This window comes from Cibotium barometz, chromosome 20, assembly GCF_041138505.1.
Source record: "Cibotium barometz isolate CiBa-2024 chromosome 20, ASM4113850v1, whole genome shotgun sequence".
Taxonomy (NCBI): Eukaryota; Viridiplantae; Streptophyta; class Polypodiopsida; order Cyatheales; family Cibotiaceae; genus Cibotium; species Cibotium barometz.
The window spans coordinates 1050692-1122780 of record NC_141065.1 but is presented as its reverse complement, the minus strand read 5'-3'; the positions used below and the strand labels follow the sequence as shown (position 1 = coordinate 1122780).

Genomic DNA, 72089 nt, shown 5'->3' with positions numbered 1-72089 from the left:
GGGAGGTTCTTACACCTGCACACCTCAAAAGCTGGAGGGAGGAATCTTACAAGATATGTCGAGGCTATCGAATCCCATAATACATTTGCAAAATAATGTGAAGTCGAGCTTGGTCAGGTCTCCATACTAGTTGACATAGTGACACTCAAGGGAGAAGATTAACAATTTGTAGAATGGTCAAGCATAAGCGATATATAAAAATATGAATCGTCTATAATACTCGACATGGCCCATAAATCATCTATAATACCCGACATGGCCCATAAATTGTTATACTCCTTTAAAGTTTTATGGTGGTGGAAACTCAAGAATTAGTTTGATCTTCCTAGCATCTGTGGAGATGCCATTTTTGAGACAATGTGCCCTAGGATAATTCCATGCTTTACCCAAAACTGAGAGATATTCGATACAATTTACATCTCTCAAAAACTTTTTATAGACACGCCAAATTCTCTTTCCACATTGAATTAACACAGACATTGTCTATAAATATTTCAAGAAATTTTCTCAAGTAATCTTTATAAGAAGTGCACATGAGGCATTAAAATGTGGCTAGAGCATTTGTTAGGGCAAAAGGCATGACCTTGTAAGCAAATACTCCCTATTATGTGGCAAAGGCTGCCTTATATTACTCTTCTAGATCAATGAATACTTGATTGTATCCAGAGAATCCGTCTAAGAAGCTATAAGCCTCTTTTCATGCAACTCTTTCCGGCACATGCTCCATATATAGAAGTGGGTAGTGGTCTCAAACCATGGCTGCATTAACCTTTTGAGGTTAACACAAACTCTGAATTTGCCATTTTTCTTAAGCATGATTACAATTAGTGACACCCTGCTCTATCTCATAATTGAATCCTTCATCAATGAGGTTTTGTAGCTTATCCTTGACCATTTTTGTATATTTTAGATTCGTTAGATAGGGCCATTACTTGACTCATCTTACACCTTCCATGATTGGAATGGTGTGTTTGACCACTTCAAGAGGAATACCTTTCATGTCAGTATACTTTCATGCAAATATATCCTCATATTCTTTGATTAAATTAAGCAACTCGTTTTCTTCTTAGGGTGAGAGGTCTTTAGCCAATAAACATAAGTCTCGGTTCTTCATAAGTCTCGGTTCTTCATAAGGATCAGTAGGATTAACCTCTTTAACTTCTACTGCTGCAAGGCCATCATATGAAGCATTCTTACCTTCCCCTACTATATGTTGAACTTTTTTACAGTGGAACAATGCAATCTTCGATGTTATAAGACTTGAAATAGTACGTCACAGGGTATAGATCCTCCTCTGCTAGTGCATTTTTAAGCTCCTTAAACTTTGCCTTTATCTCTTTATTGGTTTCGGCTAAAGCTTTGTTTTTCATCTCTTGGTCGAACGTGAGAGATTAGTTTTTGTGGTATCAATAGTGTTGGTGTCAAGGAAAAAAATGGGGTTAATCTTCAATTAACTATTTTTTGGGGGTTTTTTTCCCAAAAAAAATTTGCCCTACATCTTAAAACATTCACTCAAATTTTTGCCCTTTTGAAGAGTTTTAGAAAATATTCGCCCAATTTTGGATATTTTAGGGCATTTTTTAAAAACATTTGTTCTATTTTCTATAATTTTAGATCTATATAGGAGGAATAATTGCCAACCCACCTACACTTATATATTCATGGAAGCATCTTATTTTTTACCCTGGTTGATGAGTGCCAATGGGCATATGAGAAACTCAAAAAGGCCCTAGTAAGTGCTCCAATCTTATGAACACCACAATGGAACATTGTATTTCATGTTCACATAGATGCATCATCATTTGTAATTAGATGTGTCTTAGCACAACCTAGGGAACACAACATGGATTTTTCAGTGAGTTTTGCTAGTCGACAACTTCATAATGTTGAGCAAAACTATACAACTATACATGGATTTTTTCAGTGAGTTTTTCTAGTCGGCAACTTCATAATGCTGAGTGAAACTACACAACCACAAAAAGAGAAGGATTAGCCATGGTAAATGCAATCAAGAAGATCGTCACTACTTATTGTGGCTAATTCCTTTGTATTTTTCTTGGATCATCAATCATTTCTCTACACCTTAACTTCAACTTCAACTTCAAAATTGTTTCTTTATTGTGGCTAATTCCTTTCTATTTTTTCTTGGATCATCAATCATTTCTCTACACCTTAACTTCAACTTCAAAATTGTTTCTTTATTGTGGCTAATTCCTTTCTATTTTTCTTGGATCATCAATCATTTCTCTACACCTTAACTTCAACTTCAAAATTGTTTCTTTACTCCACTTATCTGCATTCATGGAATTAACTCAAAGACCTTATGTGACTAGAATAAACTCCTTTCTAATCGCTTAAAGGAACTCTAAGGCCTTAGTAATATCCCTATCTGACCATGACTGACTTTATAATATGCTGATGGAGTATGCCAAGTGCTTCCGCTCAACCTTTAGTAAACTTTAGGTGAGTTGTAGGTTTAAAAATAAAAATTAAAAAATGACCAAGAAGATAACTATCGCCATATAGGATCCTAGTAGGACTCTTGCTTACTCGTGATGGTACCTTAAGGTCGATGCCTTGGCTCTCATGGGATAGGACCTTGTGTCACCAATAAGCTAATAAAATAAAGAGGCTAAGCCATCGTTGTTGTAATTAGGAGATTCACGGTGGTCCTTAAATACTCTTAGCGGAGGTCTTTAGGCCATTGCCTTGATCTCCATGGGTTGTGTAATCACCTTCACTCTTATAACTAAGTAGACAAAAGTTTGAGTATCTTGAGACTAAACCATAATTGTAGGCATGTGATTAAGACAAGTTCAAGTGTAGATAGGCTTATTACTAACCTCGAAGTTAAATTGGCCTTACCTTTCCTCTTTTCATAGCACAAGTTGGAATTCAACTAGTCATAACCAAAAAAATAAAAACATGCATGCATATTCATGTTATACTTTTTTTCTAGGAACATTTTATCGATTGAATCGTTTTTCACGTAGGTATCACAAGGCCTGACATTCAGCTATCATCACCTTCAAGTGTAGGTGGCATCGACTCATCTTCTCACCGACATATTCTGAGGATGGAATTTGCATCAGGAAGGGGGGTACATTAAACCATCCGGTTAACATTAACATGAAGTCTAAGGGCTTTGCTCAATTCAATTTTGACTCATTTTAACCCTAACTCCACTCATGAATATATTGGTTGCCTTCTTCGAATAATAGCCAAGCACTTGTTTGACGGTTACTTTGTTATTTTTCCTATCTTTTATTGTTTATAAGAAGAGCCAGATCTATAAGACTACCCACTATCTACGTGCTTCATAAGGAGGAGAGTTACTAGACCATAGAGCTCGAATAATGGAACATACCAAATTTGTATATAAGTCAATTTCCTCCCATAATATGACACTTTCACATTAGCACAATTGGGAGTGAGATAGAGAGTGTGTGAGGCAAGAAGAGACGAGCACTCGTAGGAGAATGCAACGGTGTGCCAACATACGTGGGAGAAGAGCAATGGAAGTGGCTTCCCACAACAAGAGGTGGAGCTCTTGGAGCATCGCTTCAGCTTGGTCAATGAATAATTCCCGTGACATAGCGAAAGAGGTGAGTGAGTGCACTAGCCGCTTTCCAGGGTTTCTCCGGCCCAAGCATAAAGTTATGTTGTTGACAACTTTTGTGCAGTAGCAATTGCTAAATGTTAAAAGCTTGATTCCGTAGGCTATGAAGGGACCGAAAAACTATTAAGCAATAAAATATCTTGTTCGCTATAAATAGCACAACAACATTAATAGACATAAATTGCCAGAATAGAAGGTGAGCTATAGCTGGAGGATATGAAAAAGCCGAACTTATCCAGTTGCAAGAAGTGGACAATATCGTGGTGGAAAGAAAATTTTCAATGGGTGAACTAGCACAATGATGAATTGCTAGAGGATAGGTTGGCTAAGTTGGCCCAGACCTAAAGGTTTTACAATAGTCCACATAGAAGAAGATACTCACAGGGACAAGGCAGGATTGCACCTACTTAGAGCTCGACTGTGACTTGTGATTTTTTGGAGAAGGAAAAATCTATGGGCATAATATTTTGAATTTAGTGCTCGGGAGATGGAGGCCTAGGAAAGCTTTGCCCCATGGACAAGATGAAAAGCAATTGGAAGACTGATGTGGATGAATTGAAGAGATTGCTAGATTTTACAATGGTACTATGTCGAGTTGATAAGGAGCACAAAGATGACGGTGGCTTTTTGGGTTGGAGTGTTTAGTCTTCCCTTGGCTCCTGCAAATGGTGTTTGTTTACAAGGCCTTCTTACGGTAGAGTTGGGCGCCCTAAACTACATGGGGTGGAAGGGTTCTAGTAGAGGTGAAGCCGTTTCATATTCGGCGATCTGCGGGCAGGGTAGGGTTCGCTGTTCTTCTCTCGTTGCCGACTCGTAGCAGGTCGTGATGATGAGTGCATCTCGTCTTCGGCTGGCTTCTGCGCGGATGTTGGGAGGGACTCTTGTCACGAGACCCGTCGCCCTTCTTGTTGGAAAGGACCATACTATGACCAGCAATGCACTCGAAGGAGGAGGAGGAGGGTGGTCAAAGGGCAGCGGCAGCGGGAGCGGCAGCAGCAGGGCGTTGCATGTAAGCGCCTTCCATGAGATCCAGAACCGCTTCAGCAACAACAACAGCAGCGCCTACTACGACGACGTCGAGGTGGACATGGACCCCGAGAAGATGCTGAAGCCCGGTGACCCCAATACATACCAGGCCACCATCCGGAAGGCGATGCCGGTGGGGTATTGGGTGACCATGCCCAGCGGGCGGGAGGCATTCCTTCCCGCCCAGGACTTGGGCTTCCTAGGCGGCTTGGAGAAGCTCAAGCAGCTCTTCCAGCCGGGCCAGGAGGTGACTGTGCGGGTGGTCACGCGCGGGGGTTCGGGCCGCGAGGTTCTATCGCTCAAGAAGCCTGACCCCAACAAGCCCGACCCCCCACCCAAACCTCTCCGCAAGGAGTTTGAGGGCGGCCGCAGGTACCGCCCGTCTTCAAGGTACTCGTGAGCCAGCCTTTTTGGAGAGGTACGTGCAAAGGGTTTCATTGGTGTTTGTATATGATTGCATATGCTAGAAACATAGGGTCAGAGCTCATGGAACCTACGCTACTGTGTGCACCGCTTTGCCTTGGATCTTGAAGGATGACTTACGAAAGGAATTAAAGTTACTTTATGCTCTGCTTATGTGGAAAATGTGTGCAGTTTCCGTTTTCTTACTTAGGGACTTAATTGCTAATGGTTGTGATGGACGGTGTGCTAGTGCAACTCAGATTGAGGGGCATGGTGGTTGCTGCTCGAGTATCTTAAGGGGATCTTTTTGTCTTTGAAGCTGACCATTCTTTCTTGCCCAACCTATGCGCTCCTTGCTGGTAGAGGTAATGTGACCAATCAGTGGAATGCCCACAATGATATGCTCGGAATCTCTAAAATGGCATGCATCTACTTGATTTTTCGTGGAGCTTAGGATCCATCTTCTGCACTACGGGATCTGTGTAGCAAATAGCTTGAAAAGCTCCTGATAACTTCCCGAATTCTGTACATTACCTGTTTGCAATCATACTTGGATCGGAATCAATGGTTACCTTGACTCTTTTTACTATGCCAAAGCATTTGATGCTCTATATCCCCCTTTAGTCAAACCTGCACTTTGTTCTTGGGGAGCATCCATCAGGTGCCAACTTTGGGGGAGGGTTACTTGGTAAGTTGCATTTGGGACTTTTTCTGCTGTGTTCGAAGCTGATCCCTTTCTTGGATGTGATGAATGTGGTGTGCTTGATGTTGTAGCATGTGTCATCTGGAATTCTAATTACATTCGGGACTTTTTCTGCTGTGTTTTGAAGCTGGTTCTGTTTTTTGGATGTGATGAATGTGTGTGCTTAACTTTGTAGCAAGTGTCATCTGGAATTCTAGAGATAACACAAGGGCAGATGTCTGGTGCTGCTGGTAGTGCTTCTGGTGGACCTTGGTTTTTCGTGCCTTTTCTTGGTTGTATCGTGCATTGTGCCAGAACTTTTCTGAGTCTGTTCTCCTGCCTTCCAAAAGAAGTTTGCTCTAGAAAAACTTACCATTGTGAAAAATTGGCTCTGAAAGCCTAATCTGTTACCAATGTCATATAGGGTGCATATGCTTTTCAGCTTGCCCAATTCATTCACTTCCTAAAACTTACTACTCTTATCTTGATTACAGCTGTCAAGGGCCTTTTCATTGGGCCCGACTCTAGTGCTGACCTTTCTAACACCTCAGAGAGCCCAGCCTATCTTTTCATTCTGTCACAGCGCCTTACACTTGTGTATGCGTATTCTCATGCTCATTGCCAGCATAAATGGTAGTTTTTATATGAATCAGCCACAACCTTGAGAGAGGCTAGAAAAGCACCAGGCCGTAAATCCTACATCCAAAGGGTAATCAAGGCATTCCATCCCTTTACACGGTGCTTCAACCAAACACCGTTGGCATGCCAGGGTAATTGAACATCTTTGGGTGTACTAGGTAGTCAGGCGTAAGCCCAAGTAATTTGGTTGTGCTTTGGTTGTGAAGTGTTAAAGCTGGTGGCGAAATACTTGGTGTGGAAGTCTCAAGGTATTCGGGTGCCTCAAGGTGGTTTTAAAATTTCGATGTGGTGTGTGCTAGAGTTACTGGATGCTCTCCTTGGTTGTGATGTCTGTTGAGTTTTTGGAGGGAACCACATAGAGTTCAACTGTCTTCAGAGGTGGGAAGTGGGGCAGGGTGGCCTCCTTTATGTGCCCCAGCCTTTAGTTTATGCACACGCTCAATGAAGGTTGTATTTGTTTTTTTTGCTTGGTTAAGTTTGTACATTAAACTTTCAGGCCTGTGTGATGATACAAGCCTTACAAAGTGAATCAACATGCAGAGATTGCTGCTATGTGCTCCGTGATGTAATTTTTTATTCTTTCTTTTAATCAAAGCTTGAAAAAGTTACTTATCTTATAGGTTGCTATGTAGGTGAAGACAAAAACGGTAACTTGGATCAACTAGTTTACTGAGGGCACTAGGTAAAGTGAAGACATAGGGGGATGTGTGATCACTCTGCCTAGCATGAATTGGGTGGTGATGGAGATGTCCTCTCCCATGGGAATAGAATATGGGCGACATAGAATGTCGACTAACAGACCAAAGGAATGATGTCCGGTTTTGTAACAAGAAATACCCAAATGTGAGCAACATTGAACCTCATTTTCTCTCTCCAACTCTTCGACTTTGGCATGTAATCTTAGGTTCTAAATTCACAGCTATTCAATCTCTCTTTGAAGCTCTTCCATGTCCTTACCCATATTCACACGTGTAGCTCCTTAGCCAAATATACCATGACATTGTGTAAGGCCATCCTCAAAGTGTAACTATTTGGCCCTCCTAGCTCTTTTCACATGATGGAACTTACGCTTGGACACATGGACAAATGAATGAAAGAATGGGAACATGGATCTTGAAGATGGCTCAAGAAAAAGCATCGGTTTTGGTCAAAAAGCAAGAAAAAGCAAAAAGTCAAGCGGAGTTGATTGTGAGCCAAGCGCACCATTGGAAAGAGGAAATTGAGCCTGATCAAAAAGCTAAAAGTTGCTTTTTCAAAAAGAAGCACTAAAGGCCCTCAAGCTAGAAAAGCATAAATCAAGAACTTTGGTTAAAATATTTAAAAAGAAGAAAAGACAAAAGCAAAGTAAAAAGCAATTCATGACAAAAAGCAAGGACTCCCTTCAAGTGTAAAAGAAGCATGGATCTCCTTGGACGATATAGAGATCAACTTTGTGGAGAGCAATCTTGTGGAGAGTAAAAAGATCAACTCCATCATCTTCATCAACCTCTTCATGATTGTCGTTGTGTCGGAGCGTTGCCCTTCTTCACTTTTGTTGCGTTGCCAACAGACGCCGCCCCCCGCCTTGCTCAGCTGGTTCTGCCTCTGACCCGACTTGTGTCGCCCTATAGCGCTGCCATCGCCTCCCTGCAGTGTCACTGCCGCCTCAGCTAAGCGTTGCGTTGCCCTGTCTATACTGTGCCGCACAATGCTTCTTTTGCACCGTCGTCGTGTGTTGCATGGAGTTGCCCTTGTTATGCTTGTTGCTTGCGTTGCCTCTCCGGCCAGTGCCACCAATGCTAGCAGCGCCGCGTGTGCTGTTCGCTACCAGCTGTCAGCAGTGCCTTGCTCCGCTTGTTTCAGTCCTCAGCGTAGCTTACATAGCCAAAGTTGCGTAGCCTCTACCACGATTGCGTGGCCACCACCACCACTTGTGCGCCATTGTCATCAACTGGAGTAACGCTTTTTTGGGCATCTAAAACTTTGCCATTTACACTATCTTGGATATATTGGACTTGAGTTTGGAACTAGACTTGGTTTTTTTGGGGATTTGACTCATACCTTAATATTAGCTCAATGCAGACATTCTTGTGCGTTATCCTTGTGGTGTGCTCGGCATCAAAGATCTTGTGCCTTGACACTGACTTCGACCGAGACTTCTTCATCGACATACTTGTTTGATATTGTATTCATTTGTTGTATTGATGCTGGCTTGGAAAAGCTCGTGGATTATTCTTGAATAAATTCTTGAAAGGGACGGGGTCTGTTCCCGCCTCAGTGTGGTGTATTGTGCAAGATCCCTATTTTCCTTCTCTCTCTCCCCTCTCTATATATACCTTTATTTCTTGGACACGTGGTTCACTACACACCCCACTGGGCTTACAATGGTATCAGAGCAAGGTTTTCTCTTGACAGAGCCATGTCAAGAGCAAAAGGAGATAAAGGGCCTAATGAAGGGAACAACTATGAGGCTAATACAAGACTTCAAGATGAGAACCTAGGTTGACAATGTGTTTCTCATGAAACCGCGGCCAGATGAAGAATTTATAGCTTGGAGAGCAAAAAGGGAACAATACCATAGAAGGGCTCGGATGTTCAAAGATTTCATCAAAGATCAAGCCACCGAAGCTGAAGCAGTGGAGGCCACAAAAGCCTACCTTTGAGCCAAAGGAGTCACTATTGCAAAAGAATCCAAAGCTACCCGATCCACTACCCATGGAGGAAATAGAGAGACTACCCCTAGGCCCGGTTTGTCAGATGCAACCTCTTCAGTTCAAGTAAGAGAAAAGAAGGGAAAAGAGCCTTCAATCGGCAAAGTGGACTTCAAGTTGGGAGAGAAGAGCATCAAGTTCGATGCCTTTTATGGAATGTGGGACACCCAAAAAGCCTTATCCTTCATCAAACAGTTTGATGCCACCTTTGGAGGCGAGGACTTGTCCGAAAAGTCCAAACTCCGCATGGTTCGTATGCATTTAAAATATGCCGCCTTGAATTTGTGGCTAAAGGTGGTGCAAGATGGGATTGAGCCAAAGTCATGGCCCGACTTCAGAACCATGTTCAACAAAAAGTTCCTTCTTGCAAACTTTGAAGCAAGTTCCTTCCTACAAACTTTGAAGAAGATGTGCAGAAAGAATGGGTCGGTGAGAATGTGGCAACTTACCTTAATAATTTTTCAATCGTCTCATTGAAATTTGGTTTTTATACTCCCATTCCATCACTAATGGAAATGCGTAAGTTTGTCAATGGATTGCAACCTAAGCTTATGCAAGCAATTTACATGGTGGGACCGAAAACTTTAGAAGAAGCACAAGACAAAGCCCTGCAAGCTGAAGCCCCACATGCCTTGGATGGTGGGCAAATCAAAGAATGAAAATCGAGATTCATCCCAAAAGAAGAGGTTGAAAGGATGATCTCAACCAAGGAACGAGCCACAAAAGAAAAAGAATAAGAGTGGGGATAAACCTTCACTTTACCAAAAGAAGTTATCCCACAAGCAACTTGAAGAATATGTTAAAGAAGGAAAGTGTTTCCAATGTGGGGAGAAGGGACATATGGTTGTAAAATGTCTTGATAGACCAAACCAAGAAGCCAAGCCACCCCAAACCAATGCATTGCCAAAGGAACTTCAACATTAGGATGATACACCACCAGAGAGGAGGCAACTTTTTAAGGCAAAGTGGCTAACCAACCTGTGCTTATTCATTTCGATAGTGGTGCTACCCACCACTATATTCATCCTCGAGTGGTTAAAGCTATGAACCTTCCTCTGAATAGGTTCCGAGATTCTATTTCTGCAGGTGCCGCCTTCGAGGGAATGTCAGTAGAGATGACTCCTATTTTGGGAAAGCTTTGCTTACAGATTGGAGACTATGTGGATCACAAGAACGTTGTTGTAGCCAAAGTTGGACATTTTGATGTAATTTTGCGTATGCCCTAGCATAAGAAGATAGATCCAGCCACCATTGTTTGGGATAGAAACAAGATTAGGTTTCCTTTTAAGAGCAAGAATGCAACTTTTGATGTAAGAGTTGAGGGGAATTCCTTTTCACTCATTAGCCACCATGTACAAGTTCCTAAAGCAATAAAGCAATCTATTTCCTCGTACTTGATATATGTTAGAGATCCAAAGGAACCTGAGAGTGATGAATCACTCCCAACTCTTGATCATGAAAGGAAAGATTTCCTAAAGAATTATAAAGATTGTTTTGTAGATACTCTTCCAGGAGAGCTACCTCCAAAGACACTGGAAGATTATCAAATTGACATCATGTCAGGAAGTTCACCTCCTAACAAACCTCCATATCGTGTGAGTCAAGAACAACAAGAGGAGATTATGAAGCAAGTGAACGAGCTATTGGAAAAGGGTGTGATTAGACCTAGCTCATCACCTTTTTGCTCCCCAGTCTTATTGGTTCAGAAAAAGGATGGTTCTTGGCGTATGTGTATTGATTACAAGGCTCTTAACACAAGATCACTATGAAGAACATGTTTCCTATTCCTAGGATTGATGACATCCTAGATAGATTGGATGGAGCCACCATCTTTAGTAGGATTGACTTGCAGAGTGGTTACCATCAAGTCAAGATTGTTCCAGGACATTCACAAGACAACATTCAGGACTACTTTTGGACTCTATGAATATTTGGTGACGCCTTTTGGTCTTACCAATGCCCCGGCTACTTTCAACTAAATGATGGAAAGAATATTTCGACCACATAGAAAGTTTGCAGCTACTTTCTTTGATGACATTATTGTGAATTCAAAGAAGGAGGATGAGTACTGAAAGCACTTGGATATGGTATTTCTAGAACTGTGAAAGCACAAGTTATATATGGTAAGAAGAGTGAGTTCTTTTTGTTAGAAATTCACTACTTGGGACACATAGTGTCCAAGGAAGGGATTAGGATGTATCCAGACAAGGTCAAGGCTATTATGGTATGGCCAGAGTTGACTTGTGTGCATGCAGTTTGAAGTTTCCTTGGCTTATGCTCTTATTATAGAAAGTTCATCAAGTGGTTTGCTGTGGTAGCTAGTCAACTGCATGATTTGACAAAGAAAGCTGTGGAATTTTGATGGGCCAAAGCTGAAAAAGAATCCTTTGAAGAATTAAAATTCCATGCTAGCAAAGGGCCAGTGTTGATTATTCCAGACTTATCAAAGTCTTTTATGGTAGAGTGTGATGCCTCGGGAGATTACATTGGAGCAGTCTTGAACCAAGAGGGTCATGCGGTGGCCTATGAGAGTCGAAGACTTCAAGGAGCCGAAAATACCGCACCCACATATGAGAAAGAGTTGATGGCTATCATCCATGCCTTTAAAATTTGGAAGCACTATCTTATGGGTGTCGAGTTTATTATCAAGATGGATCATCAAAGTCTTAGCCTTTAGGTATTTCATGTCTTAACCTAAGATATCCGAAAAGCATATTAGATGGGCTAGTTACTTGGCCCAATTTCATTTTCAGATTATGCATGCCCATGGTAAAGACAACAAAGTAGCATATGATTTTTCCTAGAGACCCATGACTCATGCAGTTTCTATGGGATATCATATGGACTTTACTACGATGAAAGATCTTTATGCTAAAGGTGAGGATTTCAAGGACACTTGGAACAAATTACAGAATGGAGACTTGGTGACCTCTTATGTCATCAAGGAAGGGTTCCTTATGATGCAAACCTAATTATGTAGGACTAAGGACTTGAGGCCAAAAGGAATGCAGGAATGCCATCGTTCACCTTACATGGGGCATAGAGGTATCTTGACAAAAACTCAGGCTTTGGAGAGTTATTTTTATTGGCCTAGCATAAGAAAGGACATTGAACAATATGTTCGAAAGTGTTTGGTTTGTCAGAAGGTTAAGTTTGATAAAAAAAAACCTGTAGGATTATTGCAACCCTTGCCAATTCCCAATGTTCCTTGGGAAAGTATTGCTATGGATTTTATCTTCGGATTGCCAAAGTCGGGATTTGGGAATGATGGAATATGGACTATTATTGATAGATTCAGTAAATAAGCCCACTTTATTCTCGTAAAGAAGACTATCCACACAGAGCATATAGCAATATTGTTCATTCAGCATATTTTCAAGCACCATGGATTACCCAAATCTATTGTGGGGGATAGAGATTCTCGGACCACAAACTTCTTTTGGAGAGCTCTTTTTGACAATGTGAAGACAAAGCTGAATTTTTCTTCAGCTTATCATCCTCAAACAGATGGACAAAGTGAGATAGAAAACCTCACTATTTTGGATATGTTAAAGTGCTACTCTCTCGAAGCAAAGGATCAATTGAGTTTGCTTACAACAACACCATTCACTCCTCGATAGGCAAAGCTCCTGTTGAGATTATTTACGGCAAACCATTGTTGTTGCCCATTCTAAAGACTAAGGAAGAGATCTTCCATGTGGATGAGTTTGTTCGAGATATGGATACAACTGGGTTCCATTCGATTCAGAGGAGAATATGGAACAAAAGGATTTGCAAGTATGGCTTACTTCTGGTGAATGCAAGGTCTTGTCGGCAGCAGTGACTTCAAAGTGGACATTAAAAGATGTTCATGCAACCATGGAATTCATTCTAAGCAATGAATCAATAGAATTTCTTTTTCGTATAAACGAACAGAAAATTAGCAAAAGATCAGAGAAGACATTTTATTGCACTTGATATTCCTATATTCGGCAGATGTATTCTTCTCTCAAACATTTTGTACTTCCCTTTTTTTGCAATGCAATGAACATTGTTTTTGACTTTACATGCAGCTATAGTTCATCCAAGCAATAGTTTAAAACATGTCTACAAATGTGAGTTATCAATGAAAGTTAATAATATCGACATAAAGATTTGTGTACATGAGTATCGTCAAGGTAAAATTGATATACATAGTGAGTTTATAAAATATGATTCAAGAGATATTCTCTTGATGCTATTCTTGTTCCTTGGCAGCTTCTTCCTCAGTTTTGCCTTGCTCAAGAGGTGCCTCCTTTTCTGATGCTTTGGGAGTTTGCTTCTTGGGAGTTTTGTCTTTTTTTAATGCTTTGGGAGTTTGCTTCTTAGGAGTTGCCTCCTTTTTTGATACCTTGGGAGTTTGCTTCTTAAGAGTTGCCTCCTTTTTTAATGCCTTGGGAGTTTTCTTCTTAGGATTTGCCTCCTTTTCTGATGCTTTGGGAGTTTGCTTCTTAGAAGTATGCTTCTTGGGAGTTGCCTCTTTCTCACTTACCTTTGGAGTTGCTATCTTAGAGTCCTTCTTCTGTTAACCCATTTCTAACAAGAGTTACTACCATTATCTTATATCAAGGAGTCAAGGTAGATACACCAAAAGGTCATACATTAGGAAAAACTTGGACTCAATTTTGGGCCTTTTAAGCCCTTGGGGATTTTAGGGAATATTCCATGAGAACCAATGAGGATGAGGCTTCCGTTTACGAAACTTTTGAGATTACTTTTTGGTGGGATGGCCATAACTTGAGCATATGAAGTCCAAATTTGTCAGAGACCAGTGCGTTAGAATCCTCTCATTGAGATCTTTCCAATGATAGACTACATGATATAGTTTTGAGGTACAAAGAGTAGAGTTATCCATAAGCTCCCTTTTTTCAATAGAATGATGACTTGGCACTTCTTAGAGGGCCCAAAAATGAGTCCAAATTTCTCCTAATGCATTCAAGATATGAAGCAATGGCGTCCAAATCTACAACTTGGTCAGGCACTCGTAATGGTTTGACGAAATACTTATGGCAATCCTCGCTTCAAAAGCATGTGATATCAAGTTAGGATGAAGTCCCAAGTGATGTACTTTATCGATATATTATGAGAGTAGTCATTGTAATAGAATTAGGCTTCTAATGAGCGTAAAGTGCCCTGCCAGCCACAGTTTAAGTGAGTGTGAACACTTATGGCCATGTATATAAGTGAATTTCTCTCATAATACAAGGATACTCTCCCATTTTGCAATAGAGTCTTGCTCTTGCTAATCTCTCCCTAATGCATGCTAGTGAGTGTGTGTGAGTGAAGTGAGGTGAGAGGAGGGATGAGTACCCGTACTACAATGCGACGGTGTGACAACGCTCGTGGGAGGCACGATGGAATTTCTTCTCATCAAGGAGTTGTAGAGCTTGGAGACCTCAAGGGTTATGAGCTCGGCCATTGGAAATATTCTCACGACAGTTGCGGTTCACTAGATAATCTCTTGTTGGATGTGTTTCAAGGGGGGTTAGGGTGAGCCATAATAGCTTCTTTGATGTATCTTTAGCTGTTTGCTCCTTTTTTTGTTTGCTTCTTGGCTTTCCCCCCTTTTTTGCTTGCTTCTTGGGAGCTGTCTCCTTCTCACTTGGCTTTGTAATTGCTTTCTTAGGTGACTCCCTTGAGGTCAACTTTTCTGGAGACTTCCCCTTCTGCACCTTTTGTCTTTTAGATGAGAAATGCAATTTTTGTTTTGGGGTAAGCACAGGGTGTCCTTTTTTACCCAAGGAATCTACCTTCTGACCTATAGATTTTCTTTTCCTTGGAATGACACACACTAGTGAGTCCTCTGTGATAGGATTAATTGGTATGACAACATGTAGTTCAAGCATCTTCCTGATGGCAATGGCCCTCACATACCAGACGTATGTATCTGTGTAGCACGTTGTAGAAGACTAAAAAAATCATGGATTATTAACAAAACAAGGTATAAAGAACATGTGAGCAATCATTGGTATCATGGCACGCAAATGGCCTAATGTGGAGAGGAGGATTTCCATTTGTGCGCTGTACAAAACCATTGATACTTACCCATGTGGCTATCACAGTGCGCAAATGAGTGCGCAAATGGCATATCACAGAGAGGAGGAGTTACATTTGCGCGCCATGCAAGAACACTATTTTATTTGCACACTGTGCATAAGAAGTGGTCGGGCAAGGACACTGGGCGCAAACCTATTGGGGAGTTCTATTTGTGCACTATGCACAAGAAGTGGTCAGGCAAGTACACCATGCAAGAAGCTTGTCGGGGAGAGAAGAGCATTAATATGCATGTCGTTTAAGAAATATGACTTTGTATATCTCTTTGCACAGCACATAAATGGAGTGCCTTCTTTACCCGAAATTAGATGTGTGCACCATGAAGACCTTCTAGAAATACTACAAGAAATATGAAAAGGGAAAACACATACTGCATCAAATAGGTGGATGCTTAAGAGCATGGCGAAAAATGTTTGACAGCATAAAAATAAATAAATGATATGATCCTTATATAGTTCTTAATTCCACGTGGCACTGGCCATTATGCCATGTGGTGATATCCGTTCATCCACGTGGCGTAATGGCTAGTGCCACATGTCACCGAGGCTATAAATATCCGTCGATCGCTCATTTTTCATTTTTTCCCCAAATTTTTATCCTCTCTTTTCGTGGAATTTTTGATGATTTTTTGTTCGATTGCCATAGGTCTGCCATGGTGCGTAATTTTGGATTATAGTTTTGCGCTACGCTCCGGAGAGGGTGTCTGCCATAGTACACAATTCTGTACTCTCTGCTTGGTTTGCCACCACGGTGCGCTTAGAAGCATTTTGAACTTTCTGGATAGTTCTTTTGCACTTTGTTTCAGACAGTTGCTGGCCCCATTTGTCCATGGCGTGCGTATGGTCATTCAGATCTTGCCAAAATATCGTTTTGCGCGGTGTTCCGAAAATAGTAACTTTCATTCCTTCCTTGGTTTTAGATATGGAGGATGTGGACGTTGGGGAAATAGAGTTAATGAATGTAAATAAGACACCAGCTAAGAATCTTTTTGATCTTTTGCACAGAGATGGTTACCATGGGTCTTGTGATGATGTGAGGTTTATGTTGAATGGTTATTTTGACTTAAGCAATGTTTATTTTGACTTAAGCAATGTTTTAGCCTCTTCTCTGCCCTTTGTGGAAGATGAATGGGTCACTTTTAGAAAGCTTGTAGGTGATGAATAGGTTCCTAAAGATAACCTATTATTTGTGCACTCCCACTCCTTGCTTTAACATCATTTGAGAGAAATAGATTATCTTCCAAGTAGAGTGGGGTGGATTTTCATACATAGCTTGATTGCAATTTTCTTATTAGTAAAATAATGTCTTTGGTCATTTGAAGGAACCGTTTGCAAAAATCTCTTACTTGATATCTTATTGAATGGAACTCTTTAAAATAATCATAGGGTGGTGATATGCTCTTTATCATTATAAAGCTTGAAAAAGTCAATTGTTAATCCAACCAATGCTCAGGATGGGTGAAAGGATTGTAGTACACACAATTTTGGTTTATGCACTTACAACCTAAAAATAGCAGGTTGTGGTGGCAGTAACTAGACTTGACACTGGTCTAAGGAATAGTAAGGATTCATCAATTCAATCACCAAATTTGATAGGATTTTCACCCACTGAAGGTCCTTCCTCCTCCCCTGCCTCTTCCTCATCCTCGTTCTTGTGAGAGTCCTCCTTGGGTGTAGAATGCTTTCTCCTCTCCAGTTGCTGGATCCAACCCTTTCTTCTCTTTGACCTTGTTCTCCTGCTCTAGAAGAGCTCCTTTTATCTCATGCAGCTTTAATTCTGGTACATTATTTAAGGTTGCCACAATGTTCTCATATTCTCCTTTGTCCACACTCTTCAAAAAAGCACTGCTAGTGCCTCATCATCCTCTACCTTCTTCCCAATGGCTGCCAATTGTTGCTTAATGCTTTTATATTTGTTCAAGTGTGTGGTTAGAGGTTCACTTTCCTTCATGTCAAGTTTGTAGAATTGCATTAGTAGATTTATCTTTGAATTTTTTGCTTGAGTGCCAAATAATTTATTAAGTTCATCCCATGCATCTTCAGCCCATTGTATCCCTGCAATGTGGTGAATGATTTCATCATTTAAGCTAAGTGCGATGTGTAAAATTCCTCCCCAGCCCCTCAAGATGTCCAGTTTCTTCCCCTGTAATCAATCCCCTTTTCAGAATAATAAAAGATCTTATTTCTACCTGTTTTGGCCTAGAGAGAGAAAATATTCTAGAGAGAGATAATTCAGTTTTAGATATCATTGGATAGAAAAATATTCCTTCTTATTAAAATAAATTCTCCCAAAACAAAAGTTTAAAAAGAAACTCCTAAGGTGCATTAGAAATAAATTATAATGTGCACAAAAGACCTTAGTCTAAGGGTCCCTGTTTTTCAGAAAATTCTGGATTAAGGTCCAAACAAAGGTTTGATAGGCCAATCGGATTATTCCAATCGTAGGGAGGAGATAAATTGAAGAATAAAAGAAAACCCTCCCAAAAATGAGTAAATGCTCACATAAGATGAAGAGTGGACTAAGGACCAAAGAAAAGAATTAAAAAAAACTGAATTTTGACACCTCAGTATGGGGATCTCCCCTCGTGAAGTAGGCGCCTTTTTCTCATCATTACTCCCAATTTTTAATCAATAAAATGAGATATTTTCATCTCTCCTCTCTCTCCTGTTTTAAATCTAGATCCAAAAAGTAAGCTGAATTGACCCAAAAATGGTAAAAAAATCTACCAAACTGATCTGAAAAATTCTAGAATCAGTTTGCTTCGTTAGAGGCTCACTTTTTTCTATAAATAGAAGCCTTCCCCTTTGTAAAAGCTTAATGGTGTTTATGCACTATTACTCTACTCCTGTCCTGAGCCATCTACATTGAATTTTTTAATAATTCGATTCTTTTTAGCCTACTTCTCTCCAAATTGAATTGGTGGCCACTATTGCTTCAAACAAGAGTAGAACCCTCAATCCCTCAAGTCAAAGGATAGCTTACAAGCTCCTTGTAAGCTAATTTTCTTACTTTGTTTACGAATTTTAATGAAAAATCCATGGTTTTCTTGATTTTTATGTTTTGCAAATGATTGAATTAAATTCAAATGCTATGCCTTTGATGAAAAGGCCACCCCCTTCTCTTCTTCACATTCCAACCTTTCTTAATCCTAGAAAGATTAACTAAGTGATTAATTAAACTCTTCTTATTGTTTACTCTCTTGAATTTAGAAAATTATGTGGATTAGAGTTCTATAATTCTAAATTGGGTTAATTAAGTTAAGTGAAGAAAGATAAAAACAAGAAATGGTCAGCCATACAAAGGAGGTTATGGTAAAATTTTCCAAAATTTTGTGAAAAAGAAAGTTTATTTTTATGTTATTCCAAAAGAGTAATTCCCACCATTTTTGCATCTAAAAGAAATATTCTAATTACTCCATGTACATATTCACCTATGAATATGCATGGATATCATTGATATTAATTATTAAATTTGATTTCTATGCATAGAAAGATGCATGAAGGAATTTTTTTTATTACAAAAGTGTTATTCTTATTAAATTTGATTTCTATGCATAGAAAGATGCATAAAGGAATTTTTTATGCATCTTTCTATGCATAGAAAGATGCATAAAAGAATTTTTTTATTACAAAAGTGTTATTCTTATTAAATTTGATTTTTATGCATAGAAAGATTTATAAAGAAAATTTTTTATTTTAACAGTGTTATTCTTATTAAATTTGATTTTTATGCATAGAAAGATGCATAAAGGAATTTTTTTATTATTAAAGTATTATTCTTATTAAATTTGATTTCTATGCATAGAAAGATGCATAAAGGAATTTTTTTATTATAAAAAGTGTTATTCTTATTAAATTTGATTTCTATGCATAGAAAGATGCATAAAGGAATTTTTTTATTATAAAAGTGTTATTCTTATTAAATTTGATTTCTATGCATAGAAAGATGCATAAAGGAAATTTTTTATTATAAAAGTGTTATTCTTATTAAATTTGATTTCTATGCATAGAAAGATGCATAAAGAAAAATTTTTATTATAAAAGTGTTATTCTTATTAAATTTGATTTCTATGCATAGAAAGATGCATAAAGGAATTGTTTTTGTTATAAAAGTGTTATTCTTATTAAAGTTGATTTCTATGCATAGAAAGGTGCATAAAGGAAATTTTTTTATTATAAAAGTATTATTCTTATTAAATTTGATTTCTTTGCATAGAAAGATGCATAAATAAATTTTTTATTATAAAAGTGTTATTCTTATTAAATTTGATTTTTTATGCATAGAAAGATGCATAAAGGAATTTTTTTATTATAAAAGCGTTAGTTCTCTTTCAGAAAAAGACCTAGCGTTTCACCTTGGGGAGCGCCAGTTCTCTTTCAAAAAAAGAAGGATGGAACATTAAGACTGTGTGTGGATTACAAAGGTCTGAATCAGCCTAACAGTTAAGAATAAGTATCCTATCCCCAGAATTGATGAGCTTCTAGACAGGCTAAATGGAGCCCAGATCTTGTAAGATCTCAAATCAGGGTATTACCAGATCAAGATTAATGATCAAGATATCCCGAAGATAGCCATCAATACTCGCTATGGGCACTATGAATTTACTATCATGCTGTTTGGATTGACAAATACCCCAGCTACATTCAATTGCCTAATGCAGGACATTCTCAGAGAATACTTGGATGATTTTGTTCTTGTTTTCTTTGATGATATTCTGATTTACTCGAAAAATGCAGCTGACCATGAAGCTCACGTCCGTAAAGTTCTTGAGATTCTAAGGAAGTACCAACTCTTTGCAAAAAAGAGCAAATGCACTTTCTCTGTCGACCATGTTGAATACTTAGGCTTTCTGGTTTCCAAAGACAGAAATTCTCCAGATTTCGCAAAAGTCCAAGCAGTCATAGATTGGCCTAAACCAAAGATAGTGAAAGAAGTCAGGGGATTCTTAGATTAACTGGTTGGTATAGAATTTTTGTACCTAAGTATGCTCTCATAGCTTCCCCCCTGACTAATATTCTCAAGAAGAATACCCCGTTTCAATGGTCTGCCAGGTGTCAGAGCGCTTTTGATAAGCTGAAGACCGCCTTGGTAACTAATCCCGTTCTGAAGTTGCCAAATTTCTCTCTACCCTTTGAGGTAGTAACTGATGCCAGTGAAAGAAGTCAGGGGATTCTTGGATTAACTGGTTGGTATAGAATTTTTATACCTAAGTATGCTCTCATAGCTTCCCCCCTGACTAATATTCTCAAGAAGAATACCCCGTTTCAATGGTCTGCCAGGTGTCAGAGCGCTTTTGATAAGCTGAAGACCGCCTTGGTAACTAATCCCATTCTGAAGTTGCCAAATTTCTCTCTACCCTTTGAGGTAGTAACTGATGCCAGTGGTTTTGCCCTGGGAGGTGCGCTCATGCAGGAAGGTCATGCAGTGGCCTATAAATCCCGAACACTCAGAACGCATGAGAGAAATTATGATGTCCATGACCTGGAGCTACTTTTAGTAGTCTATGCCCTGAAGTTGTGGAGACATTACCTACTGGGTCAAAGATTCACTTTGATGACAGATCATCAGAGCTTAAAGCGGATCTTCACTCAGAAGGATCTCAACATGCGCTAAAGAAGGTGGATGCATACCCTGCAGGAATTTGATTTTGAAATTAAGTACCGCCCAAGCAAAGAAAATGTGGTAGCAGATGCCCTCAGCAGAAAAGCCTCCTTGCTTGCAATCACAGCGGTGTCAAATCCATTGATTAATAAAGGAAGAGAGAAGATCATGCAAGATAGATTCTTTGGCCCTATTGCTACCACCCTACTTATGCAGCAGGAAAGCAAAACTCATCAGGAGTTGAACCGAGGTCAAGAAGAGGTCAAGGGTATAGCCTGGATGAAGGAATTATGTATGAAAACTTGCTTAGAAACCCTATTTTCTTAAAGGATTATCTTACGCCAGAATGCTGGAGGGAGCATTTGGTATATGTTTTTCTAAGGGAAGTTCGGTTGCAACAGCTGGCGGGGAGTGTTCAAAGGATGGCTCACACGGCAAAGCCTACCCAGGTCTTGACCAGCCTCGGTATGGTTGAAAAATGGTGCGCTTCCGGTACAATGGGTGAGGGCCGACGAAGCGGTCCCTGAGTGAAGTGCCAAGACACCTACGGAGGATCCTGGAGGGTTCTGACTAGGAGATGCACGGGCTCGCGGTGCCTATGACACCCGTACGTATGTCGTGTGGAAGATATGTATGATGGATAAAATGATTATTGTAATATGTTACTGGATCTCGTTAACTGACCAGTTGGTCTCAACGGAGAGTCCAGAGAGATACTATTTTTTGAGAAACAAGGGACTGGATGGAATTTTTGAGCTATGACATCTGTAACCAATAACTGTTTGTCAATGGATTATTTTATGTGTTAAAAGTTTTAAAGAGGAGTGTGTGCGTATCTGTATTCGAAAGTAAAAGTTAAGAAAGGCATTCAATTATGGGTAGGTGAGTAATTGTCTGGTTCTACCGATTCCAATGGTTGGGTGGTGGCTAACCCATGGGCCGGATGGGGTTAGGCTAGAATCAGTGGAGTTTTCATAATTAAATTGAAATAATAGGAATACGCTTAGAATTCGAGTAGTTAAATAAAAACCTGAAGAATTTCTCAAATGATTAGATCAACGGCTGTGCCTGATTTCAGTTAGGAAAAAAGCGTTGATTTCTTCAAATTAAGTCAGTGATAGTTTTCCTTCTATCTGGTTTAATTAGGTGAAGGATAGTTTAGTCTCTTGACCCCGTTAGAAAATTTGTTAAGAAAATCAAAAAGGTGGAATCGTCCCCGTTTTTTGGGCAAGGAAAATTTTCCCGATTTCGGTTTCGGAATGACCACCAAATTAGTCTCGTGTCCGGGCATTCGAGAGCGAGACCCCGAGTGGGAAACCCTGCCCCGTGCAGGAGGAAGCTACTTCCGCTGCTAGCAACTGGGAATCCGATGCGTGGAGGGGGCAGAGGGGTCTCACAACTGTATCAGAGCGCTGTTGTAAACTTACAAAACAACAGCAAAAATTGCTTAAAATTTTAAAGTAAATCTGGGAAATAATGTTCTTACTTGTTAAGATTATGTTTGAAATGAACTTCATAAATTGAAAACTCATGAATTGAACTAGATTTTTAGATGGATACCCCAAATCTGTCTAGCATTCCTGGACTCTCCTAGAGTCAGGATATGATCGCCTTTGCCTTCGAAAATCTCATCAACTCCGCTACAACCCGAGGAAGCAGAGTGAGACTCGCTCGTCGCTTTGAGGATCTATACTTTCCTGATCCAGTAGAACGACGTCAGCATATGTGGTTCTCTGGAGGAAAAAGTATTCACATCAATACCAATCAACGAGAGAGACTCAGACAGAATATCTCGCTAGCCATGATCTTGATAAGGCTAGGAGTTGTTCATTATGTACAACTCTATAAACACTCACCCCAGAATTTTAGAATTTCTTGCCGTATTTTTAGACTTCTTAGCCGCTTTATTCCTATAGGACAAGAATTACAGCACCATTATCAGTGATGAATTGTGTATATCATAGCATGTCTCCATCATAGTATTGCCTTTTTATGCGTACGCGATTGAGGCGATGACTTTTGGAGCCGACACGCTCTATGTATATATCAAAAACTTTTGATAATAAATGATGTTTTGCAAAAGGTTCCAAATTGTTTTCGTGGTTGTGAATATTGGTTAATAAAATTATCAGAGTGAATCTTGTTTTCAAGAATTATGATGGAATATTTAATTGTTTAAGAAATAAATCTCAAAAATTAAATAGTCATAAATCTGATGACAAAGTTAAGTTGGCAAAAATATCGTTTTGTCAGAATCATGAGGCGCACGGCCCGTGGTAGGCAGCTAGATCCTCTTACCAATAATGAAGAGTTAGATCCGGATGTTCGTAAAGCCCTACACCGATCCCAACCTAGTCCCTTCAAGGGTGAAGGGGAACAGTTAGGAGAAGTAGTGGAAAAATGGATCGAAGCACTGGAAGAGTATTTTGATGTAACCGATTATAACGAGAAGAGCAAGATGGCTCTTGCTAGATTGAAAATTGTGGAAATGGCTAGGGTCGCATGATGGAGGAACCATTGTGAGACAAACCGTCTTGACCGAAATACCCAGACCTGGTCAGATCTTAAAGCTTACCTCAGGAATAGGTTCTGTCCTCCGGGCTTCCTAGATGAAGAGCAGCTGATGGCCAGATTCATTCGAGGGATGAACAAGCCATTGGACACTTTAGTGAAAAATGCCAAACCAGTCTCCATGACAGAAGCTGTCAGAATAGCAAAGGACTTTACCAAAGCATTTGTTGTTAAGGTCCCGCGCTGAAGCCTGCACCCTCAAACTTTAAAAGATTCCAAACCCCGGGAAGTCTTCAAACTTTCCACCCCCAAAGAGGCAACAAGGCCCTATTCAGAATCAAGATGCTGGGAAATTCAGAAGTGAAGGAAGACCCTTCCCTCAAAACACTTTCTCAGGAGCCCCACCTCTTTCAAGGGTTTAGAGGGATGAGCTTAGAAGTGAGAACAGGTGCTTTGGGTGTCAGGGTTTCGGTCAACCAGCTTAAAGATTGCCCGACTCCTACCATGTCAAGAAGACAGGGAAGTCAAGGACCCAGAGTGCAGAGACCAGCCCCTTCGTATCAATGTCTCGCCAAAATTAGGGCAGTCCGAGGACTCTAGCTCAACCATCTGCCTCTATTCAAAGTAATCTCAAAACTCCCTCCCAGAACTGGGGTAACCAAAGAGAAAGAGTTTCGTCCCAATCTGCCAATCTGCCAGTAGCCAAAGCAGTTACGATAGCAGAAGTAGTGAAAGAGGAAAGAGGTCAGATTTATGCCACAATTGAAAACCAAGGGCCAAATCGTCAATTCTCTGTCATCCATGCTCCAGTGGAGTATAAGGGTAAGCCATTTAAGCTTTTAATTGATTCTGGCAGCAGTACTCATTCATTTATTTCCCCAGGATGCTTATGTAAGCTAGTCTTAGAACAGAAATCAGGGAAACCTATGCAAGCTAAATTGGCCAGTGGAAAGATTCTTTTCACTTTCAGTTTAATCCACATGGGAATGTAATTGATTGCCAATTCAGAGTCTTACCTTTGGGAGTTTTCGACGGAATCCTTGGAATGGATTGGCTCCACAAAAATCAAGCTAACATTCATTGTCACAATGGAACCATTTCCTTCCATGACCTTCACGGGAACAAAGTTCAAGGAACTGGAATTTTCGGATCCCCAGATCTATAATTAGTAAAAGCTTCTAGGTTTCTGAAAGGACTTAGAAAGAAGCAGCTCATTTATATTGTCAAAATGAATCCGATAGACACAAAGTTAAAGGCTAAAGAACCAGAATGGTTGAGTGAGTATGATGATTTATTCCTAGGAGAGCTCACTATCTGAGATGCCTCCGATTCGAGAAATAGATCATGAGATAGAATTGATCCCCGGAGCTCAGCGAGTAGCCCAGCGCACATATAAAATGCCAGTCCCTAAAGCCATTGAACTCAAGGAACAACTTAGGTAACTGTTAGAACAAGGGTTTGTAAGACCCAGTGTTTCACCTTGGGGAGAGCCAGTTCTCTTTCAGAAAAAGAAGGATGGAACATTAAGACTCTCTGTGGATTACAGAGGTCTCTCAATCAGCTAACAGTTAAGAATAAGTATCCTATCCCCAAAATTGATTAGCTTCTGGACAGGCTAAATGGAGTCCAAATCTTCACAAAGATAGATCTCAAATCAGGGTATTACCAGATCAGGATTAATGATCAAGATATCTCGAAGACAGTCATCAATACTCGCTATGGGCACTATGAATTTATTGTTATGCCGTTTGGATTGACAAATGCCCTAGCTACATTCAATCGCCTAATGTAGGACATTCTCAGAGAATACTTGGATGATTTTGTTCTTGTTTTCTTTGATGATATTCTGATTACTCAAAGAATGCAGCTGACCATGAAGCTCACGTCCGTAAAGTTCTTGAGATTCTAAGGAAGCACCAACTCTTTGCAAAAAAGAGCAAATGCACTTTCTCTGTCGACCATGTTGAATACTTGGCCCATGATAGCCTTATATAGCAGGACATCCAGGTTTCATCAAGACCTACATGTCTGTAAAGAAAAGCTTCTTTTGGCTTAAACGAAAAAAGGATGTACTTAATCATGTACGTCAATGCCTGATATGTCAAAAAGTCAAAGTCGAGAGAGTAAAAATGCCTAGGAAGTTACATCCATTAGACATCCCTTAGATGAAGTGGGAATGTATCAGTATGGATTTTATTACTGGACTACCTTCAGTGCAATCAGGTTACAACTCCATCTTCGTGGTAGTTGATAGACTGACCAAAGTTGCCCATCTGATTCCAGTAAAAGAAACCTTGCTACTCAGACCGCAAATCTGATGGTTCCGTTGGCTTCGAAAGGGGGGTAAAACCCAAGGACACCTGATTAGAATTCTCCAAGTCACTCCTTCTTCTTCTTCCCCACTCGAAGTGCTGTTTGCTACCTGTCAAACTGTGATCGTGCACACGCGCAAATTCGCAAGCCCTCCCTTTTTACATGAGATCTCCCAAACTGGCTGAAAGCAACTTGCTTTTTGCATGTCACCCTATTCTCAAAGTTTTCTACACCTTTTTAGGATATTTACAAGAAATAATATCCAAAATATCAAAAATGGGCTAAAATTATCCAAAAATCTTGTATTTTTGAACCATCCATACTATGGACACTGACACTAATGACTAATAGGGCATTGACTCTCTAGATCAATAAGAAAGCTGGATGATGATGCACTCCAGGGTTTTTCACATTGTGTTCGCGTAGCGACACGACAACGTCAAGATTCTGGACTGCATTCTTCAAAGCAGTAGGAACTTTCTTGGATCTCAACACAGCTTACCACCCCGAGATCGATGGTCAAACAGAAAGGGTGAACCAAGTAATCAAAGATATACTTCGATCATGCTGTGGTGGCAGGGAACCCAAGAAGTGGGTAAGCTATGTGCACCTAGTCGAAGTCGCCTACAATGCTTCTTATCATCGAAGTATTGGGATGAGCCCTTTCAAAGCTCAGTATAGACAAGACTGCCTTATGTACAACTCTATAATCACTCACCCCAGAATTTTAGAATTTCTTGCCGTATTTTTAGACTTCTTAGCCGCTTTATTCCTAGGAGAAGAATTATAGCGTCATTATCAGTGATGAATCGTGTATATCATAGCATGTCTCCATTACAGTATGGCCTTTTTATGCGTACATGATTGAGGCGCTGACTTTTGGAGCCGAGACGCTCTATGTATATATCAAAAACTTTTGATAAATAAAGGATGTTTTGCAAAAGATTCTAAATTGTTTTCGTGGTTGTGAATATTGGTTAATAAAATTATCAGAGTGAATCTTGTTATGTTTTCAAGAATTACGATGGAATATTTAATTGTTTAAGAAATAAATCTCAAAAATTACATAGTCATAAATCTGATGACAAAGTTAAGTTGACAAAAATATCCTTTTGTCAGAATCATGAGGCGCGCGGCCCGTGGTAGGCAATCGGATCCTCTTACCGCCCCGATAATGAAGAGTTAGATCCGGATGTTCGTAAAGCCCTGCACCAATCCCAACCTGGTCCCTTCATGGGTGAAGGGGAACAATTAGGAGAAGTAGTGGAAAAAGGGATCGAGACAATGGAAGAGTATTTTGATGTAACCGGTTATAACGAGAAGAGTATTTTTATGTAACCGGTTATAACGAGAAGAGTATTTTTATGTAACCGGTTATAACGAGAAGAGTATTTTGATGTAACCGGTTATAACGAGAAGAGTATTTTTATGTAACCGATTATAAACGAGAAGAGTATTTTGATGTAACCGGTTATAACGAGAAGAGCAAGATGGCTCTCGCCAGATTGAAAATTGTGGAAATGGCCAGGGTCGCATGGAGGAACCATTGTGAGACAAACCGTCTCGACCAAAATACCCAGACCTGGAGAATACCATCAAGCATTTGCCCTTCTCCTCAAATATTCTCCACTTTTGGATGAAGAGCAGCTAATGGCCAGATTCATTCGAGGGATAAACGAGCCATTGGACACTTTAGTGAAAAATGCCAAACCAGTCTCAATGGCAAAAGAAGCTGTCAGAATGGCAAAGGACTTTGCCAAAGCATTTTTTGTTAACGTCCCACCGAAGCCTTCACCCTCAAACTTTAAAAGATTCCAAACCTCGGGAAGTGCTTCAAACTTTCCACCCCCAAAGAGGCAGCAAGGCCCTATTCAGAATCAAGATGCTGGGAAATTCAAAAGTGAAGGAAGACCCTTCCCTCATAACACTTTCTCAGGAGCCCCACCTCTTTCAAGGATTCAGAGGGATGTGCTTAGAAGTGAGAACAAGTGTTTTGGGTGTGAAGGTTTCAGTCACCAGCTCAAAGACTGCCCGACTCCTGGCATGTCAAGAGGACAGGGAAGTCAAGGACCCAGAGTGCAGAGACCACCACTTCGTATCAGTCAAATCAGGGTCCATCTCGCCAAAATCAGGGCAATCCCAGGAGGACTATAGCTATAACCATCTACCTCTGTTCAGAGATCTCAGAACTCCCTCCCAGAACTCGGGTAACCAAAGAGAAAGAGTTCCGCCCCAATCTGCAGAAGCTAGAGCAGTTACAATAGCAGAAGTAGTGGAAGAGGAAAGAGGTCAGATTTATGCCGCAATTGAAAAACCAAGGGCCAAATCGTTAATTCTCTATCATCCATGCTCCAGCTGAGTATAAGGGTAAGCCATTTAAGCTTTTAATTGATTCAGTCAGTACTCATTCATTTATTTCCCCAGGATGCTTGCGTAAGCTAGTCTTAGAGCAGAAATTAGGAAAACCTATGCAAGTTGAATTGGCTTGTGGAAAGATTCTGTTCACTCAACCATGAGACGGATCGTATTCAGTTTAATCCAGATGGGAATGTAACTGACTGTTTGTTCAGAGTCTTTGCTTTGGGATTCTTTGATAGAATCCTTGGAATGGATTGGCTCCACAAAAATCAAGCTCACATTCACTGTCACACAATGGAACCATTCCTTCCGTGACCTTCACAAGAACAAAGTTCAAGGAACTGGAATTTTTGGATCCCCAGATCTGCAATTAGTAAAAGCTTCTAGGTTACTGAAAGGAATTAGAAAGAAGCAGCTCATTTATGTTGTCAAAATGAATCCAGTAGACACAAAGTTAAAGGCTAAAGAACCAAAATGGTTAAGTGAGTATGATGATTTATTCCCAGCAGAGCTAACTGAGATGCCTCCGATTCGAGAAGTAGATCATGAGATAAAATTGACCCCTGGAGCTCAGTCAGCAACCTAGCGCACAGACAAAATGCCAGTCCCTAAATCCATTGAGCTCAAGGAACAGCTTAGGCAGCTATTAGAACAAGGGTTTGTAAGACCCAGTGTTTCACCTTGGGGAGCGCTAGTTCTCTTTCAGAAAAAGAAGCATGGAACGTTAAGACTCTCTATGGATTACAAAGGTCTCAATCAGCTGACAGTTAAGAATAAGTATCCTATCCCCATACTTGATGAGCTTCTGGACAGGCTAAATAGAGCCCATATCTTCACAAAGATAGTTTACTCAAAGAATGCAGCTGACCATGAAGCTCACGTCCGTAAAGTTCTTGAGATTCTAAGGAAGCATCAACTCTTTGCAAAAAAGAGCAAATGCACTTTCTCTATCGAGACCATGTTGAATACTTGGGCTTTCTAATATCAAAGACGAAATTTCTCCAGCTTCCACAAAAGTCCAAGCAGTCACCATAGATTGGCCTAAACCAAAGATAGTGAAAGAAGTCACAGGATTTTTGAGATTAACTGGTTGTTGGTATAGAATTTTTATACCTAAGTATGCTCTCATAGCTTCCCCCCTGACTAATCTTCTCAAGAAGAATACCCCGTTTCAATGGTCTCCCAGGTGTCAAAGCGCTTTTGATAAGCTGAAGATCGCCTTGGTAACCAATCCCGTTCTGAAGTTGCCAAATTTCTCTCTACCCTTTGAGGTAGTAACTGATGCTAGTGGTTTGGCCCTGGGAGGTGCGCTCATGTAGGAAGGTCATGCAGTGGCCTATGAATCCCGAAAACTCAGAACGCATGAGAGAAATTATGCTGTCCACGACCTGCTGGAGCTACTTTCAGTAGTCTATGCCCTGAAGTTGTGGAGACATTACCTACCGGGTCAAAGATTCATTTTGATGACATATCATCAGATCTTAAAGCACTCAGAAGGATCTCAACATGCACCAAAGAAGGTGGATGCAGACCCTGCAAGAATTTGATTTTAAAATCAAGTATCACCGAGGCAAAAAAAATGTGGTAGCAGATGCCCTCAGCAGAAAAGCCTCCTTGCTTGCAATTACAGTGGTGTCAAATCCATTAATTAATGAAGGAAGAGAGAAGATCATGCTGGATAGATTCTTTGGCCCTATTGCTACCCTACTTATGCAAGAAAGCAAAACTCCTCAGGAGTTAAACCGAGGTCAAGGGTACAGCCTGGAAGAAGAAATTATGTATTATAATAGCAGGCTATGCATTCCCAATGATGAGGGAACTAAGGATCAAATTCTAAATAAAGCCCATGATAGCCTTATAGCAGGACATCCAGGTTTCATCAAGACCTACATTTCTGTAAAGAAAAGCTTCTTTTGGCCTGAACTAAAAAAGGATGTACTTAATCATGTACGTCAATGCCTGATATGTCAGAAAGTCAAACCCCACAGAGTAAAAATGCCTGGAAAGTTACATCCATTAGACATCCCCCAGATGAAGTGGGAATGTATCAGTATGGATTTGATTACTGGACTACCTTCAGTGCAATCAGGTTACAACTCCATCTTCGTGGTAGTTGACAGAGACTAACCAAAGTTTCCCATCTGATTCCAGTAAAAGAAACCTACACTGCAGTGGATGTGGCCAGAGCGTTCCTGAAGGAAATATTCAGATTGCATGGCCTACCCAGGAGAATAGTAAGTGATCGAGATCCCAAATTTACGTCAAGATTTTGGACTTCATTCTTCGAAGCAGTAGGAACTTTCTTGGATCTCAACACAGCTTACCACCCCGACATCGATGGTAAACAAAAAGTGTGAACCAAGTAATCAAAGATATACTTGGATCATGCTGTGGGGCAGGGAACCCAAGAACTAGCTAAGCTATCTGCACCTAGTCAAATTTGCCTACAATGCTTCTTATCTCACCGAAGTATCGGGATGAGCCCTTTCAAAGCTCAGTATGGACAAGACTGCCTAACACCATTAACTTGGTCTGACCCATTGATTAGGGGCAAGATGTTGAGACATATGCTTGACAACATGGAGCAATAGATGCAGTCAATCCGCAAGGATATAAAAGCTACCAAGGATAGACAGAAGCAGTATGCAGATAAGAAGAGGTTATGCAGAAAATTCAAAGAAACAAATATGGTCTTCATTCGAGTACGCCCCAAACGAAGTTCTCTATCTCTTGGGAAGTACAAGAAGTTATCCCCCAGATACTGTGGGCCATATCTGATTACAAAGAAAGTAGGTGACAGCCTATGAACTTCTTCTGCCTCCTCATCTCAAAGTACATAATGTATTTCATGTCAGCCTACTTAAGAAGTATTTCATGTCAGCCTACTTAAGAAGTATGTACCGAGCCCGAATCATGTGCTTAATGATAAACTCTTAACTTCTTCAACCCAAGGACATATGGAACTCCAACCTGAAGAAATCCTTGATGTTCATGAGAAGGTTCTCAGGAACAGAATTCTGAGAGAATTATTAGTCAAATGGAAGTTCTATCCTTTTGAAGACGCCACACCTAGGAGAAAGAAGCCGAACTAATGCCGGATTACCCCCAATTTGCGAGATGAGGACATCCCACGTTTTTCAAGTGGGAGAGGATGTAAGATTCCTCCCTAGCCCCTCAAGATGTCCAGTTTCTTCCCCTGTAATCAATCCCCCTTTCTGAATAATAAAAGATCTTGTTTCTACCTGTTTTGGCCTAGAGAGAAAAAATATTCTAGAGAGAGGTAATTCAGTTTTTCGATATCTTTGGATGGAAAAATATCCCTTCTTATTAAAATAAATTCTTCCAAAACAGAAGTTTAAAAAGAAATTCCTAAGGTGCATTAGAAATAAATTATAATGTGCACAAAAGACCACAGCCTAAGGGTTCCTGTTTTCAGAAAATTTTGGATTAAGGTCAAACAAAGGTTTGATAGGCCAATGAGATTAATCCAAATGTAGGGAGAAGATAAATTGAAGAATAAAAGAAAAACCTCCCAAAAATGAGTAAATGCTCACATAAGATGAAGAGTGGACAAAGGACCAAAGAAAAGAATTAAAAAAAAACTGAATTTTGACACCTCAGTGGGGATCTCTCCTCATGAAGTAGGCACCTTTTTCTCATCATTACTCCCAATTTTTAATCAATAAAATGAGATATTTTCATCTCTCCTCTCTCCTGTTTTCAAATCTAGATCCAAAAAGTAAGCTGAACTGACCCAAAAATGGTCAAAAATTGACCAAACTGATCTGGAAAATTCTAGAATCAGTTTGCTCCGTTAGAGGCTCACTTTTTCCTATAAATAGAAGCCTCCCCCTTTGTAAAAGCTTAATGGTGTTTATGCATAGTTACTCTACTTCTTCTGTCCTGAGCCATCTACATTGAATTTTTTAATAATTCAATTGTTTTTAGCCTAATCCACTCTAAAGTGAATGGGTGGCCACTATTGCTTCAAACAAGAGTAGAACCCTCAATCCCTCAAGCCAAAGGAGAGCTTACAAGCTCCATGTAAGCTAATTTTCTTACTTTGTTTACGAATTTTAATGAAAAATCTATGGTTTTCTTGATTTTTATGTTTTGCAAATGATTGAATTAAATTCAAATGCTAAAAGACCACCCCCTTCTCTTCTTTACATTCCAACCTTTCTTAATCCTAGAAAGATTAACTAAGTAAGTAATTAAACTCTTCTTATTGTTTACCCTCTTGAATTTAGAAAATTGTGTAGATTAGAGTTCTATAATTCTAAATTGGGTTAATTAAGTTAAGTGAAGAAAGATAAAAACGAGAAATAGTCAACCATATAAAGGATGTTTTGGTAAAATTTTTCAAAATAAAGGAATTTTCTTATTATAAAAGTGTTATTCTTATTTCTATGCATAGAAAGATGCATAAATAAAAATTATTATTATAAAAGTGTTATTCTTATTAAATTTGATTTCTATGCATAGAAAGATGCATAAAGGAAATTTTTTTATTATAAAAGTGTTATTCTTATTAAATTTGATTTCTATGCATAGAAAGATGCATAAAGGAAATTTTCTTATTATAAAAGTGTTATTCTTATTAAAGAAATTTGATTTCATGCCATGTCAAGAGGACAGGGAAGTCAAGGACCTAGAGAGCAGAGACCAGCCCCTTCGTATCACAACCATCTACCTCTGTTTAGAGTAATCTCGGAACTCCCTCCCAGAACTAGGGTAACCAAAGAGAAAGAGTTCCGCCCCAATCGACAGCAGCCAGAGGAGTTACAATAGCAGAAGTAGTGGAAGAGGAAAGAGGTCAAATTTATGCCGCAATTGAAAACCAAGGGCCAAATCATCGATTCTCTATCATCCATGCTCCAGCTGAGTATAAGGGTAAGCCATTTAAGCTTTTAATTGATTCAGGCAGTACTCATTCATTTATTTCCCCAAGATCTTTGCGTAAGCTAGTCTTAGAACAGAAATCAGGGAAACCTACGCAAGTTGAATTGGCCAGTGGGAAGATTCTTTTCACTCACCATGAGGCAGATCGTATTCAGTTTAATCCAGATGGGAATGTAATTGACTTCTAGTTCAGAGTCTTACCTTTGGGAGTTTTCGACGGAATCCTTGGAATGGATTGGCTCCACAAAAATCAAGCTGACATTCACTGTCACAATGGAACCATTTCCTTCCGTGACCTTCACGGAAACAAAGTTCAAGCAACTGGAATTTTTGGATCCCCAGATCTACAATTAGTAAAAGCTTCTAGGTTACTGAAAGGACTTAGAAAGAAGCAGCTCATTTATGTTGTCAAAATGAATCCGGTAGACACAAAGTTAAAGGCTAAAGAACCAGAATGGTTAAGTGAGTATGATGATTTATTCCCAGCAGAGCTAACTGAGATGCCTTCGATTCAAGAAGTAGATCATGAGATAGAATTGACTCCCGGAGCTCAGCCAGTAGACCAGTGCACGTACAAAATGCCAGTCCTTGAAGCCATTGAACTCAAGGAAGAGCTTAGGCAGTTGTTAGAACAAGGGTTTGTAAGACCCAGTGTTTCACCTTGGGGAGCGCTAGTTCTCTTTCAGAAAAAGAATGATGGAACGTTAAGACTCTCTGTGGATTAGAGAGGTCTCAATCAGTTGACAGTTAAGAATAAGTATCCTCAGGGTATTACCAGATCAGGACTATGATCAAGATATCCCGAAGACAGCCAGATCAGGACTATGATCAAGATATCTCGAAGACAGCCAGATCAGGACTATGATCAAGATATCCTGAAGACAGCCATCAATACTCGCTAGGACACTATGAATTTATTGTCATGCCGTTTGGATTGACAAATGCCCCAACTACATTCAATCGCCTAATGTAGAACATTCTCACAGAATACTTGGATGATTTTGTTCTTGTTTTCTTTGATGATATTCTGATTTATTCAAAGAATGCAGCTGACCATGAAGCTCACGTCCGTAAAGTTCTTGAGATTCTAAGGAAGCACCAACTCTTTGCAAAAAAGAGAAAATGCACTTTCTCTATCGACCATGTTGAATACTTGGGCTTTCCGGTATCCAAAGATGGAATTTCTCCAGATTCTGCAAAAGTCCAAGCAGTCACCACATAGATTGGCCTGAACCAAAGACAGTGAAAGAAGTCAGGGGATTCTTGGGATTAACTGGTTGGTATAGAATTTTTATACCTAAGTATGCTCTCGTAGCTCCCCCCTGACTAATCTTCTCAAGAAGAATACCCCGTTTCAATGGTCTGCCGGGTGTCAGAGTGCTTTTTTGATAAGTTCAAGACCGCCTTGGTAACCAATCCCGTTCTGAAGTTGCCAAATTTCTCTCTACCCTTTGAGGTAGTAACTGATGCCAGTGGTTTGGCCCTGGGAGGTGCGCTCATGCAGGAAGGTCATACAGTGGCCTATGAATCCCGAAAACTTAGAACGCATGAGAGAAATTATGCTGTCCACGACTTGCTGGAGCTACTTTCAGTAGTCTATGCCCTGAAGTTGTGGAGACATTACCTACTAGGTCAAAGATTCACTTTGATGATAGATCATTAGAGCTTAAAGCGGATCTTCACTCAGAAGGATTTCAACATGCGCCAAAGAAGGTGATGCAGACCCTGCAAGAATTTGATTTTAAAATCAAGTATCACCCAAGCAAAGAAAATGTGGTAGTAGATGCCCTCAGCAGAAAAGCCTCCTTGCTTACAATTACAATGGTGTCAAATCCATTAATTAATGAAGGAAGAGAGAAGATCATGCTGGATAGATTCTTTGGCCCTATTACTACCCTACTTATGCAGGAAAACAAAACTCCTCAGGAGTTGAACCGAGGTCAAGGGTACAGCCTGGATGAAGGAATTATGTATTATAATAGCAGGCTATGCATTCCCAATGATGAGGGATCTAAGGATCAAATTCTATGAAGCCCATGATATCCTTATAGAGCAGGACATCCAGGTTTCATCAAGACCTACATGTCTGTAAAGAAAAGCTTCTTTTGGCCTGAACTAAAAAAGGATGTACTTAATCATGTACGTCAATGCCTGATATGTCAGAAAGTCAAAGCCGAGAGAGTAAAAATGCCTGGGAAGTTACATCCATTAGACATCCCCCAGATGAAGTGGGAATGTATCACTATGGATTTGATTACTGGACTACCTTCAGTGCAATTAGGTAACAACTCCATCTTCGTGGTAGTTGACAGACTAACCAAAGTTGCCCATCTGATTCCAGTAAAAGAAACCTACACTGCAATGGATGTGGCCAGAGTGTTCCTCAAGGAAATCTTCGGATTGCATGGCCTACCTAGGAGAATAGTAAGTGATCAAGATCCCAAATTCACGTCAAGATTCTGGACTACATTCTTCGAAGCAGTAGGAACTTTCTTGGATCTCAGCACAGCTTACCACCCCGAGACCGATGGTCAAACAGAAAGGGTGAACCAAGTAATTGAAGATATACTTCAATCATGCTGTGGTAGGGAACCCAAGAAGTGGCTAAGTTATCTGCACCTAGTCGAATTCGCCTACAATGCTTCTTATCACCGAAGTATCGGGATGAGCCCTTTCAAAGCTCAGTATGGACAAGACTGCCTAACACCATTAACTTGGTCCGACCCATTGATTAGGGTCGAGATGTCTAGACAGATGCTTGACGACATGGAGCAACAGATGCAATCAATCCACAAGGATATAAAAGTTACCAAGGATAGACAGAAGTAGTATGCAGATAAGAAGAGGTCAGGTAAAAAATTCGAAGAAACAGATATGGTCTTCATTCGAGTACGCCCCAAAAGAAGTTCTCTATCTCTTGGAAAGTACAAGAAGTTATCCCCCAGATACTGTGGGCCATATCTGATTACAAAGAAAGTAGGTGACTTAGCTTATGAACTTCTTCTGCCTCCTCATCTCAAAGTACATAATGTATTTCATGTCAGCCTACTTAAGAAGTATGTACCGGGCCCGAATCATGTGCTTAATGATGAACTCTTAACTTCTTCAACCCAAGGACATATGGAACTCCAACCTGAAGAAATCCTTGATGATCGTGAGAAGGTTCTCAGGAACATAATTTTGAGAGAATTATTAGTGAAATGGAAGTTCTATCCTTTTGAAGACTCCACCTGGGAGAAAGAAGCGGAACTGATGCGGGATTATCCCTAGTTTGCGAGATGAGTACATCTCGCATTTTTCAAGTGGGAGAGGATGTAAGATTCCTCCCCAACCCCTCAAGATGTCCAGTTTCTTCCCCTGTAATCAATCCCCTTTTCAGAATAATAAAAGATCTTGTTTCTACCTGTTTCGGTCTAGAAAGAGAAAATATTCTAGAGAGAGATAATTCAATTTTTAGATATCTTTGGATGGAAAAATATCCCTTCTTATTAAAATTAATTCTCGCAAAATAAAAGTTTAAAAAGAAATTCCTAAGGAGCATTAGAAATAAATTATAATGTGCACAAAAGACCTTAGCCTAAGGGTCTCTCTTTTCACAAAATTTTGGATTAAGGTCTATACAAAGGTTTGATAGGCCAATGAGATTAATCCAAAATGTAGTGAGGAGATAAATTGAAGAATGAAAGAAAAAATCCCCAAAAATGAGTAAATGCTCACATAAGATGAAGAGTGGACTAAGGACCAAAGAAAAGAATTTAAAAAAAACTGAATTTTGACACCTCAGTGTGGGGATCTCCCCTCATGAAGTAGGCACCTTTTTCTCATCATTACTCCCAATTTTTAATCAATAAAATGAGATATTTTCATTTCTCCTCTCTCCTGTTTTCAAATCTAGATCCAAAAAGTAAGCTGAACTGACCCAAAAAATGGTCAAAAATTGACCAAACTAATCTAAAAAATTCTAGAATCAGTTTGCTTGGTTAGAGGCTCACTTTTTTCTATAAATAGAAGCCTCCCCCTTTGTAAAAGCTTAATGGTGTTTATGCACTGTTACTCTACTCCCTGTCCTGAGCCATCTACATTGAATTTTTTTAATAATTCAATTGTTTTTAGCCTAATCCTCTCCAAAATGAGTTGGTCGCCACTATTGATTCAAACAAAAGTAGAACCCTCAATCCCAGAGCTTACAAGCTCCATGTAAGCTAATTTTCTTACTTTTTTATGAATTTCAATGAAAAATCTATGGTTTTCTTGATTTTTTTGTTTTGCAAATAATTGAATTAAATTCAAATGCTAAAAGGCCACCCCCTTCTCTTCTTTACATTCCAACCTTTCTTAATCCTAGAAAGATTAACTAAGTGATTAATTAAACTCTTCTTATTGTTTACTCTCTTGAAGTTAGAAAATTGTGTAGATTAGAGTTCTATAATTCTAAATTGGGTTAATTAAGTTAAGTGAAAAAATATAAAAATGAGAAATGGTCAACCATACAAAGGAGGTTATGGCAAAATTTTCCAAAATTTTGTGAAAAAGAAAATTTATTTTTATGTTATTCCAAAAGAGTAATTCCCAAGATTTTTGCATCTAAAAGAAATATTCTAATTACTCCATGTACATATTCACCTATGAATATGCATGGATATCACTGATATTAATTATTAAATTTTATTTCTATGCATAGAAAGATGCATAAAGGAATTTTTTTATTACAAAAGTGTTATTCTTATTAAATTTGATTCTTATGCATAGAAAGATACATAAAGGAATTTTTTTATTACAAAAGTGTTATTCTTATTAAATTTGATTTCTATGCATAGAAAGATGCATAAAGAAAATTTTTTATTATAAAAGTGTTATTCTTATTAAATTTGATTTCTATGCATAGAAAGATGCATAAATGAATTTTTTTTATTATAAAAGTGTTATTCTTATTAAATTTGATTTTTATGCATAGAAAGATGCATAAAGGAATTTTTTTATTATAAAAGTGTTATTCTTATTAAATTTGATTTCTATGCATAGAAAGATGCATAAGGAAATTTTTTTATTATAAAAGTGTTATTCTTATTGAATTTGATTTCTATGCATAGAAAGATGCATAAAGGAAATTTTTTATTATAAAAGTGTTATTCTTATTAAATTTTATTTCTATGCATAGAAAGATGCATAAAGGAATTTTTTACTATAAAAAAGTCATTCTTATTAAATTTGATTTCTATGCATAGAAAGATGCATAAATGAATGTTTTTTATTATAAAGTGTTATTCTTATTAAATTTGATTTCTATGCATAGAAAGAGACATAAAGGAAATTTTTTATTATAAAAGTGTTATTCTTATTAAATTTGATTTCTATGCATAGAAAGATGCATAAAGGAAATTTTTTTATTATAGAAGTGTTATTCTTATTAAGTTTGATTTCTATGCATAGAAAGATGCATAAAGAAAATTTTTTATTATAAAAATGTTATTCTTATTAAAGTTGATTTCTTTGGATAGAAAGATGCATAAAAGAATTTTTTTTATCATAAAAGTGTTATTCTTATTAAATTTAATTTCTATGCATAGAAAGATGCATAAAGAATTTTTTTTATTACAAAAGTGTTATTCTTATTAAATTTAAATTTTTATGCATAGAAAGATGCATAAAGAAATTTTTTATTATAAAAGTGTTATTCTTATAAAATTTAATTTTTTTGCATAAAAAGATGCATAAAGAAATTCTTTTTATTTTAAAAGTGTTATTCCTATTAAATTTGATTTTATGCATAAATAGATGCATAAATAGACTTTGATGTTGCTTGGTTTAATCAATTATCTCCCTATCTCCTCCTTGTGCTATTTGGCACCACATTTCTCAACAAGTAAGGATGATTAGGACGAAGATGAGAAGCAAGATTCCTTTGTTATCAACTATGGTAGCGAACTGCATGTTGACATGCTACAAGAGGTCTTGAACTGCATGTTGACATGCTACAAGAGGTATGACATGCTCTCAAAAGATGAATATATGAATTAGAAAGTCTCCAATCAAAGAGACTATGTAATCTTTTCATCTTTTGCAGATTAAAAAAAGCATGCCTACTCCATTCATTCCACTTTGCCATTTGGTGTCAAATCCATTCATTCTTTTAATGCATGGTACACGAAGCTGTGTGTTAAGTTTTTCAACCATGGTTACATGCACACACAAGAAACATTTATATGTTTTATCGCAACTTCTTCGCTTGCGACACATGAAATAATGGAAAGTGACAAAGGTCTGCGGGATGAGATATGGGGGAGAAAAAACCAAGAGTTTAAGGATCAAATCAAAGGGACAGAGTGGGAGTTCTTATCTCGAAAAGTGTTTTACATATGGGATGGCAACCACCGCTTACGCGCTTAGATGGAATAAGTCAAAAGAGGTATAGTGTTGTTATATGTTTCTGGTACCATGCACAGAGTATAGCTTTGTGTACTAAAATAGTTTCAATGCAGCATTCACACACGACAATTCAAGACATCCATTTGTCAAGGCTATCCTTTTGGATGTTTTCACACATGATGAAGGAGAGGTGTTGTTGGGTGATCGCCCAACTTAACAAGTGAGTTTTCTAAGCTATATCTTAATAGACTAAAATGTATATAACTTCATTACTAAAACACAACATTAAAACTTGCAGTATTAATGAGCATGGATATGTGCATTCCCAATGTGACGGATAAGATATGCATGATTCGTGCACTCGGATATGCTAACAAAGACACGATTCTTTGATGGGCTTCACCAAAGGATGGGAAGTGGATGGAGAAACATCTCTCACAAATTGTTTTCCAAGCGAGCGATGTCTTCTACTATTGATGGGTTTTGAATCAATTGTAACCGGGCTATAAATCTAACGCCATAGAATATCATACTTCTAGGATGACTACGAAGCCGGGCTACATGAAACTGTCCAGCATAAGGATTTTTTGGATCGTGACACCTTTCAAAGTAAGTGGAGAGAGGCGTTTTACGAAGTTGATGCAAGGTGTCAAAAAACAACTAGGAGACTTGCCACCACGATGGTATATCCAATTAATAGCGACGATTTCTTTAGGTCTGTATCTTCTCCTAGTGTATTAACCAAGCTTGTCTGACCACAAAGAGCATGTAACATGTACTATTTGTGTAGATTGTTAGTGCAAGTGAACTGGGATGACAAGCCGAAAGGCTTGACAAAAGACAGGGTGGTACTCGCATGCTCAACACTAGGGCTGGTAGATAAGCGTGGTTTATTATACCTACTAAAGGATGCAGACGGGTCGTACATCATGTGCCTCATGGTAAGTGCAATCGCCAAAGCAGTGATGACAATCTTAGAAATCATGCCATCCTCACAATGGTTCTAACTTTTTCCATTTTGGACAATGTGCGTAGACATGTAGAACTGCAAGAGATTCTTGAAAAGAGAGGTGTTGTGCAGCCAGATTTTAGAACAAATCACCTCTAGTATCCGGAATATAGACAACCTACAAAATGAAATTGCCCGATATATTCTGTGTCACCGTACTCGAAACGAAAAGGAAGTACTTCAATAGCGCATTCGACGAGCTAATCGAGAGAGTGAAGTCTTCCTTCACAATTGACAAGCAACCTGGATTAAAGCAAGCATCCAAGAGATGTATATTCAGGTACTTTCTTATTGACCAGGCTTCCGATACTTTGTTATAGCACTGTATAGCGTAAACTCTTTGTGGTGTACGCAAGTGGCTTAGAGCATGCACTTTAGCTTAAGAAATCAAGGCGATCTCCCGTTAAGTCTTGGAGAATAGTCCTCTAGCAACACAATGTACACAAATTTGCAGGCCAATGATTTTTGGGAGGAGGATATATTTCTTACTTTGTCATTGGTGGTTGGACTTCCCTCGTGGAAAGTACAGAAGAGCAAACAAAATTTCCACTATATGAAAAGAAACGGATAGTCAACCAAGCTACCGAAGTAAGTGTGTTTTAAAAAGGATGAATGATATTTGGACCCACTCAATGTAAAAATACACAACCATTGGTTTTATTTCATTGGGAAGAAGAATGAGAAGCAAGAAAGCAAACTGGTATATGCAACAATGAGGATTCACTACTCTGTTTCAACGAATCATGCAATCCTCCTTCTCAATGTAGAACTGACACACCTATGTACATTGTAATTGCAAAGTAAACCTCCAACATACGAGTAGTGATACTCGTCTTGGAACTGCTTTAAATTTTATTTTCTCAACTTTAAAAAATCTGCAAAATTTAAGACATTCTATCTTCCAAAGGTAAGTTTTGCATGTGGTCCAATTGACAGGGGACTTACTTTGTGGCCTTGTCAACTAAGTACACCAAACACAGGATTACTGGTTTTAAGGAAAGCCACACTCACACACACAATTGGGTAACCACCCTCCAAGACATTTGTCATTGCACGCACCACTAGATTGTTGTTTTTTCAGTTGAACTTCTATAGAGAAGCCCAGCAGTCAGCAAAGGCTTGTCTCATGCATGATCCATGGATCCATCAGTTTGCATGGCCATGGCCATTCTCGCTTTGGGAAACTGTACTTGCTGTACAACCGTCCATACGGTGCTTCTTTGGAAGCCAGCGTTTCACCTCCATTTCTTGAATTGAGTAGAAGTCAAGACACTTGGGATGGTGATGATCAAGTTCCGTCCGGACAACATGTAGGAGCAGCAAAGTCTGCAGCAATTACATGAATAGCAATTACATCTTCACTCTTCAAACTAATGCAGAAACAGATGAAGCTCACGGGCTTACTTTGGCTACACTGCCACAAAGTCGGATGATGCCTTGCATGTGGCTCCAAGAATTCAACTGCATCTGCTTCTCCCACTCAGGAACAACAATCACAGCATACCTGCACACACCATACTGCGACTAGATGCTATTGTACTGTGCACGTTTATCAAAATTCAGTTTGTTTCATCATTGAAATGTGTGACAGCTCAAAATTACATACTCTGCATGTACTTGTGATGGATGATGCCTGTATGTGATAAAGTGAGCTCCATACTGAAGCCCTGTCCGAACAATCCAGTTTTTTCTTCTTAGATGAGAGTAGGCCTTGTAGTAGTGCAAAAAACCCTGTTTTCGCTTCAGCATTAGCTGCCAGAGGTCATCATTCTTCAGAACCACATCCCCCTGCCATTTAATCTTTCAGTCATCAGCCAATAATTAGGTAATCAGATTTTAAAAGAAAACAAAGGTTGATATAAAGGTTCACCATCAAGCAAAAGACCATTCAATCCAGGTATAATCACCATTTAGAAATGGGGTGGCCTTGGCACCCCATTTCCCGAATGGATGTAAAGCGTATTGTGAAGCTTCTGCCTTTTAGAAAAGAAACCTCAACAAAGATGTTTATGTTCACAGCATGTGAAGGTTCACGGTCGGCAGTCCAAAAATGTGGCACATTTTACTCCAGATAGTGTTCATATGATGCACATCCGGCCATTTGGAAGGAAACCAGCAGCTTTTATCAGGTACGGGCTACCCATGGACCAGATAATTAGAGCCACTCCACATCTGCAGGCTGGTTCAGGTCCTGCGCACTCTGCAGGAGCTTTACCACCAGCCTGGGTAGGCCAAACAGGCAGTAGGCAGGCCGGAACAGGGTACAGGCAGGCTGGGTACGAGTACTTACATGATTATTTCTCAAATCCTTTTGAAATGCAAATCAGGCAAACACGGACACCTTCGTGCTATGTGGGCACAGAGAGACCGCCATTCCTTTGAACTGGCACAACCCGTACCTTGCAACATTGGTATGCTCTCACTAAGGTTTCCTCTTGCACAAGTCTTCCTGGACAGGCACTAGGCTTCCTTCCAAAGATTCTATTAATGGGGAATGGAGAGTACAGAAAAAACTTCACATGAACCCTTTATTGGTTCCAGTAATGGGGAATGGAGAGTACAGGAAAAAAAAAATCACATGAACCCTTTTTATTGGTTAGAGCTACATTTCCTTTAAATTTCCAACGATTTTCAAACAATTCTACTGTGAGATTTGCACCATGGTCCATGCCCCACATGAATTATGCAATTTTACCTGCTGTCTTTTGCAGCAGACTTCCAGACACTTCAGTTCATAGCATAGGAAGAAGGCCTCCTCCAAACCAAGCTCGTACAGCAGGATCTCTTCAGTTCTATCTCTTGATACATTCTCCTGGCATGGTGAACCGTTACTGATGCCATCACCTTCAGAATAAAGCAAGAAAAGAAAAGGATCATTTGCTGGCATGGCTGCAACACCCATATGCCTATTGCTGCTGTTGCATGCAGCAGCCCTTCCACGTTGGACTCCAAAAAGAGGGAACTTACTGCAAGAAAGGGTAGCTTGAGGTCCTACAAGAATAGGGCGTCCAAAGCAAGCACTGTTTAGAAGATCAGACTGATGTGCATCAGCTTGCAAGATCACAGCTGTTTGGGCAAGAAAAGACTTCATAGGCAACAAGGACTGCATCTGTTCATAGACTCCAGAGATGGGATTTTCCAGCATAAACTCTTCTGCATTTGAGTACTTCCATCGTGGCCCAGACATTGGCTCAGACTCTATAAAAGAAAAACAAAAATCAAAGTTTGAGTCTTCACAAATTTTTCGATGTATGTGAACTTCATTAACTTTTGTACAAAAAGATGTGATTGTGGTAAGTAACCTTTTTCCCATTTTCTAAACTTCTTTTTCATCTTTTATATACACCAATATTCATTCAATAAAACGTCTATATTAACATTTGATAATGATGTAACAAGGGTTGCCCAAGCAATCTGAGCATTTCACTTAATTAAGACAAACAACACAATGAGAAAAGCATGTGCTAGTGTATGAATTAAGCTACATGATTATGGTGGATTAAATGTGACATTAATCAAGGTTAATGACACGACTCATAACACTTATGTTTCTACTAAAATGACAAGAGATTCAACACATGAAATGATGCAAAAAAGTATGAAGCAAAAGTGAGCCTCATATAGGCTTTACAAGAACGGTTTTGTAGTGGTGGATTTGGGTGAAAAGAGTGGAATGTTAGCTGGGCTAAAATGATAAAGTGGTAGAGATGATTGAGGGCCTAAAAGAGGTAGATTCCAAACGTGGAGAGATGCTAGGAGATGCTCCTAAATCAAGGGGAAAATAGTAGGCTAGATGCTTGGTAAATGTGCTTCACCAAAGAGCACTTACAGCAAGGGTTAAATGGTAGAAACTGTCAAAATACGCAGCAGAGATGATAACCAAATCTGAGACCACAAGAGCAAGTAGAGTGCAGAAAATAGATAGCACAAGAGAAGGAGAGAGATAGGCGTGTAACTCTTCTCTATACACAAGATCCCAAAATGAAAACAAGATACAATGGTGTGGGAGCCATGGGGCGTCGGCCTATTGAAAAGGCAGCCGACTGGGCCTACATGTCCACGACCAGCTCCATACACGGTTGGCCAGCATGCATGAGAGGTCGGGGACCAGAAGCGGCAATCGGCCAGCATCCAGAACCTCCTGACTAGCAGTCGGCCAGTATCTGAATCAGCCAGGGTGCAGAAAACTACCTCCCACACCTGGTAAAAATAGGGAAAAATGGGGAAAAAATACGGGGAGTGAGGAAAAATGAGAAAACACCTACAAAGGGCGGGCACACCCACAACAGAGGCCCCGGTGTCTAATAAAGATAGGAAATGACTTCTAACACCCCCTCTCAGCTCCTGGCTGCTGTGAAATCAACCCTAGGGAGCTGGAGTGCCGCCTGAGCGTAGCCTGAGGTAGAGACTTCGTGAAGAGGTCCGCCGCATTGTCCTCCGTCGAACAATAAAGTAGCAAGATGTCACCAACCAAGATCTTATCACGTACAAAGTGATACTGTATCTCTATGTGCTTGGTCCGGGCATGGAAGACCGGGTTCCGAGCAATAGCTATACAACTCTGGTTTCACACTGGATGACTGTGGGCTCCTTCTGTGGAAACCCAATCTCGCCTAGCAGCCTCCGCAGCCACACAACCTCGCAAGCAGCACCACAAGCAGCCGGCACTCTGCCTCTGTCGAAGATAAGGCAATAGTTGGCTGCCTCTTACTGCTCCAAGAAACTGCTCCTGAGCCGAGGGTAAAGCTGTAACCTGAAGTAAATCTCCTCGTGTCTGGATCTCCTCCCCAATCTGAGTCACTCCAACCTTGGAGTCTGACTCCATCCCCTCCTGTGTAAAAGAGTCCTAGATCCTTCGTACTCTGCAGATACCGCAAGATCCGCAATCCACTTTTGCCCTTTGGCTTTGCATCTTTGGCTTCATCTTTGTCTTTGTCTTTTCCTTTGCCCTTTTCCTTTTGATCATTCTTCCATTTGTAGCATTGCTTTTTGATATGTCCCTTCTTGCCACAATAATGGCATTCCAAGTCCTTTTTGGAGCGGGACTTGCTCCTTCCCCGTTCTTGGCTTTTACCCCTTTGCTGGGATCTCCCACGTGCATTCATTGCATTGGACTTTCCAACAGAGTTGTTCTTCCTGTTCATCTCCTCTTGAAGAAGAGCACCCTCCACATCTGCATATGACAGCGTAGCATTTGAATTGCTAGTGGCTGTCCTGAATGTGTCCCAACTCTCTCGCAAAGTGCATAAGAGAAAGGTGGCTTTGAACTCATCGTCCATTGCCAACTTTTGATTGATAACTTGGCTAACAACACCATTAAACTCATTTAGATGGGCTGTCATAGACGCCCCTTCCTTCATTTGAAGACCTATGAGTTTCTTCAACCAATACACTTTGCTTGAGGCACTTTGCTGGGCATACAAGTCCTGCAATCTTTGCCACATTCCCCAAGTTGTCTTCTCTTCACGTATGCTGAAAAGTAAAGAGTCTGACACAGACAACATGATGGTAGATCTTGCCAGCTCATCCATATCTTCCCATTCTTCAGCAGTAAGAGAAGCGGGCATTACACCCCTTTCTTTGATGGGCTTGTGCTGCTTCTTCTGGAGCAACACATTATAGCACTGGGTTTGCCAAATGTCATAATTATGTAAGCCTTCAAGCTTCTTAATGTGAAGCAATGAAGAGCTCTCACCTGTGGTTGCCATAGCAATATGCAACCTTTGTCAATGCCTGACTCCCTGCAAGATGTGCAAACACTGCACCAAAGCACACAAAGTGCTCACAGTTGTTCTCCCAAAGTTTATCTCCCACTGCGGAAGCATGAATGCAACTCTACTCCCACTGTATGTGATAAAATCACCAAAATCTGGTTGCTGCAGATTTATGACAGCACCTTAGATGTGCTCTGTTCCCCTTCCAAAACACTGTACAACAGTGCTAAGTGCTCACCAATGATGTACCAAATCTGTACCGGCAAGTACAGCAGCTGAAAATGAACCTTTTGCTCACTCAAATCAATGTACAGCCATGTCAAAACTTGTACAAAGTTGTACCAAATCTGTACCAGTAAGTACAGTAGCAATAAATGCTCTCCTGGCTGTCCAAATGAGTGAAAATCAGACCTTGACAGTCCTCACCACTGCATACAACAGTCCCGGACAGAAATTGAGCAAAAGCCCCTTGATTGCAAGTGGATTTCTGAGGGTTCAAGGCATAAAAGTCTTCCCTGCTGCTTTGCCAAGCTCAACAAGCATAAAATCTTGAAAAGCCCCTTGATTCAAGATCAATTTCTGATCATACATGGTACATTAATGCACATGAAGGCATCCAAAGTCTTCACAATGCTTCCCCCTGGCCACATATACATCCAATACATAAAAGCCCCTTGATTTACTGGCACATTGAGTGCTTGACAGGCATCAACACATTGCCCAAAGCATCAAATGCCAATGCGTGCATGCAAATCAACCCAATTGGCACAGAAGCCCTTTGATCTGCACTTCAATCTCCTGCAATTTTGCCCCAAATGTGAGATTGCTCACATCATACAGCATGTATGAATGCCCAATGGCACAATTACATCAAAAGACCCAAATTTTGACATCCAATTTCCTGCAAATTGATCCTGAATGTGACCAATGTCACCCAATTTTGCCAATTTTGCTCAAAATCTGAGCCATTTGGACCTGTACCTGCTCAATTGATGATTGTACCTGCTCAATTGATGATTGGACATGCAAATTCCAAAATTGAAGCAAATACCTCAGGCAATTTCTGATTAATGTTGCAGAAAGGGAGGAGTCGTATTGCTCTGATTCGTGAACTGATGATGCTGCTGCTGTTGTGCAGGTATTGAGAGGGCAGCTGTATTCGTGCAGTTGAAGGAGCTGTATTCGTGCAGTTGAGAGCAGCTGTATTCGTGCAGTTGAAGGAGCAGTATTCGTGCAAGTTGAAGAGGCTGCGTGTGGGCGGCGGGAGCTTTACGGGGACATGTAAACGTGCCGACGGCGCTCTGTGGTGGCAGGTTGTGCTCGCCCAGCCTGGCTTCGACGGCTCGCTCGTAGGCGTGTTCGCCTGAGTATGGATGCCCGCATGCCAGCATGCGCGTATCCGCCCAACACCTGCGTGCGCTAGTTCTGCACACGCAACTCTTCGCCGCCTCTGCCTAGTGGTCAGCGCTACACGCGACTCCCTCTTGTGGCCAGGCGCTGATGCCCAACGACTCGTGGCCAGTTCTGCACACAGGTTCGCTGCAGCCACCTTTGCGCACAGGAGAAGACGACGTCGATTTTATGCCTGCATAAAACTCTTCGACGACGGTACAGCCAGGCTGATGGTGATAATCGAGTTGCCGTCGCCCGCCTCAGCTGCAGCCTGCGTAGCAACTCCTGCACTCTCCACAGACTGCGTGTTGCCCTACGCTATCTGCTAAGCAAGTCCAGCTAAGCTTTGCTCAAGAGTCGACAAGCTAGCTTGGTTGCTGCGCTGAGTCATGGAGGGAATTATCAAGAATAGCGACATGATATGGCCTTGTATATTATCATGTACATGCTGATTTTTCTTTTCTTTTCCTTCATTTAAGGGCACTTTGCCTTTAAGTGGGAGGTTGTTGGGGTAAAGGCATTATGCCCACCCTTATAGTGTGTACTAGCCCATGTGTTTTATAGTACATAGTACACTTAGTACTTTTAATGTACTAAGTGCACTATGTGTACTTGAGCAAATATACATGTGTGATAGGGGAGTCACACACTCACACTTGATGAGTTGACTTATCCCCCCACGTCTCTCTCTCTCTCTCTCCCTTCTTCTCTGTGTATGTCTCCCACATGAAACCCTAATAATCTCCCTTCATTCCTTCTCTAGGTCCTCAACGGCGTTGAAGTGTTTTATGTGTGAGTGTTTGTTTCACCGCCCGTCAGGCCGGTTTCATTGGGATCTGCAACCGATCTCTCAAAACCAGTCCGAACAAAAAAGGAATCAATCTTCTAATTCCAGGCTTTGGGAGCCTGCTTAAGACCATACAAGGCCCTACGCATCAGACTCCTCTTTCTACTCTTCTTTGATTACTAGTGGCAGGCTCAACCTTAGGAAAATAGCTCACACCTTCCCATGAACCAAACATGGGTAAAGATAAAAATGGCTAAGATGACCTAAACTTGAATGTCCTCCCATAATCAAAGATAGGTACAAAGCTTGAAATACAATGGTTATGATGACCAAGGTGAGTTTACCATACACAAAAGTGGCTATCTCCTAGATGTCCATATAAAAGATGGTAAATCAAACAAAAAACTCTTGGTTTACAATGACATGAAAAAGTGTACCTACGCTTAAACAAATTTTAAAAAAGATGTGAGAGTCAAAAGGACCAAGTCCGTGGCCATCAAAAAGCATAATCATAATCTTCAAAGCAAAGGTTAGCCTCATCGGTTGCCTTGACGGAGAGTCTTCTTCTTTCTTCTCTTCAGCAAGATAGGCCTTTTGGACCTTCTTTGTAAAACAAAACTCCTAGAGATGTCCTTGTTTGCCACAAAATGTGCACCCAAAGGTCTTCTTGGTTTGAAGAGTGGCTTTCAAGGATGAGATTTTCCCTTTGACAAAATAAGCACCATCAAATGGTACACACTCTTCCAAGAGAGAAGCTTCAATGTCAATGACAGATGGAGTATGAAGATTTAGAAGAGTTGTGACAAGTTTTGAATATTCATCGAGATGTGACACACTCTTAATCAACACAACAATTTTATCAGTTGTGGAGCCTTTTGAAGCCCACAGAACTTCACTAGGAGACTAATCTTAGAGTGTTTACATGTAGCAAGCACCAAATAATTTGTCAGGGATTTCCCATGCATCTTGAGATGTATTAAAAGTGTAAATGCAATGTACAAAAGTGTCATCCAAGTGTTCCCCTAAAAGGCCTAGTGTCTTGTCATTCTTTATATCCCATTATGCACTACACTCTCTAGTAATAAGTCTTTCCTCCTTCCCTTGAACAATGTTCCACAAGCCCTTTTCCATGAGATTAAACTTCACCTTGGTTTGCCAAGTGTGAAAGTTCTCCCCCCTAAACTGTTCTCTCACCTCACTAGGAGCCATAATAGCAAGGTCTTACCTCTTGCAAGAGCAAGGGCAATGTCTAATGCTTCACAAGTTTGACTCAAATTATTTTAGTGGTGAAAATTAAAACACAAGTACTAAACCAAATAATTATGACCACTTAAAGTAATCCCCACAAGAAAGCTAATAACCCATGTCTTCTTTCATATCCCCAGTCCCATACAAATGAAGGTTTGATGCAAGATAAGCACTGAAACCTATCCTAATAGCTTCTTTATAATACCAAGGTTTCTTTGGATTCTGCAACCTTCTAAGTGCTCTATTAATGCTTCTTCTAATGGGCAGCTTCTCTCTCCTAGAGGTGCTTGGTGGAGTAGGCTTTAGAGGTTACTTCTTGAGAATTTTGGAGGGTTGGTTGACTAAAGATAATGATGAGTTTTCACTTGAAGACGAGATATTAATGACTTCAACCACACTCTTGCTACTAGTAGTCATAGCTATAAGTCATGAGATAAGATAGGTATTGGAGAGGGATTTTGGAATAGGATGATAGCTACACAATGAGTGAAGGGCCTCGGGTATAGTGGCTTTAGCAATTTACACAAAATTCAGCGCATTTATGCAAGAAAATACGGTTGTTTTTTTTCCGTGTGGACTGTATACTTCACCATTCATAATATCCTCTTAGGAGGTACTCATAGAGTACATAACTAGGCTATGGTTAAGAGAAATTGAACTAATTGTATGCGGGACTCTGATTTGAGCCAAAAATACAAAAAATGGGGTAGCGTGGAGGTTTGGCGCAAATTGCAGCCATGTGTGCATTAATTGCCTAATTTTGTGTGTCTACCCTGGGCGCCACAATCTAGGGAACCAAAATGGCGGAATACGTTGGAGTGTATAGCTTGAATTGAAGCCACCACTATCCATGGGCCAAAAAGGCTATAACTAGGGAGATATTTAAGAAGAAGATTAAGAGGATGACTTTTACTAATGAAAAGAGGAAAAATAATAAAAAGAAAAACGAAAAGGCTAAGGATCAATGCTTATGGAATCATGCAATGGAGAGGACCCATGTGAGAAAACCAATGTGCTAGTGCATCAATTAAGCTACATGATTATAGTGGATTAAATGTGACTTTAATGAAAGTTAATGACATGATTCATAACACTTATGTTTCTACTAAAATGACAAGAGATTCAACACATGAAATGATGCAAAAAAAGACTTGTTTATTATGAAGCAAAAGTGAGCCTTACATAGGCTTTACAAGAGCAGTTTTGGAGTGGTGGATTTGGGTGAAAAGAGTGGAAAGAAACTAGGCTAAAATGGTAAAGTGGTAGAGATGATTTAGAGCCTAAAAGAGGTAGATTCCAAACGTGGAGAGATGCTAGGGGATGCTTCTAAATCAAGGGAAAAATGGTAGGCTAGATGCTTGGTAAATGTACTTCACCAAAGAGCACTTACCAAGGGTTAAATGGGAGAAACAACCTTAGAAAAATAGCTCATGTTTGGGACATTATTTCTAACATACAAGATGCAAAAGAAGCATGAATGTAGATATAAATTCTGTGTTTGAGAGCGGTGTGTGTGCTTTTTGTACTCCACACTCAAGGCCAAAAATGGGTCAGTTCCTTGGGGGTCTTACTTCAGGCCCAGCTCAGTCAATAAGCTCTAGGCTTTCCTTCAGACCACAGCAACAGAGACTCGTTGGGCTCATAACTAACGACCGCCTTTGCCTTGGTGTCCACTCAGCAATCCCTCCAGATTGGTGCATTCTAGCAACCTTCCACCTCCTCCGACTTAGGTCGCTTCGTTTTCCCAACTTGACATTTTTCCTGGTGATTTAACTATATAAGTGAGAGCTTGGGTTACCATGACACAGTTGTGCAGATGCACCACTAAAGGTCTGGCTTGGACCAAAAAAGCAAACAATGCTCATGACGTACACATGGCGAGTACGTAAGCTGGTGTGCAGAAGGCTTTTGGACAGGCTTCGGTGGTATGGGATGTCAAGCACCTATTATTGACAGCTTGAACTACTGTGAGACTTCCTTGTGGATTGTCTTCTTCCTCAATTTGGACAACAAGACTACAAGTTGATCCTCGTATTCTTCGACATCTGCACATACCACCTGTGTAACTCGTGTACGAACTTGGGAGTTTCTTGGACTTGGATTTGGACTTGAGCTTGGACTTGAACTTGGATCTGGATTTGGATATTGGATCTCGTACTAGTCCGGTGAGAGATTCTTGTGGGTCATCCCCGTGGTGTGCTCAGTATCAGAGATCTCGTGCCTTGACACGAACTTCGACTTGGGATTCTACATCGGCATATTTATTTGCTTTTGTATTCATTGTTGTATTGATCCTGGCCAACGTGCCCGTGGATTGTTCCTAAATAAATTCCTCAAAGGAAACGGGACCTATTCCCCGCTCAGTGTAGTGTATTGTGCAAAGTTCCCTATCCCTTCTCTCTCTCTCTCTCTCTCTCTCTCTCTCTCTCTCTCTCTCTCTCTCTCTCTCGTTTCCGTATCTACTCGCCGTCCGTCTCTGCTCGCGCCCCTTCCAATCGCCCCCCCCTCCCCCTGGTTTCCGTACCTGGTCATTTCCTCAAAGGAAACCGGACCTATTCCCCACTCAGTGTAGTGTATTGTGCAAAGTTCCCTATCCCTTCTCTCTCTCTCTCTCTCTCTCTCTCTCTCTCTCTCTCTCTCCCTCTCTCCCCCCCCCCCGTTTCTGTATCTGCTCGCCGTCCGTCTCTGCTCACGCCCCTTCCAGTCACCCCCCCCCCCCCCCCCCCCCGGCGGCCGTTTCCATACCTGGTCGTTTCCTCAAAGGAAACGAGACCTATTCCCCGCTCAGTGTGGTGTATTGTGCAAAGTTCCCTATCCCTTCTCTCTCTCTCTCTCTCTCTCTCTCTCTCTCTCTCTCTCTCTCTCTCTCTCTCTCTCTCTCTCTCTCTCCCTCCCGTTTCCGTATCTACTCGCCGTCCGTCTCTGCTCGCGCCCCCCCCCCCCATTTCCGCACCTGGTCGTTCGCCTTTCTCCACCCACCCTTGCTCAGGCCCCCAAGGCAGCAACATAACTCTCCCCTACACCTGTAGCTGAGCATCTTGTAGGAGAGGGTTGTTTGACAACATGGGTACAACTCTCAAGTTTTCATCTTCATTTCATCCACAAACAGATGGTCAATCGGAAGAGGCCAACTCTACAGTGTTAGATCTTCTTAAGTGTTATGTGTCAAAGCACAAGCAACAAGGGGAAAAGTATCTTCCTTTGGTGGAGTTTGCATATAACAACACCATTCATACCTCGACGGGCAAGGTGCCTTTTGAGATTGTGGAAGGAGGGAAGAAGGTACCACCTATTTTGCATACAAAGGATAAGATCTTTGAGGTTGATCAGTACGTGGAAAACATGGATGAAGCTTATCGGAGAGTTAAGTTGGCACTCCAGAAAACTCAGCAAAGCAAAAGAAAGCAGCAGACCGTCACAGACGTGAATTAGAGTTTGCATTGGGTGATTGGGTTCTTTTGCGATTTGAAAAGGCTAGACTCAAGAAGATGAAGAGTAAAGAGCGCTTATTCCCTAAGTTGAGCATGCGTTATTATGGGCCTTTTCAGGTATTGGAAAAGATTGGTCAGGTGGCCTATCGTTTGAAGCTACCAGATCACTGGAAGATTCACAATGCATTTCATGTGAGTCTCCTTAGACCTTTCCGTGGGGATGTGCCTGAGGATGTATCAGATGAGGCTCAGCCAGAAGTTGAGGAACTTGATGAGGTTCTTATTCCAGAGCAGATACTCGCACATAAGGAAAGAAAGGTACGAGGTAAAGTTTCCCGTCGCTATCTTGTGAAGTTCAAGAACTATTCACCGATGGATGCGAAGTGGATGGAGGAAGGTGACTTAACAGATTCACCTCAGGTTTTGCAGCTTTATCTCCATGCCTTTGAGTTGGAGCCGACTCCTGTTATGGCTCATTCGGGTTCAGCAGAGCATGGGTCTGGAGCATTGCCTGATGCTCAAGAGGGGGGTAGCACCTCCACTCCCTTGGTACAGACAGGCTCAAATGACATCTAGAGATCGCTTGGTGCAGTTTTTGTCTCACCCGAAGGTACTGATGGCTGACAGTACATCTGTTTATGGGACTTCTATGATATATGTGTACTAGTCACATTGGATGTTGTGGTTGTGTATGGTTCACAGTGGTATACAACTTGGACTACTACTACGCCATTGGTTTGTAGTGAATCATGTTACATGTGCATGGCTTAGAGAGATTGGGACGCTGATCTTGCCATATTGTATATTTCACTTTGGATATTTTGTTGTATCACCAGAATGCAATCGAGGACGCTTGCCATTGTTCAAGAGGGGGGCATGTCATGACCCTGTGAAAATGGAACAGCACAAGTGTGGGCATGGTGGTTGCTGCTGGTACGATTGGCTTCTCGAATGCAGAACCACGTGCTGATTTGGTAAGCTCTGAACTCGTCCATCTATCTTTCTTTCCATTGGCTTATGTCTGCTGCAGAGTTGTGTTATCTGGCCCCTTGTGAGAGGAGGGGTATGGCAGATTGAAAGGGTGGAAACAGAGATTGGACAGTGGAAGTATGTTTGTGTTGAGTTGTGGAACCATGTACATGGGATATGCTAGATGTGTGCTCAAGGCTGCCTTGCTGAATGGTCTTGGCTGATCAGAGGGAAACACAGAGTGTTGCTTTTGTGGGACACAGATCTGTGTGTGAATCCTCTGTGCTAAGAGGTATTGTGGGCTGCAAGATTGGACATACAGGTGTATTCTCCTGGCTGGTTTTGTTGTACTCAGGTTTACATCTTTTTGAATTTGAATAAAGAAATACCAGAAGGGGCACCAAGCTTTGGGGCCAACAGGTGTCGTTCTCATTTCAGATTTGGGGCACTCTAGCTCCAATTAAACTTGTTTTTATATTTGGACTACAAGTGGAAGGGTGACTGCTAGTCTACCGCACTTTGGTTTCTACCAGAGACCGGTTTCAGTAAAAGCTCCACATCCTCCAACTTTGGCCGTGGTGCGTGGAACACCAACCACAATGAAATCAGCCAAGTCATAAGACTCCAAGACAGACTCCATCATACCTTCCAAATGCCATAGTTGGTTCCATTCATTTGTTGATCCACCGGGAATGTGGGGAGAGTGGGGATCTTCACATGCTTCTCAGCCATCTCAAGCAAATCTGCCATCTCAAGAGTTCACAGGGTCTCGTGAAGGGAGGCTAGGTGGGAAAAAAAATGAAGAAGAGGTTGCAAACACTATGCAAGGTGGCTGTCCAATGGTGATGGCCGCCTTCTACCCGTTCTCCAAGTCCCAAACAGCCCAAGAATTCTCCAATCAGCACCAAAAAACAGCAAACCCTCAAGCTCTCACTGTCTCCAAGCTTCAAGCCACCTGAGGCTTTGATACCATGTCGGAATGCACAGTGGAAAATGAGACAACTGCTGTGAGAAAGGAAACGCAAAAGTATAGAGAGAGAGATAAGCTGTATAAACTCTGCTATATACAACAAGATCCGGTGCAATGACAAGTGGGGGGGCAAGGGTGGTATTTATACCACCCTATGGTGCTAGTCGGCCAGCCCAAAAACATCAGACAGCCACTGAAGAGGTCCACGACTGGATAAAACTAGTCGGCCAGCAAACACTCCGGTCGGCCAGGAGAAAACACGGTCGGCCAGGAGAAAACAAAGTCAGCCAGCACAGAGACAATTAGCCTACAACAACAGTCCCCTACGACTTGCAAAAAATGGGAAAACAATGGAAAAAATGAGGAAAATGGAGAGAACTCCTAGGCGGGCACACCCACAATAGAGGCCCTCACTGAGTAATATGGTACAGACATGAGATGACTACTAACATCCAATTCTACTCAAGGTATTCGCCACTTGTTCCAAGCTACCCTTTTGATACTTTATTTCCATATCAAAGTCTTGCATCAACTCAGCCTGCCGTGCCTTTCTCCCCCTCAATTCAGGTTTATCACAAATGTACTTAATTCGGGTACGGAATGCAACTATGGTGCGGTATGGTATGAGTGCATAAAGTACGCATAAAGATACATACTTTAAGTATGTTCACGTTTTTTACTATATATGTGTGTGTGTGTGTGTGTGTGTGTGTGTGTGTGTGTGTGTGTGTGTGTGTAAAATAAGAAATATCTAGCATCCATACAAAAATAGCATGAAAGACGATGGTTAACATGCACGATCCTAAAAGATGAATTTGGACATGTTCATGGATTCATCTACGTATATAATTCAGCCGTATTAGTGGACATGCAGATTTCACATTGTGAATTTTTCGTCGGAGTTGCGGCCAGTTGATATTGTGCTTATTCTTTCTATCTTTAGCAGTGCATTTTCCCTATCAACTACTTATTTGCTGTACTAATTCTTTCTATTTTTTCTACTTCCCTTAGAGCTCGGCTTGATTATGGCTGAGTCTGCCCTGCATCTCCGGAGGTTTGATAGAAACTCATGGCTTTTCTCCAAGTCTCCTGGGAAAGAGCTTCCTTAATGGAAGTGGGCTCTTTGTCCCGAATGATATGAGACATCAAAGCATAGTTCACCTGTAACAGCTTCTCTGATTGACTTCTATCACGAACTTTGTGCAATCTTCGAGGTCCATCCTCTGTGGTCCACTCGGAGGGATATTGCGTAGCACCTATCTCCCGAATGGTGTCCAATAACCACTTTGGTACTTGAACAGAACGTGGAGCCTTCTGCTGGTGCTGGGGCTCATCTCCAGCTGCGGGCATAGCGTCTGAATGGGAGAGAGAATTAGGGTTTGAGTTCATGTGGGAGACATACACAGAGAGAAGAAGGGAGAGAGAGAGAGAGTTGTAGGCATAAGTCAACTCATGAGAATGAGTGTGTGACTCCCCTATCACACATGTATATTGCACTAGTACACATAGTGCACTTAGTACATTAAAAGTACTATGTGTACTATGTACTATAACTTATGGGCATGTACACACTATAAGGGTGGGCATAATGCCTTTACCCCAACAACCTCCCACTTAAAGGCAAAGTGCCCTTAAATGAAGGAAAAGAAAAAATCAGCACGTACATGATAATATACAAGGCCATATCAAGGCTGAAACTGGCCTCATCCAATGCCCATCAAGTGTCTGCAATGAGCAAACCGCTCTGGAGGCAAACTCTTTGTCAACAGATCAGCCGGGTTGTCATCCGTATGAATCTTAACAAGCTGAATTTGCTTGTTCTCTATCACCTCTCTGATGAAGTGATACTTCACATCCACATGCTTCGTCTTTGCATGAAAAACAGGGTTCTTTGCCAACTGGATGGCACTCTGACTGTCACAATGCAACAATGGAATATCCCTTGTATAACCCAAATCAACCACTAACCGAGATAGCCATAATGCCTCCTTGCAAGCCTCTGTGGCTGCAATATACTCGGCCTCTGTAGTAGATAAGGCTGTGCACTTCTGCATCCTGGATATCCATGACACAGCACCTCCTGTGAATGTAAACACATAACTGGTAGTAGACTTCCGGTTATCTGGATGACCGGCATAATCCGAATCCGTGTAACCATGCACTAATGCATCCTGTTTGCCAAAGCAAATGCACATATCCTGTGTGCCCTTCAGGTATCTCATGACACCTTTCACTGCTTCCCAATGCTTCTTGCCAGGGTTGGCCATGTATCTAGAAACCACTCCCACTACAAATGCAATGTCCGGCCTAGTAGCAACCATGGCATACATGAGACTGCCACAAGCTCAAGCATACGGAATCTTGGCCATATCAGCCCTGCCACTATCTGACTGTGGGCTGTCCATAGCACTGAGTTTCACATATGGAGGCAAAGGAGTACTAGTCTTCTTCCCCCCGTCCATATTGAACCTCTGCAAAACTTTGCCAATGTATTCCTTCTGAGACAAATACAACACATGCTGATTTCTGTCCCGAAGTATCCGCATACCCAAAATGTGATTTGCATCACCCAAATCCTTCATATCAAAGGTTTGACGCAGCCTCTTCTTCAAGGCATCCATCTCTTTACGAGATTTCCTGGCAATCAACATATCATCAACATACAAGATGAGGATCAATAGACTGCCATCCAAAGCTTTCTTGGTGTATAAGCAGTGATCTATGTCACTTCTCCTGAATTTCTGTGATTTCATGAATGTATCAAATTTATGATACCATTCCCTTGGTGCCTGTTTGAGCCCATAAAGACTCTTTTTCAGCTTGCATACAAGCTTCTCCTTTCCACTCACTGCATAACCCTCTGGCTGTTGCATATATATCTCCTCATGGAGATCACCGTGAAGAAAAGCAGTCTTCACATCCATCTGAATCAAGTCCAGATCATCATGTGCAACCAAAGCTAACACAGCTCTAAGTGTGGTCATTTTGACCACTGGAGAGAAGATCTCATCAAAGTCCACACCATATTCCTGCTTGAAGCCCTTAGCCACTAACCTGGCTTTGTATCTTGGCTTTGCATCTGGTGCAACTTTGAGCCTGTAAACCCACTTGCAAGGCAAAACCTTCTTGCCTGTAGGCAAATGCACCAACTTCCATGTTCCATTTTTGTGTAGAGAATCCATCTCTGACTTCATGGCACGCTCCCAAAGAGCCTTGTCTGCCCTCTGTAAAGCCTCCTTATAACATGAGGGCTCCCCACAGTCAGTAAGCATCAAGTAGTCAACCCCTGGAACAAACCTGTCAGGGGCTCTGGAGGGTCTTGTGGACCTCCGTACCCAATGACCATCATTTGCAGGTTGCTGTCCAGCCTGCATATCACCTATCGGTGGCTCCTGTTCCATGCCATAAGGCTGAAAAATCATGCCCGGTATCTCCTCTAACTGTGGTATATCCATAGGGATATCTTCTGCCATCTCTGGCTGTCCATTTGGACCATTTTCAGCACCATTTAAGGGCTGGTTTTGCTGCTGTAATGGCTGATTTACAGCCCTTGGTTGTTGTCCATGATGTCCATCATCATCAAAAATGACTCTGCCAGGCTCCTGTTGCCTTGCAGGCTCCTTATACATGCATGTTTCATCAAAAATGACATCATTGCTGCGTATAATCTTTCTATTCACGGGATCCCAAAGTCTATACCCCATTTCACCTCTGTCACCATATCCTAGGAATATGCATTTGTGAGACTTAGGATCAAGTTTGGTGCGCATTTCCCTGCGTATGTGCACGTACGCAACGCAACCAAACACTCTCAAGTGCTTGTATGAAGGAGGCTTCCCTGTCCATACTTCCTCTGGCACTTTCCCACCAAGCCTCGTGTTAGGTGACCTGTTTATAAGATGAACAGCTGTCATAACAGCTTCAGCCCAAAAACCATGAGGTAACGCAGCATGTGACAACATAGAACGGACCTTCTCCTGAATGGTCCTGTTCATCCTCTCTGCTGTCCCGTTTTGTGGAGGATCATAAGGAGTAGAGAGCTCCCTCTTGATGCCTTTAGCATCACAAAAGTCCTGAAACTGTTTGGACATATACTCTCCACCATTGTCGGAACGCAAAGCCTTCAGTGTTTTGCCAGTTTGATTCTCAACATGAGCAACAAACTTCTGAAACACTGAGAATGTATCACTCTTCAAACGAAGAGGATAAACCCACACCTTACGTGTGGCATCGTCAATAAAAGGCACAAAGTATTTTGCCCCTCCCAAAGAAAGCTAAGACATCTCACATACATCTGTATACACAAGCTCTAACTGAGCATCTTTCTGTCCAAGAGCTTTCTTGTGGGGGCACTGGAGTTACCTACCATATATACAATGCTCACAAAACTGAAAACTTGAAAACTTTAGAGAAGGCAAGTAACCCAAACGAGACAATTGCTCCATTCCTTTGACACTCATGTGTCCCAACCGGCTATGCCACATAGAGATTTCCGACAGCTCGGTTGCATTTACATTAGCATGGTGACAAACACCTGCATGCATGAAATAAAGAGTGTCCACCTTAGAGCCTCTGGCAACAACCAGTGAGCCCTTACTAATCTTCCACTTTCCACGACCAAATGTGGTAACATAATCAGCATCATCAAGCTGTCAAGTAGAAAGCAGGTTCTTCTTGATCTCAGGCACATGCCTGACATCATGGAGCATAAGCTGTGAGCCATCTGAAAACACAAGCCTCACATCACCTCTGCCAAGAATCTTGCATGCATGGTTATCACCCAAATAAACTACTCCTTCATTGCCAGCAGTATACCTGACAAACAAGTCTCTGCAACCTGTGACATGAAAGGAGGCACCTGAATCAATGATCCATGAGTGCATACCATGACCATCTCCTGTAAGAAGTGAATGGGCATCAAGTGAAGACGTGAATAGGATCTCATCCTCACTGTCACCTGCATGTGACACATTGATTTCTTCAATCTTGACTCCACCTTTGCCCTTTTGCTTTGCATCTTTGGCTTCATCTTTGTCTTTGTCTTTGCCTTTTCCCTTTTCTTTTTGATCATTTTTCCATTTGTAGCATTGCTTTTTGATGTGTCCCTTCTTGCCACAATAATGGCATTCCAAGTCCTTTTTGGAGCGAGACTTGCTCCTTCCCCGTTCTTGGCTTTTACCCCTTTGCTGGGATCTCCCACGTGCATTCATTGCATTGGACTTTCCAACAGAATTGTTCTTCCTGTTCATCTCTTCTTGAAGAAGAGCACCCTCAACATCTACATATGACAGCATAGCATTCGAATTGCTAGTGGCTGTCCTGAATGTGTCCCAACTCTCTGGCAAAGTGCATAAGAGAAAGGTGGCTTTGAACTCATCGTCCATTGCCAACTTTTGATTAATGACTTGGCTGACAATACCATTAAACTCATTTAGATGGGCTGTCATAGACGCCCCTTCCTTCATTTGAAGACCTATGAGTTTCTTCAACCAATACACTTTGCTTGAGGCACTTTGCTGGGTATACAAGTCCTGCAATCTCTGCCACATTCCCCAAGCTGTCTTCTCTTCACGAATGCTGAAAAGTAAAGAGTCTGACACAGACAACATGATAGTAGATCTTGCCAGCTCATCCATATCTTCCCACTCTTCAGCAGTAAGAGAAGCGGGCATTACACCCCTTTCTTTGATGGGCTTGTGCTGCTTTTTCTGGAGCAACACATTATAGCACTGGGTTTGCCAAATATCATAGTTATGTGAGCCTTCAAGCTTCTTGATGTGAAGCAATGAAGAGCTCTCACCTGTGGTTGCCATAGCAATATGCAACCTGTCAATGCCTGACTCCCTGCAAAATGTGCAAACACTGCACCAAAAGCACACAAAGTGCTCACAGTTGTTCTCCCAAGCTTTATCTCCCACTGCGGAAGCACGAATGCAACTTTTCTCCCACTGTATGTGATGAAATCACCAAAATCTGGTTGCTGTAGATTTAGGACAGCACCTTAAATGTGCTCTGATCCCCTTCCAAAGTACTGTACAGCAGTACTAAGTGCTCACCAATGATGTACCAAACCTGTACCGGCAAGTACAGCAGCTAAAATTGAACCTTTTGGTCACTCAAATCAATGTGCAGCCATGCCAAAACTTGTACAAAGCTGTACCAAATCTGTACCAGCGAGTACAGTAGCAATAAATGCTCTCCTGGCTGTCCAAATGAGTGAAAATCAGGCTTTCACAGTCCCGAAAACTGCATACAACAGTCCCGTACAAAAATTGGGCAAAAGCCCCTTGACTGCAAGCTGATTTCTGAGGATTCAAGGCATAAAAGTCTTGCCTGCTGCTTTGCCAAGCTCAACAAGCATAAAATCTTGAAAAGCCCCTTGATTTAAGATCAATTGCTGATCATACATGGTACATTGACGCACATGAAGGCATCCAAAGTCTTCACGGTGCTTCCCCCTGGCCACATATACATCCAATACATGAAAGCCCCTTGATTTACAGGCACATTGAGTGCTTGACAGGCATCAACACGTTGCGCAAAGCATCAAATGCGATTGCCTGCATGCAAATCAATCCAATCGGCACAAAAGCCCTTTGATCTGTACTGCAATTTGCTGCAATTTTGTCCGAATGTGCGATTTCTCACATCATACAGCATGTATGAGTGCTTAATTGCACAATTACATCAAAAGCCCCAAATTTTGACATCCGATTTCCTGCAAATTGATCCTGATTGTGACCAATGTCACCCAATTTTGCCAATTTTGCTCAAAAATTGAGCAATTTGGCACCTGTACTTGCTCAATTGATGATTGTACCTGCTCAATTGCAAATCCCAAGAAAAATTGAAGCAAAATACCTTGTAATTTCTGATTTTTTGTTGCAGAAAAAAGGGTTGATGAATTTGGTGCTGCTATTGCAGAAATGGTCGCAGCATGCTGTGGCGGTGGCGGTGGCGGAGAAACCGTTGGCTGAAGAGAAGCGAGACTGTAGGAGGAGACGGGAAGCTCAAGACGACTTGCACACAGTTGCAGCAGCGAAAATGGAACATGCAGGTGTACTTTGCTACGCCTTGGGGCCAGGAGTCTGACGCCTTGTGGCCACCAATCGCTACACGTTCACCGCACCTGCGAGCTCTTGCGACGGGAACGATGCGCGAGCTCTTGCGACGGGAACGTTCAGCGGAAGCTCTATGCGTGCAGCGTGTGTACTGCACTATGTGGCAGCACGAATTGGACGCCTGGCTGCTCAGCGCTGACACACCTGCCTAGTGTTCGATGGACGCCCGCCTGCTGTGCGCTGACTCATAGACGTGTTCGCTCGCTTGAGTATGGACACCCGCCACCTTCTCTTTCCGCTCACCTGCCTGCGGTTGCTGCTGCGAGCGCTGCTGCCCTGCACTGGAGGTGTGTGAAGCGACCCAAGCACTTATCCCTGCCGCCCGTCAAGCTTCACTGTTCTATGCTGGCCGAAGATGCTATCTGTAAGCACCTGCTCCACAGCCTGAAATGCAGCTTCAAACTGTTCACATGGAACAGCCTCACAATTTGGATAAGCTCTACTTGCCGCTGGGAGAGGATCAAGACAGCTACCTAAGCTCTGATACCAGTTGAATGGGAGAGAGAATTAGGGTTTGAGTTCATGTGGGAGACATACACAGAGAGAAGAAGGGAGAGAGAGAGAGAGAGTTGTGGGGATAAGTCAACTCATGGGAATGAGTGTGTGACTCTCCTATCACACATGTATATTGCACAAGTACACATAGTGCACTTAGTACATTAAAAGTAGTAAGTGTACTATGTACTATAACTTATGGGCTTGTACACACTATAAGGGTGGGCATAATGCCTTTACCCCAACAGCGTCTACAACTGACTGAGGCTGTCTAGCTGGAACGATAGCATGAGAATCATCGTCATACTTATCTGGTTCTCCAAGAAGTGGTGGCTCATCAATAATGGAAGCTGGAAGATGCTCATCAAAGACAACATCCCTGTTGACAACCACCTCGTTCCGCTCTGGGTCATATAACCTATAGCCTTTGGAAAGAGAGTTATATCCCACAAATATAAGCTTCCGGGACTTCGAGTCAAGCTTCCTCCTATGCTTCTTTGGAATGTGAACATAGGCATCACTCTCAAACACTCGGAAATGGGAGAAATCTGGTTTCCTGCCAAAATAAGCCTCGTATGGAGTCATCTTTGGTATTGAAGTCGTCGGAGATCGGTTGAGGGTATGGATAGCCGTAGCCACACCGTCTCCCCAAAGTGGACGAGGAAGATCACGATGCTTCAGCATCCTCCTCGCCATCTCCACCGCAGTCCGGTTCTCACGCTCAACTACTCCATTCTCTGACGGCGAACTTGTATTGGCCAGCTCCCGCTTGATGCCATGCTCCGCACAAAACCGCACAAAAGCATTAGAAGAGATCTCCCCTCCTTTGTCAGCTCGAAGGGTCTTCATCTGCAATCTAGACTCCTCCTCCACCATAACATGCAACTCCTCCGCTTGATGCCATGCTTGGTCCTTCTGGGAAACAAAATAAACCCATGTAAACCTGCTGCAATCATCCACAAGCAACATAAAATACAAAGAACCTCGTAAAGATGGAGTCTGCATAGGTCCACATAAGTCAGTGTGTGCCAACTCCAAAGGTTTCGAAGCTTGCCTAGTAGCTTGCTTCAGAAAAGATTCCCTGTGCTGCATAGCATGAATGCAAGAACTACAGTGTCCCTGCCTGCTGACAACATTTGGTAAGCCATCCACCATCTGGTCCCGGAAAGCCCGCCGCAGCACATCCACATTCAAGTGGTCAAAACGGAAATGCCAAAAATCACCGAGCTGAGTACTTGTTAGAGAAGAGAGTGCTGAGAGTTTCTAAATCCCATTCTCCACTCCGCCTTCCCAAACAACTTGGCATGTTGCTTTGTCCCAGAGAGCAACATAATGCTCATCAAACTGCACCCATATGCCAGCCTTGGAAACCTCATGCATTGACAAAAGATAAAAACCAAGAGCTGGGACAAAGAACCCGGGAGAAATGCTTCCTTTCTTTGCCATCAAGAAGAATCTCACCTGTCCTCACTGTGAATCGGGATAGTAGAGTTATCACCAATGAAGATGCGACCTGGCTGCCATCGAAGATCTTGTAATAACTCTCGGGAAGGAGTTAGGTGCCTGGAAGCACCACTATCGAGAATCCACTCCCGAGTATCTTTGGTGGACCTCCCTACTCGAAGAAGATGAAGCGTCTTTGTCCATAATCTCCAAGTGCAGAAGAATCAGCACTCTTCTTGGTACTCTGCTGGGGACACTTCCTCCAATACTGATCCTTTTGGCCACAATGGTTACAGGTCCGCTTGGCCTTCAAAGCATCATGCTCTGAGTCGGGATTCTTCTCAAAAGACTTCTCCGATGAAGACTTCCCTTTGCCCTTGTTGTTGTTGCGGCCTTTTGACCGCTGGCCAATCAAGGCCTCAGAAACTCCACCCTGTGGAGGGTTCATAAACTGCTCTTCCTGGTCCAAAGCCATAGGCATAAGCTCCTCCCACGTGATGGTGCTGAGCCTCCCACTAATGATCAAAGAGGAATAGAAAGCTGAATACTGAGAGGTCAAGAAGATGAAAGAACGCACATGGGCATTGACACGATGCCATAACTGTGCCTGAGCCTCCCGTTCTTTCCCAGTAGAAGGTAAAAGCTCCCTGTCCTCCAACTCTGGCCGTGGTGCGTGGAACACCAACCACAATGAAATGAGCCAAGTCATAAGACTCCAAGACAGACTCCATCGTACCTTCCAGATGCCATAGTTGGTTCCGTTCAACTGTTGCTCTTCCTGGTCCACCATAGGCACAAGCTCCTCCCACGTGATGGTGCTGAGCCTCCCACTGATGATCAAAGAGGAATAGAAAGCTGAATACGGAGAGGTCAAGAAGATGAAAGAACGCACATGGGCATTACTGACACGATGCCATAACTGTGCCTGAGCCTCCTGTTCTTTCCTAGTAGAAGGTAAAAGCTCCCCATCCTCCAACTTTGGCCGTGGTGCGTGGAACACCAACCACAATGAAATCAGCCAAGTCATAAGACTCCAAGACAGACTCCATCATACCTTCCAGATGCCATAGTTGGTTCCGTTCATTTGTTGATCCACCGGGAATGTGGGGAGAGTGGGGATCTTCACATGCTTCTCAGCCATCTCAAGCAAATCTGCCATCTCAAGAGTTCACAGGGTCTCGTGAAGGGAGGCTGGGTGGGAAAAAAAATGAAGAAGAGGCTGCAAACACTATGCAAGGTGGCTGTCCAATGGTGATGGCCGCCTTCTACCCGTTCTCCAAGTCCCAAACAGCCCAAGAATTCTCCAATCAGCACCAAAAAACAGCAAACCCTCAAGCTCTCACTGTCTCCAAGCTTCAAGCCACCTGAGGCTTTGATACCATGTCGGAATGCACAGTGGAAAATGAGACAACTGCTGTGAGAAAGGAAACGCAAAAGTATAGAGAGAGAGATAAGCTGTATAAACTCTGCTATATACAACAAGATCCGGTACAATGACAAGTGGGGGGGCAAGGGTGGTATTTATACCACCCTATGGTGCTAGTCGGCCAGCCCAAAAACATCAGACAGCCACTGAAGAGGTCCACGACTGGATAAAACTAGTCGGCCAGCAAACACTCCGGTCGGCCAGGAGAAAACACGGTCGGCCAGCACAGAGACAGTTGGCCTACAACAACAGTCCCCTACAACTTGCAAAAAATGGGAAAACAATGGAAAAAATGAGGAAAATGGAGAGAACTCCTAGGCGGGCACACCCACAATAGAGGCCCTCACTGAGTAATATGGTACAGACATGAGATGACTGCTAACATCCAATTCTACTCAAGGTATTCGCCACTTGTTCCAAGCTACCCTTTTGATACTTTATTTCCATATCAAAGTCTTGCATCAACTCAGCCTGTCGTGCCTTTCTCCCCCTCAATTCAGGTTTATCACAAATGTACTTAATCGACTCGTGGTCGGTTAGCACAACAAACTTGGTTCCATAAAGATAATGTCGCCAAGTTTTTAGAGCGTGGATAACCTCATATACAACTCTTTCTCTCGAGCGTGCTATCTGACCTGCATTCATTGAGCACACGTTGGCCATCTTGGAGCATACCACTCCTATTGCAAAGTCACTAGCATCCATCTCGACTACAAGTGGTCTGCTAGGATCTTGTCAAGGCCAATATAGGTGCTTCCATCACCTTAATCATCAAGCTTCTCGTTCCAAGAAATCAGGCCATTGGACTTAACGTCCTCTTTCCCAAAGGAGGTATGTGAAAGTTACGGTTAACTGTGAATAATACCTCATTGACTTCTCGAGAAAGACGGTTGTTGGCTATTTCGGAGTGAGTGGTTGTGTCCATTGGTGTGAACAACCCCCTTAGGGTGTGAACATCCCTTATTAAGGTCTAGGTCAAAAGATGATGCTTGATGCCTTTAAAAGCATGTACTGGGGTGGTTCTTATAATCATATGAGTATCATCAACATATCTCTCGTGGTCAATTACATCTCTCTCAGGACATGCCAGCTTTGCCATACAAAGGTTGAGAAAGAGGCTTACTATTGTTGGCCTTTGGCCTCCGGGAAGTCTTGGTGTGAACAGTCTTACACACGCACACTTTTTACCTTGTAGTGGCAGCGGTTTTTTTCCTGTGTGAACACACTCTAGTGTGTTGGGCACTTTAGCTGTAACATGCGGACAGTTTGATCGTAGTAAAAAAACCCTAGTTTAACTTAACTATACTTAAGAGATAGACAAGAATATAGTTCAATGCAATGCAACTATATTAAATGAATGAAGATTACAACAAAGATCTGGAAAGATTTGTGGAGAAATCTCATGCGGAGTGCTGGTGGTGGTACTACTGTGTGAATGCTTCTGACTGGATGCTTCTAACTGAACTGACTGTTGCTGAAGCTTCTCCTGTGAACAAGGGCTGAAGTCCACGATCGAGGAGTGCTTCACTGATGCCTGTGACTGCTTCAACTGGTCTCTGATGGTGGCTGAAGACCACTTTTCTTGAGCACTCATGAGATCTGCTAACATGAAGATGTGATTGTTGCTTAAATAGGTGCATCAGGGCTGGGTCGGTTGCTGAATTGCAGTCAGCCTCGTCCATAAAGCCACCGACTTGCACACATGCTCATAAATGCTCTAGAGAGGCTACCGACTGGATCATCTGTTGCCGACTTGTTCTCCTGCTGTCGACTGGTCCAAGCTGTGCTGCCTAATATACCTGCTTGTTGCCTACTATGCTTGCTTAATGCTAATGAATGTCAAGAATGCCATGCCACTTGTACACCAACTAGGTGTGCATGTGACGTTACCCTGTGCTAAACTGTTGCTAGGTGGTACACCTGTCAACACTTCAACTCCTCTGCTGATCCTCCTCCATTGAAACCACTGCCCCACTTGCTCTTCTTCTGCCGGGATTGAGGTCGACTACAAGAGTTGAATCCATTGAGCCAAAGTCTTCTCCATTGTGGGAACTGCATGGCAAATGCAGACAAAACTACCTGGAAAACTTGAAACACCTCTGACCTGTCTGTGGAATCCTTTCACATACCATCTTCGTTGATGGACGCAAAAGCGATTGACATGATGCTGAATGGCTTAGGGACTCAGCATGAACTAAGGCTGGTTACCCTATAGAGCCCGCGTGATACCAATGTAACATGCGGAGAGTTTGATTGTAGTAAAACAACCCTAGTCTAACTTAACTACACTTAAGAGAGAGACAAGAATATAGTTCAATGCAATGCAATGGAACTATATTCAATGAATGAAGATTACAACAAAGATCTGGAAAGATCTGGTGCGGAATGGTGGTGGTGGAACTACTGGATGAATGTTTCTGACTGGATGCTTCTAACTGAACTGACTGCTGAAGCTTCTCTTGTTAACAAGGGCTGAAGTCGGCAACTGAGGAGTGCTTCATTGATGCCTGTGACTGCTCCTGTTGGTCTTTGATGGGCTGAAGACCACTTTGCTTGAGCACTCATGAGATATGCTGAAATGAAGATGTGACTGCTGCTTAAATAGGTGCATCAGGGCTGGGTCAGTTGCTGAATTGCAGTCGGCCTGGTCCATAAAGCCACCGACTTGCACACATGCTCATAAATGCTCTAGAGAGGCTGCCAACTGGATCATCTGGTTAATGGTCATGAATGCCAAGAATGCCATGCCACTTGTACACCAACTGGGTGTGCATGTGACATTAGCCCTAGGACGACTTGTACTTTGTACTTCACACAATCTTATGATCTATTGAGTACTTCCAGCTATCACATCACGTCTCTCTCTCAACTTGATATGACTGTGTGTGGAGCATCTACTCCCCCATCCAATATTTGGTATCAGAGCCTTTATGCTGGTCGCCACTGCCCGTCGTACGGATCTGCAGCACCATGCTAGTTGCCACTTAGATCTACAGCCAATAGCCGCCTCCCAGCTGCCCACCGTACGGATCTACAATAGCAGCCAACAGTCGCTTGGCGCTGTCCATCGTACAGATCTGCGCATCTGCCCGTCATACGGATCTGCAGCACCATGCTAGTTGCCACATAGCCGCCTCCCAGCTGCTCACCGTATGGATCTACAACAGCAGCCAACAATCGCCTACGCCGCCACAAAAACTACTGTCGCCGCTTGCTACGACCACTGCTCCATCGTTTCCCTGTGCATTAGAAGACTCGCCGAGGTGTGAATTAACAAACCCCCAAATCATCTTTTTTGATTTGGGGATTTCCGCCAGCATCGCCATAGCAGCATCCATCCACCGGCTGAGCCGCTAGCTCCGCCCGCCGCCCACAGTTGCAGAGCCAAATTTTTAGACCAGAAATTTTTCATTTTTTTTTGCATGGCTGCGTTCGTCGTCATTTCCCAAGTCTCCCAAGTTGGAGAACTCCAGAATAGGAGCCCTCAAAAACCCTCTGCAAATTTTCAGCTTCTCCAAAAACAGAGTTGAATTGAGCCTTGGGCATAGTTACCGCGGAACGGGAACGTTCCGGGAACGTTGGATGCTAGAACGGGAGCGGGAACGGGAACGGGAGCGGATCGGGAACGTCGCGGAACGCCACGTCATATGACATGTCAGCATATGACACAAAAAAATGTAACTTTTTGTATACGGATAGCCAAATATGCTTCATAATATTTGCTCCCTCAAGACATGAACATACATTTCTGCAAGCAAAACTTAAAAAAATAAAAAAAAAATCGAAACGTTTCGAGACGTTCCGGGAACGTGCCTTCGCCCGGAACGGCGTTCCAACGTTCCAGGAAGGCGGAACGACGTTCCGTGGTAACTATGGCCTTGGGTTAAATCCGGTATTCATCGTGCTCTCTCTCAGTGCACTCGGCATCAAAATACAACATGCTTACACCCATCTTTGGGGTTTGTTTTGGTCATCAAGCCTCTATTTAGATAACTTTTCTATCCCTGCACTCTGTCATCTCAATACATTTGCAGGTCCTTGTCATAAGTGAATCATTGGGCATCACAGAAGCTTGCCTTTCAGTGGACATTGAGGGTTTGTAGTGCATTGTGCAGTGCGCTTGGGACAGATTGTTAGTTGCCTTTGAGCCATGGCTAATAATGATGTATTTGGGATGCGCTCTACCGAGGACAAGCTTGATGGGACTAATTATCCCATGTGGGCATATATGATGAAGCATGTACTGGTTGCAAATAATTTGGAGGTGTATGTATCGTGCTGAGTTAAGGCCTGCTAGTCTTGCATCTGCAGCTAGCACGTCAGGGGGATCCACTGTTGGAACGAGTGATTCTAGTTCTAGTGGAAGTGCACCGCGTGCACCTGTTCCTTCTACACAAGAACAACTTAGATGGGATGCTAAAGATGCGCAGGCTCATCCCTTGATTGCTCTCTCATGTAAATGGCAAGTCGTACCTCATATTCGTTCATGTACTTCTAAAAGTGCATGGGATATACTTGTCTGTTTATATTAGATCTGCAATGAAGCTCGTGTAGCTTATCTATGGAAAAAGCTTGACTTGGAGCATATGACTGAGGGTGATTCTATGGATGGATTTCTCACTCGTTAAGGATTTACGAGAGCAGTTTATCAATATTGTTGAGGTGATATCTGACAATTCACTTGTCTCCACGGTTCTCAATGGCTTGCCTAAATCCTATCAGGATTTGCTACGACTATTTGCCTCTTGAGGAAGATAAATACAGATTTGTACACATTTGATGATTTGGTAGCTCTCTTGCTACAAAAAGAGCAATCTCGTTCCACTAATTGGATCATCTTAGCCTACACACCCACACCACATAGCTTGCCCCGGACCGCCCCCAACCAGCTACCCACCACGAAGATGCAGAGATCGCTTCTTGAGAATCATAGTTGGATGGATTCATCCAGAGGCCAGGATACTTGCACAAGCACATGTCACAGGCCATGCAGATTGCAATTGAACAGATTTAGGCCTCATCCCACCACCTTAGAGTGGAGACAGGGACAGCAGAGGGCACTGCCAGAAACGAGAATATGTCGACTCTGCACGACGCATGTCGAGATGGAGGAGCACTACATATGCACATGCCCAGTATTTTATGAGATCCCAAGGAGATGTCATTGCCTCTGCCGAGAGGCCATTGTCCAATATCATTGCCCGATCAGCACTGCATAGGACTTCACCTCAAAGAGCTCAGCCAGCACTAAGAATCGCTCTTCAAAGAAATCAGAGCCCAGCCTCACAGCAGACCATCAAAAGCTTCTTCCAATCTCAAGATGGCAGCACAGGGAGCGATCCAGAGAGGTACCTGTGCCCACAAATCCACCCCAGAGGTCTAGCTGCCCCCATGTCCCACCTCCACCCTACTGGAGTCACCCTGGACCATGCCCACACTGGCTACAGCGCACTCCACGTCCACAAGCCCTAGGACATGACATCTCTCCACAAGGCAGCTCCAGATTGGGGAGATTCTTCACCGATATAGAGTACTGAGGGTGAACTTGGCGAGTCTTTCGACAGTCATAGACTTACCTATGCTAGATATTCTGGATGGATGAGGATGACAATATCACACCCACATGAGCCCTCCTAGTTTTTTTCATGGCCCAGTACCACATGGAAATCTTGTACCACTTTTGGTCTCATAGACCCATTGGGTCTTTTGAAGATGTTCCGTGTAAAACTCTCTCTCTCTCTCATTTACACATCCACACATACGCGACCAATACTCCTCTCTCTCTCTCTCTCTCTCTCTCTCTCTCTCTAGAATATATACCCTAGACCCAAAACCCAAAACATAAAATCTTAAAACCTAAACCCTACATCCTAACTCTAAACCCTACGTCCTAAACCTTAAACCATAGAGACTAGACTGAAAATCCAAAATCCTACACCTAAACCCTAAAATCTTAAAACACTACTTTTGTGAAAAAAAATGCATAAAACATCACTTACATTTTACTCTAAATCCAAAAACGTCCAATTAAAAAAAGAATTACAAAAGAGAAGAAACTATATTCTCGAGAGAGAGAGAGAGAGCTATCTGCATTGGACAGTGTTGATATGAATATAATAAACGAGAACTTATAACACTGATTATTGAATACTTCTTCAGCCAGAGCAAGGGAACTCTTTTTTTTTTTTAATACTGATAATTGAATACCTCTTCAGCCAGACCTAGAAGACGGTATGAAAAAAAACAAAAGCAAAAAGGCAAAGGCCAAAGCTGTAAAGGAGAGGGCTTGCTTACACATGCAGGATAGCCATGGCCTGAACAGAACGAAGAAAAACTTGCAAGCAAAAGAGCTACCTGAGATACAGCGATGGGGCAAACCTATGGCTTTCTGGCTTCTTCTCCTGGTTCGCTCTTCTTCTTCTTCTTCTTCTTCAGCTCTGATGCATAGCGATCTTTGCTTAAACATTGGAGTGCATAAAAATTAAATTATTGCTAGTTAAGTAGTAAGGTCCTTTTTTGTAACGACCGGTGCGGATTGTCCATCTCCCGCTCACCTTGCATGCACAAATGTGGTCTCTCTCTCTCTCTCTCCTTAATATTTGATACGAGTACACTTGTCCGGCCCAAACCCTCCATGGGCAGTCAATGCCCTCTCTAGAGGAGGGTTTCTATGTGGGAGCACACCATCCTAAAGTCTGATGGCTTGTACCCAACACTAGATTCAATTTACACTAGAAATAGCTAATCCATAAGCAAGATTGCCCATCGATGGTTTATGTCCATTTATGTTTGTATAGCAAGCGTGTAAAGCTCCAACCTCTAAGTTTCAGAATTGGTGACATCAGTCAAGTTATGTGGCACTTGGGCAATTTTGTAAGTGAAGAGAGTTTCACACAAGCAATG

General features: G+C 41.7%; 2 protein-coding genes across 4 annotated transcripts; one reads left to right on the top strand and one right to left on the bottom strand.

Moving 5' to 3' along the window:
• The first annotated feature begins 4297 nt into the window (after positions 1–4297).
• On the top strand, positions 4298–5636 carry LOC147627425 (uncharacterized). 2 transcript variants are annotated; one of them, XM_086814314.1, is made up of 2 exons: positions 4298–5063; positions 5308–5636. In XM_086814314.1, exon 1 carries the CDS (start codon positions 4446–4448, stop codon positions 5043–5045), a length of 600 nt encoding a protein of 199 aa, XP_086670440.1. In that variant the 5' UTR covers positions 4298–4445; the 3' UTR covers positions 5046–5063; positions 5308–5636. The 2 variants fall into 2 exon arrangements, with proteins under 2 accessions (XP_086670440.1, XP_086670441.1); XM_086814315.1 differs by having other exon boundaries at positions 5298–5636.
• Positions 5637–41022: 35386 nt separating this feature from the next.
• LOC147627424 (tRNA-splicing endonuclease subunit Sen2-1-like) lies at positions 41023–71706 on the bottom strand. 2 transcript variants are annotated; one of them, XM_086814312.1, is made up of 6 exons: positions 71541–71706; positions 43158–43388; positions 42886–43034; positions 41797–41978; positions 41595–41694; positions 41023–41516 (listed from the first exon to the last, which is right to left on the bottom strand). In XM_086814312.1, exons 1-6 carry the CDS (start codon positions 71650–71652, stop codon positions 41337–41339), a joined length of 954 nt encoding a protein of 317 aa, XP_086670438.1. In that variant the 5' UTR covers positions 71653–71706; the 3' UTR covers positions 41023–41336. The 2 variants fall into 2 exon arrangements, with proteins under 2 accessions (XP_086670438.1, XP_086670439.1); XM_086814313.1 differs by lacking the exon at positions 71541–71706 and adding an exon at positions 71481–71526 and having other exon boundaries at positions 41797–41990.
• Between the last annotated feature and the right edge of the window lie 383 nt (positions 71707–72089).

What these genes read in the sequence shown, in the direction of transcription:
- LOC147627425 (XM_086814314.1), top strand. Translation starts at nt 4,446, where the DNA reads ATGATGAGTGCATCTCGTCTTCGGCTGGCTTCTGCGCGGATGTTGGGA.
- LOC147627424 (XM_086814312.1), bottom strand. Translation starts at nt 71,652, where the DNA reads ATGTTTAAGCAAAGATCGCTATGCATCAGAGCTGAAGAAGAAGAAGAA. An exon ending in CCATCACAAGTACATGCAGA is followed by an intron (nt 41,695 to 41,796) that starts GTATGTAATTTT and finishes TGGTGTGTGCAG; the next exon opens with GTATGCTGTGATTGTTGTTC. An exon ending in TTTGTGGCAGTGTAGCCAAA is followed by an intron (nt 41,517 to 41,594) that starts GTAAGCCCGTGA and finishes TAATTGCTGCAG; the next exon opens with ACTTTGCTGCTCCTACATGT.